Genomic DNA, 60,948 nt, shown 5'->3' with positions numbered 1-60,948 from the left:
AGTTGATTCAGACCCTTTAAAAACACAACTATCACAGTGAGGATGATGCAAACACTTGTGCACTTAGGGGCAAATTCACTAAAGCACGAAGTGGCTAACGCTAGCGCAAATTCGCCAGCATGATGTCATTTTGTTACTTCGCCGATTTACTAACGGGCGCTGGCGTAAATTCGCTAACGAAGTGGACCTACTCTAGCGCTACTTCGCACCCTTACGCCAGGCGAAGTTGAGCTATGGCGTTGGGGCGTAACTACGCTAATTCACTAACTTGCGCATTGTACTGAACGTTACCTCTTGCGCCAGACTTGCCTTCGCAACCTCAGACCAGGCAAAGTGCAATAGAGTAGATAGGGATTGCTTCAAAAAAAGTTGAAATTTCTTCTAAATCCCAAAGAACGCTGGCGTCTTTTCCTTTTTTAAGGGTGATAGGCTGAAAAAGATCGAAAAATTTTTTGGGGGTACCCTCCTTCCCCCCCTACATTTCCTAACATATGGCACCTAAACTATACAGTGGGCACAATGGGTGTAGGGCAAAATAACAACTCTATTTTATTTTATGAAGCTTTCCAAGGCTTGTGTAATGTATTTGCTGCTACATATATGTCCATTCAACTTTAACCTGGCGCCGTATGCAAATTAGGCATCGCTAGCGTAACTTCGCTTTGCTTGACGAATTAACGCTAGCGCAACTTCGCTACCGTTCGCCTCCCTGAGCGCAACTTTAGATTTTAGTGAATTAGTGTGGCGAAGCCTGCGCTAGCGCAACTTCGCAGGTTAGTGAATTTGCCCCTTAGAGTGTTATATACCACTTTGATTTTGAGTGTGACATTGCAGGAAGAATTCACAATTTAGGAATCTATTCCATTGCAACCAATCGGCAACTATAGTAAATAAATGTATAGTAAGTAAAAGTTGGTATAGTAATGTGAAGAGCTGTTTAATTAGCTTTCCCTGCATAAAGAAACCTATAAAATATCAACATCATATTGTCCTCTCTCTACTTTCCTTGTTACTATTAGGTTTATGTGGGATTGTGTAAAATGTTGTTGCCATTTTAATCTACTGTTCTACAAAGATCTGTAGTTGAATCGTTTAGCTTTTAAGAATGTACATTGGTTTAGAACTCACATTAAACAGTGGAATTATAGAATAACCCAAGTGGGAGAAGGAAAGTGTAAAACTGGAGTACTGCATATATTTATATATTTTATTATGATATTACCTTTATTTGTAATTGAGATCTGACACTCCTATGTCAACATCATAATATATCAGTGCTTGCAAGTGAAAAATACATATATTGGTTGCTCCCTTTCTGAGACTGTTAACATGGTAAATGATGAGAAAACATGGTTCCATTGTTTTCTTCGGGTTAGAAGGACAGAAGCACTGCTTGTTTTATTGTAGAATATTGTGAATCCCTGGTTCTGTTGAATAAGGGGAAAAACACTGGTTACCATTAAGAACTTTGCTTTTTTTTATGTAGGGTTTCATCTAAAAATAACTTCCCCTAATATATAATCTGCAGTAATCTAAGTAAGAGCCAACCCAGATACTGTTCCCATTGTCTGTGGCCCTGATAATATGTAGGTAGGCCACGCTTGTACAGTATATGTTCTTACTGGTGGGTGGAGGCAAGTAACAAGGGCAGTGTACCAAAAAGGTAAGCACCAGGAATTATCAGACTGGATTTCATGGATAAGGATACTGCATTGATGCAAATTCAGTATGTCTGCATTAGGCAATACTATTGTTACATCATAAAATGTTCCAACTTTTCCTTTCAAGTGTCTGAAAGCAAGAAATCAAAAGCTAGTATACATTGTCACTCTGCATTGGGTGAAATAAAAGGAAATAAAGTGAAGGGTGCATTAGAACTTGCAATCATTTCTTGCAAATACTTGCTAAATTATACAGAATTTTGTACACAATGGCATAAGTAGATGATACTGGGTCCCTCCCCAGCAAAAGGCCCCCAAAACTTTAGGGTCTGGCTGCAACCACATATAGTTATACCGCTGCATGTACAGATTTTTTTCTTTTTTCGTATCCTAGCAAGCAATATGGTTTTCGTTAGAGGAGAACCAAAATGTAATATAGCTAATGCATTATTGTATGTAAATAAACTAATTAAACTTCATGAAAGCTTAGTCTCTTAAAGTTCAGTAATTATATAATGCTTATCTTGCTCTCATTTCGATCCTCAAGTACTCTGGCAAATGAAAGTACACAAGGTAAAAATGGCTTTCTGTAAACATATTAATCCTCAGAAAGTCAGCCCCAAGAAGTGTATCTCTAGCATATGATTATGAGTAAATCTTTTTCCTATGTGTGCTTTGGATAAGCTACAAATCCATGCAGTTAATCTAAAGCAGTCAGTGAGAAGAGTACGGGCATTCCTTCTTGGCAGATAAATATCAAGGTACTTTTTGCTGTGTAGAGAAAATAAAAATGTGCCTTTCCATATCGATTTTCCTGAGCAAATCTAAAAGTCATAAACATTTTGTCAGTGTGGTCTGTTAATTTACCTTTCAATGTGATTTATATTCCATTGTGAGCTATTTAAAATGTTCCCTGGATTGTAAGATCCAGTTTGTACAAACAACATTACAAATGTTTCAATCCAAGCAAATATAATATGCAAAAAAAAAACAAACACACATAAGCATTGCTTGCTGTCACCATTTAAACTTCTGTTTGAAAGGCATTACTGCCTACCAATTAACCCACCTTACAATGGCTTAATGTGCACTAGATGAATCAGGTTTATTTTCTATCTTAAGTTTGAACGATACTTTTCCTTCATAGGGATCATGTGGGTTGTCTGAAGTGATGCCATGTCCAGAAACTTTACAGACTACACTCAGTTCTTTGTTCACTGGTGGATTAAGTAATTTCACCGCTACCAAAGGATTGGTGTAATTTGGCTGGGAAACAAAATTATTCAGTTAACAAGCTGTTACCAAGCAAACAGGGACAATTAGGATGTTTTATTAAGTATAAATGTATAACAGGAATTACCTGCATTTTCTTTCCACAGTATGGGAAGTATTGAAAACCAATTGTCCCAAAAGTGTCATTGCCTGGATAATACTGTACATCTCCAAGATCTCCACTCTGCACAAAAAGTGTGAAAACATTTATGGAAAAAACTCTAATATAAAAACTTCAATCAAATAAAAATGCGCAAATAAACGAGTGCATTGAATTTCTATTCTATTCATAATTTTTTCCCAACTCTGCAAAAATGCTGCCAAGTTTTTACATTAGAGTTTATGAGGGTTATTTGTTAAACTCCGAAAAATTTGTGTTGTTTTTTTTGTTTTTTTACTATAAAATCTGAATTTTTAGTGGGAAAAAAAAACACGATTTCTTGGGGGGTTTATTATACCGAGGATGAAAAAAATCAGAATCCAAAAATCCGGCATCTCAGAACTACTGAGGTTGCATATAAGTCAATGGGAGAAGTCGTGAAGGAAATTTTTGGAAAAATTTATTGATAAATAAGGGGAAAAACCCATGCGGATGTGGTCAGAGTATTTTTCAGAAAATAATGAGATGAATTCAGATTTTGATAAATGAGCCTCCCCATGATACTGGGTCATAATTCGGAACTTGTACAAACCTCAGCTGAACAGTTCACACGTGGAACGGTCTTGTTGCCTGGAACAAAATTTATTATCTGAAATTAAAGAAGCACATATTGAGCTCTTTCTGCTAAAGTGTTAAAGGCAAAATAAATACTAAAAATTAGACCATGAGATAGAAAAATAGATGCTAAAACTGCAGTGGTGTTTTTTCCTTGCCAAGCTTTGTATTATTAACATGGCGCACTTGAAGAACAATGCGTCCAATCATGAACCAACCAATATCCATGCTACACAGATCTGTTAGTATCCGGTTAGCATACCCTAATATTGTAGAACATTTCATTCATGTTTCATAAGATTTTATTTATTTATACAATGATTTTATTCATTTATTAAATGATTTAATTTTTCTCTGTAATAAAACAACAGTTGGATGGTAACTAAGCTGCATGAATAACTAGTGGAAAAACAATCCTATTGGGTTTATTTTATGTTTAAATTTTTTTAGCAGACAAACATTTGCATATCTTAAGTAAGAAAGGAAATTCTTGTGTTATGAGTGGATAAAACCTGAAGGGAGTTTATTTTTGCGTGCCCAAGGATGAGGTGCACTGGAATAGTTTTTTTGGCATTTTAAATACTGTAAACAAAATTATGAAGTGGCATCATCTTTAGTTTCTACCACAATTAATGTCTAGCCATAAAATTGTCCCTATTTTTACTACTTTGTGTGAAGAGCCTGGAAATGAAACCATACCTTCTACAGCTTGCCTAACCGTACATCAGACTTTTTACATATGTTTGGCTTAAAGAAAGACTGTAAGGGTTTCCAGGAATGTTACATAGTTACATAGTTAAATGCGGTTGAAAAAAGATAAAGTCCATCAAGTTCAACCCCCCCCAAAAAAACCCAGCATCCATACACACACCCCTCCCTACTTTCACATAATTTATATATACCCATACCTATACTAACTATAGAGTTTAGTATCACAACAGCCTTTGATATTAGTTTGAAATCAGACCTAACTGGACTGGTCGCATTATATAGAGTTTCCAGTGCTGAAGCTACCATATACTGATGGGATGAGTAGGGTCGAGAGCGACTAAAAATAACACATTTTTATGTACTAACCATAAAGAGCATTGATGGTAAGCAAGTCTTTTGTAATGTATAATATTACTCATTATAATTATAAAGGTCTGCTTACAAAATAAGTGATTAATACTTACTCTGTTCATCTTTATAAAAAGACATGGTGTTCCAGATTTATAGCCAAATGTGTGATCATGTTCCCAAGAGCAATTTCCCAGCATATCTGTGGTAAACTGGCAGGACTTTGTATTCTCCTTTTTATGGGCACATGAGATTCTTGTACTGTCTGAGCAGTTTGCGTTCATCTTTTCTTGAACTGATTTGTTGTACACTATATCATTGAAAAAAAAGATGAAAATGAAATTCACTGGGGGTTTGCCCCATACAAAGCATACAATAACCAGGTGTGTGTGTACTCAAATTCATTGCATTAAAACTTTTTTTGGTGGCTGTTGCCCAGCTGTGCTCACTCCAAATTTCATTTATTAAACGTTTTTTTCATTTTGAGGATTATTTTGTTCTTATGTAAGAACACAATTGATATGTAGGATATATTTTCTCTTAAACGTTATTAAATGTAATTATGTACTTACCCGAGAGAAAGTCACACAGGCTGGTTACAAGTGGGAGGTATGTTGAGTTGTCAGCCATGTTGTAAAAGAGTTCAATAACTTCATCGCCATACGGATCTGGTCTCATTGACACACCTGTCAAGTCATATACAAGTTGTAGTAAGTATTACATTTGTTTTTAAAGTGTCAATATATACTGCAGCTCTGTACATAATGGTACTGAACAACAGTCAACAGAATGGAATATCATTAATATAATCTATTTTTTTTTTGCTTTGTCTTCTACCAAATAAATTTTTTAATACACTCCAAAAGTGTCCTTATTAAACTAGCTTTATTTAAGAACAAAGCATTGCTAAGATTACTGACCATTTATCTAACTGTTCAATAATATTTCACACTTAAGCAACTTCTTTATAATCAGTCCCACTGCTGTTCAAATTCATGCATGTAGCAGAATAATGGTTTATCATACTACGTTTGATGGAAAGTTCTATATTAAAATGATATATATCCAAAAATTCTTACTAAAAAATCTATTGCGTGCTTGTACAGACATTTGGCAGGGTTAAAATTACTAAATGTTTTCATGTTTTATTGAGCAGTGCACACAAAATCAAACCATCTTGCATTGTTTTAGTATTAAAAAAACAAAGGAGGTATTGCATTGGTTTATAAAATAAAAATAATGACATATCTGAATGTTCCTGCTCCCTGTATTTATGATATTCACTTATTTGTCTACAGAAGATACAGAACACTTTGTATACAGCTAATGGCACAACCATAACCTCCCATGTCTCATCCTTATGGAAAATACCTAAAACCACTGATACATGGGGTTCATGCCCCTCAAAAAATGAGCACTGGTGTGTTTTCAAGTCCATAAGCTCACGTGATAGCCGTATGAGGTGATTTCCATTAAATTCAATGTGAAGAGGCAAGGGTGTTTTTGGTGTTTTCCTTGCTTAAAGTTTAAAGTCAACATTGCTTGTGTTGGTATGCATTGTTCAGCTTAATACAAATAAGTCATTTTATTTCATTACCTATTGTTCTACCTGCAGAAAATTTTAACAAAGTTTTGTGTCCAAGGTTGCTATTTTTTATTTAAGGCGACATGCTGTAATACCACCGAAGTAGGTTTGTTTCCTTGAGGCTAAACTTTATTGTGCTTTTTCTTCTTTAGTTTTTGCACTGACCTTGAACATGTTTGTAGATTGTGATCATATCTTCTTACAGCCACTTTGCTAAAGTAAATGCACCATCTGAAAACCTTTCCTCCTAACATAATCCATCCAATGTTTATTTATGATGGCTTTCTGAACTCCCTCCAGATCTATTTAGGTTTAACAGAGCTAAAAAGTGTTCTTTGCAGAAGTTATATAGTATTGTCAACATATACGGGAAGAGGGAGAGAGATAAAAAAATCTCAAAGCAGTATTAACTACAAGATCCTTTAATTAGGCAATGGAAACAACATGAATGTATATACGATTTTCATTCCAACCCATGTAGATCAAAATACAGACTTAAAGATGATTAAGCGGTATATTTCCAAAAAGCTAACATTGATTACTGCTCTGACTCAGATCTACCAATTGTTCCAACACAGGATGAATATTTTTGTTAATTCCACCACATTAACTAGCATTGAATACATTTTTGAAGGTTTAATATTCAGAACATATAAAAATTGTTCTCAGAGAATTCAACTTTATTCTGATGAACTGACACATTGATGTGCTATTATAAATTTAAGACACTTTCCTGAACATTAAGGGGTTATTTATCAAGGTCAAGTTTTAGAGTTTTGAGAGGTTTTTTATATGAGCTCACAACTCAATATGTTTTCAAATTTATGAAAAAAACTTGAATGTAAAAAAACTTGAGTAGTCGAATCAATCGAGTTTTTGGTAACAAAAACAAAAAAAATCTGGAATTGAGTTTAACAGCAAAATCCACCAAAAAAACCTCGAACATCATGAAGGCTACAAACATCTTCAAATGGTTCAAGGGACCCCTGCCATTGAATGTGATAAAATTCCCCAGTTTTATTAAATCTGCCCTTAAATTCAGATGAACACCCTCTTTTAAGCATAAAGGCTATTTACCTGGCGATTTCAGTTGATCCTGATAATCTGGAACATACGGGCTCATAGTATTCATCAGGGAATATATAGATAGTGCAAAGATTCCAATCATAATAACATAGAATGCGGCATAGTATAGACTGATGTACACTATAGAAAAATAAAAAAGGCACATTTATTGCAACTAAATCTGAGCATTTATTTCACTAATGACATTGTCCATAAAGTTTCTAGTAGCCTAAAGATATATTGATGCAGATTAAGGAATGACCCCTTATCCAGAAAACCAAAGACCCCAGGTAATTAATGTAACAGATCTCATACAACAACCCATTAAGAAACAGAAACATTTTATCTCAGCTATATTACAGGTTCTGTTTTTTTTCGAGGTTCCAAACAATAATATGAAATTCCAAAATATTACATTGCCCTACCCCACTTGGCAAATGTTCTTCCCATAAACTCTGAAGTATCTGGATTCCACACAAAGCGTCCAAAGTTTTCCATGCGTTGGCTGCAAGTCTTTTTTTCATTGAATGTTGCCATTTTTCTCCAGCAAGTTAGAACCCTTTTTACAGAATGACACAGTCCAAGCAGCCTCTAATGAAATCTGTACTCTCTTATATACAGTTTCTGAAGGTTGTTTTGATGACATTGAATTCTACCATCAAATCAGAACAAATACTTCTTCTTTATTAGCACAGCACCCCTCCTCCCCCATGCACTCTTTAAAACATTTCAACATTTCAGATTTGTGGATATCACATGCCCTTAAGTCTCCATTAAGTAGCCTTACACATATTCTACGTCTATGGGGCAGCTTCTGTGTACGCCGTGATTATTATATTTACTTTGATAAGGATGTACCTGAACAGGTATAAACTCATTGCCACTGTAATTGCAATTCCATGCTGCAGCCCTGCTATTGAGTTGTATGATTCAAGACAAAAGGAAAGTGGAAACTCATTCTAAGGAATAAAATACAGTAAACAAAGATTCATTAATATCTTTGTTTATGTGGTCTAAAAACTCAAGATATTTGGCCCACCTGTTGGGTCCTGCCACCTGCCCACAAGCCAGCCATCCCCAGCTGCTCCCTGTACTGCTGCCGTGTTCCACTGTGAAACGCACAGCCATCTTTAATTTTAAGTAGCAGAGTGGGAGTGGCTTTGCTCCCGCAACTATCTTTTATTTATTTCTGTACCTTAGCGTTCAAGTTATTCTGCAGGAAGAATAATCAAACTTTCATGTGTTTGCAGCACACCCACGTTTTCATGGTGGCCTTATGCCTTTAAAAAATTGGTGTTGGTCTGGTGAACCACATGAATGGAAGTATCCAGTCTGTAAAACCAGTGTCTTGGTCAGGAAACACTTTCCCACAAAAATGCAACCATGCAGGGAGGTGCCAAACTCTGAACAGTACAGCCAGAAGTAAATAGGAGCAGCATGTTGGATTTACCTTGGTATTGGGGCCTGAACATTTTATGATCATAACTTTGTTACTTTTTTTTTAAAAGATCTATGCACGTGCACAGGGAATGTGCCTTGATCAATCTCCCTTCTTTTTATTCTTGCGTAAAGCATATAATATAAAGCTATTCAGTTATAAAAACAACTAATTATTTAAACATATGAAACATGCTTGCAGCTGTACAGATGAAATATCAGTAGCTTAAAAAGTCTAAATTGCGGTGTATTCCTATAACAGGATTTACAACTATACACAAATCCCTTTGATCTAAAAAAGGCTGAGAACGATAATCTTGGCTTTATAGGATCAACACACTCATTGCCTACTTGGAACTATTTAGGGTAATGGAATATCCTATTAAATTTTCCTAGCTGTTAGTGAGTCTTATTTTAAAGCATTGCATCTAGCAAAAAGCATACAGCTGTGGAGTTGATGCTAACCCATCTATAGTTATGAATTTATATTTACAGTGTAGTGACAAACAGATTCCAGAAAATAGTCTTCACAAAGATTTTAAATGTTGTAAAATGAAATGCAATTTGACTTGACACAATATCAATATATCCACACTCGGGATTTGCTGCTCTTTGACCCCGTTAGTGACAAAATGCAGTGCATTTGCCAAATTATGCCTGACACTATTAACCCTTGCTATTTTCATAGCTTCATCTAATATCTCCTTAGGAGCCCTCATCCCCTACATCTTAGATACAGTAATTTGTTGAGTGCACATAACAAAGCAAATTTGTTTGCAGTGGCAGCGGAGCATCCTGACGGATTCCAACATTTTGTTACGCATTGCAATCTATGTGGATCATAACACATTGGTACTATTCTATTCCATGTTATTTGGAACAAGGAATAAAAGCTGGAATAAAATAGTACTACGAATTTGGAAAAGAATAGTACTATGGGACAACCATTATTACTGCTCAACCACTTTCAATGGCACTATTAGTGCTGGTAGACACTGAATTGGATGTCCTCTAAAGCTTTTTTTAACTCTCTGATAATAAAAATTTGTAAGAGAAAAGTGTTAGCAATTTATTTATTTATACTATGGATAATCTATGCATTGTGTGAACAATATGAAGAGCTTCTTTAGATACGGATTTAACACACTGGTATGGTTGACCTAGGACAGAGACCATCTCTGCTATTGTATAGTCTAACTCATTTGCAGCAGTTGAAGTTTTAGTAGAAGTTCCAGTGTTCATCTGTGATCACAGGTCTGGACATCTGATAGACACCCGCTTTAAGCAAAGACTTATTAAGGAAGCTGGTTTAAATAGGAGAATTATAGACACAAATGTGTGCAAACTTTGTGCACAGCAGCCGCAACCAGGTTTTCATGGTTGTGAAACTAAAAGTATGCAAAGTGTTGTAGAAATGCATGTGTTGCACCTGCCTTGCTGAATGACAGTACCTCTGAGCACTGCTCAACACAGACACATCTTAAGCATCAGTAAAGGAAATGCCCTTCTGGCCAACTATGCACTAAATTTTGCCTTTAGGCCTGCAGCCATCCAAGACCTGTTAATCCTTAAACTCTTGGTGGCCATTAAACAGAACAGAAACAGCAGGAATAGGATAGTAGCATTTAAGGTTTGGAGGAATACTTGGTCAATAACTAAACAGAGTCGCCGAAGACTGGAGGAGGGAGATGATGTTAGTTATTATAGGAATCGGATCTATTCTCCTTAAATCTATATCCAGAAAGCTCAGAATGACTTTTAAAAATTATTTAATTTTCTCTGTAATCATAAAACAGCACATTGTATTGATCTTAACTAATTTATAATAATCCTTATTGGAGGTAGAATAATCCTATTGGGTTTACTTAATGCTTAAAGAGATACTGTCATGGGAAAAACATTTTTTTCCAAAATGAATCAGTTAATAGAGCTGCTCCAGCAGAATTCTGCACTGAAATCCATTTCTCAAACGCGCAAACAGATTTTTTTATATTCAACTTTGAAATCTGACATGGGGCTAGACATTTTCTCAACTTCCCAGCTGCCCCTGGTCATGTGACTTGTGCCTGCACTTTAGGAGAGAAATGCTTTCTGGCAGGCTGCTGTTTTTCCTTCTCAATGTAACTGAATGTGTCTCAGTGGGACATGGGTTTTTACCATTGAGTGCTGTTCTTAGATCTACGAGGCAGCTGTTATCTTGTGTTAGGGAGCTGTTATCTGGTTACCTTCCTATTGTTCTTTTGTTTGGCTGCTGGGGGGAAAAGGGAGGGGGTGATATCACTCCAACTTGCAGTACAGAAGTAAAGAGTGATTGAAGAGCACAAGTCACATGACGGGGTAACTGGGAAATTGACAAAATGTCTAGCCCCTTGTCAGATTTCAAAATTGAATTTGAGAAATGGATTTCAGTACAGAATTCTGCTGGAGCAGCACTATTAATGGATTAATTTTGAAAAAAAAATTTTTCCCCATGACAGTATCCCTTTAAATGATTTTGCAGCAGACAAGATATGGAGATCCAAATTACAGAAAGACCCTTATCTGGAAAACCTCAGGTCCTTCAGGATAATAGGTCTCATACATGTAACATTTTTCTGACAGGTACCTAGTACAGATGCAGGTGGCAGTTTCTTAAGAGGAAAATGTGTGAGCTTTATGCAGAATCTATCAACCACAATAAGAATGTATGTGAAGATCCACCAAACATCCATTTCCATCAGTCCATTGACAATCAGGATTGGGATAAGACTGGAATAAACTAGTGAAAATTTCTATTGAGCACAAATTGTGCAGGCAGCAATAGTCAGCAATAGTCAGTTAACTCCCAAAACAAGGAAGACCACCAACATTAACAGGTCTATGGTTTACTTGAACCTAGAATTTCTAATAACTCAAGCATAATAGTGGCCACACTCTGAGTTGCATCCACTGCAATTGCATCTGATGGGTCAAAACAGACACAATTTATCTTGCATTTTGACTCATATTGGATGCAAGTTATTTCTAGTATCTTCAGAGTGGGGACTATGTTACTTCTTGAGCACGTATTAAAAACAATATTTGCATCAGGCTCCCTGAGTGCAAGTTTGGTTTGTTGATTTGATGCAACCTGTTGTGAATACCCAGGGACTACTGCCAGGTTCAGAATGGCAGTGTCTATGCAAAAGTGAAAGAGATCTACACTTAGGTAGTGATTATCAAATTTTTTAGCCAAGTGTAAAAAATTTATCGAGCAATTTGTCACGCTCATAGTTGCCCATAGTTTTCAGCGAAGCAAAAGCATCAGATTCACTCATCACTGCACTTAGGGGCATAATTATGAACATTGGAGACAAAGATAACCAGTGATGTTGCCCATAGCAACCAATGAATCGGATCTTTGTTTTTGTTTCCTAACTTGTAGGTGACTGTTTAAATGTAATTGCTGATGGTTGATATGGGCAACATCACCAGTGATCTTTGTCTCCAATGTTAATAAACAAACCCCTCAGAGTTCTCCACTAATAACATTTGCCTATGAAGATTTTCATTCATCCAGGTCATGATATAGAGTATACAGTAGAATTAAGTCTAAAGCAACTAGACTTTTTGAGTTTTCTTCATATTTGTAAATCTTGGAGGATCTATAGTATCTAAACGGGAAATGTTCAGGTGCTTTAGACTTAATTCTACTTGACACTGTACTGACACTGACAAGTTTTATAGCAATTTTTAATTTCAGCACAGATCGTTTACCAAATCAAATAAACGTGGTTCATTATCTTTAATAATTATCCAGGATCCATATGCCAGCCCAATGTTGTATATTCAGAACTGAACACAACTGATGGAAAATCTCATCATCTTTTAATAAAAGTCACTTTTAGCTTTAGGGGCGATCCTGGCCCCTCCGCTGCCTGCTGCTGCCCTCCCTCCCCCAGAAATTCGCTCTTAAAGTACCAGGAGCAGCATTTCTGCTGCCCCTGGTACCTAGTGGGGTGCTGCCGCCTGAGGCGACAGCCTCAACTCGCCTCATTGGCGAAGCACCCCTGTATAGCTTTAAAGTACCATTAAGAGGTTTATTTATTTATTTTTTGGTCCGGCTTTTTGGGGCAAAACTCAATGTTTTGTGGAAAAAAAAACCCCAACTTCTTTTAATTAAACCCCAATGCTGCAAAAAGTCAGAATTTGAAAATCTGCCATCTCAGACCTGTTGAGGTCCTGTATAAGTCAATGGGAGAGACACATATCCCAATTTGAAAAAAAAAGTGTTTTCTCTCGATTGTATTGGGGTTTTTCACAATCAGATTAAATCACGTTTTTTTATTAATAATTAAGTTAGGTTGAAGTTCAACCTTTCAACTCTATTTTAACCTGCCTAACTGCTAGCTGATCCAGAAGAAGGCAAATAAAACCCCATTTGAAGCCTTTCCAATTCGCCTCAGAGGGGAAAAAATTCCTTCCTGACTCCAAAATGTGGAACTAGTCCCTGGATCAACTTGTACTATGAGCTATCTTCCATAACCCTGTATTCCCTCACTTGCTCAAAAGCCATCCAACCCCTTTGTATCAGCTTGTACGACTGATTCAGAGAGAGAATTCCACAGCTTCGCATCTCACTGAAAAGAAAATTTAGAAACCTCCTTTCACAATGGGTGACCTTGCGTCAGCTGGAAAGACCTACTGGTAAAAAAAAATTTGAGAGATTATTATATGATCCTCTTATATATTTATACATAGTATTTACATAGTAAATTACAAATAAAAATCAAAACAATATCAAGTGGTGGTTATGTGTAATAAGCTGAGGTTTAAAACTGGGAAATCCTATATGACTTTCTATCAAGAAAATTAGGTTCATTAATGATCATTGATCAAATAATCGAACCGCAACTTTTGGTGCCAGCATATGTATAGTTGTAATGGGTATATTACTTCTCTCAAGATCGACACACACTATTTAGCAAAAGCTGATCTTTTTTTATTTTACTCTTTTAAAGTGGACCTGTTACCCAGACACAAGAAGCTGTATAATAAAAGCCCTTTTCAAATTAAACATGAAATCCAATTTGTATTTTGTATTAAAGCATTCATAGCTGTTGTACGCTCATTTAAAAATCTCAGCTGTCAATCAAATATTGTCTGCCCCTCCTCTGTGCCTTAGGGCAGGATAGAGGCGGGGCAGACAATTGCTTTCACTTTCCATTCAGCACTTCCTAGCTCTCCACACATTCCCCTGTTCTCTTCACTGTTTAATTGTGTAGCCAGGGCATGGGAATGGACATCAGGTCCCCCATTCTGGTGCACAAACAAGATTCTGAGCTGATGCAAGGCTTGCCTTAATAACAGTGTCCACAAAATGGCTCCTGCTTGCTTGCTATAATTATTAATTCCCAGACTGAAGGAAACACGATTCAAATAATTTTGAATCAGTACAATTAAAGTTCATTTTGCTTGACTTATATGATAAAATATAATTTTGAATAATTTTTTTTGGGTGACGGGTCCCCTTTAAGAATCAACAATTTTATAGTATTCTAAACTATTCTGTAAATGTACAAGGTGATATTCACATATAGTTAAATAGTTAAGTAGGGTTGAAAAAAGACCATCAAAAGTCCATCAACCCCTCCAAAAAAAACCCAGCATACATACCCACATACACTCACTGAAACTATATATATCAATATCTATATTAATTCTATATTTTAGTATCACTATAGCCTGAATATAATGCTTGTCTAAAAAATCTTCCAAGCCCCTTGGAAATCAGCCCTCACAGTGGCGGAACAACGGGGGGAGCAGGGGTGTGCGAGCGGGCCAGGGCCTGCACCCCCTCAGGGCCCCCCGGCAGTCCAGGTGCCAAAACAAATGCGGCTGTACGGAGGGGTGCTCGGCCTAGCTGCGCATCAGGCACCAGGGCCCGCCCCCCTCTAGGATCGCTTCTGGCCCTCACAACATCATCCGGCAGGGTATTCCACAGCTTCACTGTACTCACTGTGAAGAACCACCTATGCTGCTTCAAATAAAAGTTATTTTCCTCAAGTCTAAAGAGATGCACTCTCTCCAGCTCATTTATATCCTTTTTAAGGACCGTAGCCCAAAACTGCACGGCATACTCAAGGTGAGGCCTTACCAGGTACCTACAAAGAGGCAAAATTATGTTTTCAACCCTTGAGTTAATAATGCTCTTTTTATGCAAGACAGAACTGTATTTGCTTTAGTAGCCACAGAATAACACTGCCTGGAATTAGACAACTTGTTATCTACAAAAACCCCCTAGATCCTTCTCAACTAAGGAAACCCCCCAACACACTGCCATTTAGTGTATAACTTGCATTTATATTATTTCTGTCAAAGTGTATAACCTTACATTTATCAATATTTTCCAGTTTTCTAATCTAGTAAAATCACTCTGCAAAGTGGCAACATCCTGCATGGAACTTAAAGTTTTCAACAATTTAGTATCATCAGCAAAAATACAGTACTTTCAATGGCCACCTCCAAGTTATAAATAAACAAGTTGCAAAACAAAGGACCAAGTACAGAACCCTGTGGTACTCCACTGACAACACTGGTCCAATGTTCCATTTCTGTTCCATTTTTGTAATCTATCAGTTCTTTATCCAATTACAAATTCCAGGTCAATATTCCTTAATTTAACCATTAACCTTCTGGTCAAAGTAGATTACTCTGCAATTGCAGAGTTGAGGTTCCTGCTCACCTCCTCATAAAAGACAATTAAATTTGTTTGGCAAGATTTTTTCTGCATAAAACCATGCTGGCACAAACTCACAATGTTATAATTTGCAACAAAGTCAAGTTTTTTATCCCTTAATACCACTAACCGGTCTATAGTTTTGAGGCTGAGAACAATGTCCCTTTTTTGAATAGCGCATCACATTATTCAATTCACCAGTCTCTCAGCGCCATACTTAAATCGGGTTGAAAAAAGACAAAGTCCATCAAGTTCAACCCCTCCAAATGAAATCCAAGCATCCATACACACACCCCTCCATACTTTCACATAAATTATATATACCCATATCATACCATGCCAGACCTTAATGAATCCTGAAAAATTAAATAAAGAGGTTTGGCAATCACATAGATAAGCTTGTTTAGTACCCTGGGATGGACCTGTGTTTATGTTTACATGTTCTAGTCTCTTTTGAATTTCTCCTTGCGTGAACAATGCAACCCCATCCTGCTTAATTTTTTTACTATTTACTTATTTAAAAATAGTAAAAAAATTAAGCAGGATGGTGCGGGACCATTGTTGTCAGAGAGGGGGTCAGTTGATTGATGAGAACAGAGATAAAACAGAAATTCGGAACTGTTATTTTTCATCTGTAAAAATAAATGCATACTATTGCATGTAAACTGCTTTGGAAGTAAACAGCGGTTTAGTGGGTAAAACTTCTGCTGTGCAATGCTATGGTCACGAGTTCAATTCCAGCTTTGGTACTGCATCTGCAAGCAGTTTGTATGTTCTCCCTCTGTCTGTGTGGACACTCTCTAGGTACTCTGGTTTCCTCCCACATTCATACAGGTTAACCAGTACTTGACAAAAGTGATCCTATTGTGTGAAAATCTGATAGGGTCTTTGGACTGTAAGCTCCACTAGTGCAGAGTGTAATGTGAATGATAAATAATACATGTAAAAGGGCTGCAGAAATGTGTGCACTTCTCACTTAATCTAAGAAGCCTCTACACAAATGTGTAAATACAACAGGAAAGGAAGAGCACAATGCAAAAGTACTGCTATAAAACAGTAGCATACAGCTAAATGTTATCTTGCTCATAAAACATTTGTTTATGGAGCATTTTGATTTCTTTAAAAGCAGCATGTCGTTGTTATAGTAGTATACATACATATAGAGTTAAAAACAAGACTGGTGTATTTGTAAAGGATAATGATGCAGAGAGATGGAGAGAAAGAATGGAATTATCTGCTTAACTAGATAAAGAGTTTACCAAGGTGTTGACTCAGGAGTATTATTCCTTCACCTGTCATTAACTATCTTTTGTAATAAATGTTCCTGTATTATATCTCAGATGTGGATTACATTTTTATGACTCGGTTGATTCACCCTGAATTTCTTCAAGGGCACTTCATGAACTTTTTGAGTTTTATTTGTGCATTTATTTGAGGATTTTGTATGCGTGTATTTTTTTGGTACTATTGCTTTTTTTTATTTTAAATGGTGCATGGTGAACATGAATAGGCCATACCCATTTGCAGACCGCAGTCTATAATTCTATCTCAAGCACAGGGATTTTGCTAAGCCTGTGAAACTCTGCACACTGTGAACATATTGTCCATTCAGTCAACCAGTGCAGTTGCTAGCTGCCCAATTGTTCATGTTTAGTACAGTAGACTAACAATCAAAGATGGATTTTGGAGCACTGGAAACAGTGGTAGCCAATTCTGCATATATTACAGCACGGGGTAGTTTTGATGGAGGCTTCAATCCGCAAATTACAAGGAACAAGAAATATCGAGCAAGGCTCAAGTTACCACCCCTCGCCGAGTGTGAACACTTGAAGGAAACGCTTGATCTGCAGTTTGAGAATATTTGTGTCAAGCAACCTATTGGGAAAAAATTATTTCAGGAGTTTTTGGAAGCAACTGAGTTTGTGCATGTAGTGGAGATTTGGAATGACATTGAAGAGTATGATGTTGCTGAGGACGAGGATCGTTTGCGGAAAGCTAGGGGTATCATTAACAAATATCTTGATTCTGATTCAAAGCAATTTTGTCACTATTTAGATGAGAAAGCAATTATAAAAGTAGTACAGGACTGTAATAAAGTCTCAGACATGCTCTTTAAGCAACTACTTAAATCTACAATGGATTATTTGAAAGAAAATACATTTCAGCAATACAAAGAAAGTAAATATTTTTCTAAGTTTCTACAATGGAAAAAGCTTGAAGCTCAACCCATTGGAGATGACTGGTTTATGGACTTTAGGATCCTTGGGAAAGGCGGATTTGGAGAAGTATCTGCTACGCAAATGAGGGCAACAGGTAAAATGTATGCTTGCAAGAAACTCAGCAAGAAACGATTAAAGAAAAGGAAGGGGTTTGAAGTAAGTTGTTTTTATTTTACTTTTTTTTTTTAACCATGCAGTTGGTTCATCTTGAATTGCTGGTGTAAAATACAGTAGTAGCATATTTATCATATTATCAGTATATTCCTTACACTGCACTATACTAGTATATATACAGTATAAAGAAATTGCATTTAATTTTACATCAGAATACCACCTAAAACTATGCCAATACTTTACATAGAACTTGTGGCATGAATGTGGTGTAGAATGCTGGCACAACCATCTCTTTTTACACCAGTATTTTACACTTAGTTACATACTATTCTTTAATTTTCTTTACCAAACTTATCTACAAAAACAAAGAATTTCCTGTGAATTTCATGTGTTATCAAAAACAAACATAAAAAAAATGTAATTGGAAGCTTGAGACTAAATTAAGTGTTTTAGTTGGTTAATAAACTGAGGTGTTCCTGCATCTGGTTTGAAAAATAAACATGATAATAAGATGTATAAAATAAAACGACATTTGTTAAAACTGTCAGCTAAAAATATAGTTGTTTTACATTGAAGGAGTTAATGTTAGCTACTTCCATGTCCTTCAAAATATTACAGTAAATAATCCCAACGCATGCAATGGTTGTAATAATCATGCTCCAGCACAGATCTGATTTGTATCAACCATTAACATAACACAAAACCTATGCTTTTTGGGGTTTGTTATTGGTTATTTATATATTGTTTTGTTTATTTTTCTCATTAAAAACTTATCATCATATTAAGTCATTGTAATTTAATTAATTAATGTTAAAAGGTCAATGTTAAAAATGGTTAATGATTTTTTTTTACAATAAACCAGAAGCAAAATGACCAGTTTTGCAGTTTGTTGCAACACATATACAGTGGTGGAGGTCTATTCAGTGGTGTGTAAGGTCTGTGGCATTCAAAACAATGTGATGAATGGGGAGTGTTGCTCAAGTCAAGATGCTATGTCACTGCAGTGTGTGTATATTGTATATTACAAGTAACATTTGGATGGCAAATAAGGCAGGATACCATTTACATGTGTAGGGCTAAGATGCTGCTCATTGCCTACAGGTTGGTATTTAAGCTGCAGATGAAAACATTTGGTTAATGTTTACCCCAACCAAGCTTAAATTTTCATTTGGTGGACTTTATTATACCCAGCCTGTATTAAGGGGATCCCTGCAGTGGCACATCATCCAAATCTGTAATTGTATTTGATTTCATATTTAAATATGCCCTCACTGTACCCTTCTTCTAATATATTCTTTAAACTTCATATGTAGATAAGAAGATTATAGTTGGTCTAATACACAATTTCCTCAAGCAGATTCATTTAATTAAGAAATGAAGCCTAGCTAAGAGTATAGTAGTATATGAATATGCATCTGAGGAATTGGCTGCAATGGTGCTGCCCTAATCCATAGATATGACATTTGCTAATATTCTCACAATCTATAGGAAACAATGGGGACTAACAAAAACAAAGTATATGCCATAGTCTGACTTAATTCACCAAAAAAATCTCAGTTGTGCCTACATTCATATAAAGCTCTGTCTATAATAATATTTACCAACATGTCTGTGAAAGCTCAAATTGTGTTATCAAATGGAATATAATATAATATACAATATAAAGCCCATTCAAACCTATTTTAGTGATGCAAAAAGTTGCCACCAGTTATTCAGTTTAAAATCCTCATTTCCTCATTTACGTTTGTCTCTTTTCCCCACCTAAAAGTGTTCACCTGCTCTCATAAACCAATACGATCTATTGCGACATTTTAAGAAGTTCCCCATTATTCAGTTACACTATTGTTTTTTTTTTGTCATGTGACAGAATACATGATCTTTATAATGGCTGAAAATCTAAAATTTCTACTGCGTTTGCACATCCTGTCCTCCTCAGCCTGGTGCACAGTCAAAGGGTATTGACATCCAACCTGATGAAGGGATGTGCCGCCAAAACACTATCAATTCTTCTCCTCAATCTGTAGAAAGTACATATTGGGTTGTAAAAATATGCCACAATTAATAGTAAATTGTAAGAAAATTAAATGAAAGAACATTTATTTTCGGTAACAATATGGGAAGCAAGACATTCCATACCATCTGCTTCCTCCAAGTACAGTGCAAAGGTGTATTTATTCTATATAATTGATTAATCGGCCAGTATGTGAGAATGCACATACAATTTAAAATATTATTTAGGAGCTTAAAAGGTTTTCTGTTTTATTGAAAACCATTAATGTACATAGTATGTTGTAATTTATTTCTATTTACAATTAATAATGTATTATTTTCATATATACAGTGGGCCAAAACATACAAATAGAAATACAGTAAATTATATTGAGAAATTGGGGGGAGTGGGTTGATATCACTCCATCTTGCAGTACAGCAGTAAAGAATGACTGAATTTTCTCAGAGGATCAGAAGAAATTCACTGGCACACAGGTACTGCTAGCAGGGTAAACCCTTGCTGATTTATTAAATGATTTGCAGCATGCAACGTTTCGGGGTACTGCTAGCAAGGGTTTACCCTGCTAGCAGTACCTGTGTGCCAGTGAATTTGTTGCATGCTGCAAATCATTTACTAAATCAGCAAGGGTTTACCCTGATAGCAGTACCTGTGTGCCAGTGAATTTCTTCTGATCCGTTGTTACTAGGTGGGTAATATTGGTGTGCAGGCAGCCATCTCAGGTCATTGTGACCTAATCCTGTGCTTTCAGAAAGAACCAGCACTTCATAATGGAAGTACTTTCAGACAGGCTATTGTTTCTCCTACTCAATATAACTGAAGGAGTTGCAGTGTTACTTGGATTTTTACTGTTGAGTGCTATTCTCGTGTTACCTTCCCATTATTCTGCAGATGGGCTGCTGGGGGGGAGTGGGTTGATATCACTCCATCTTGCAGTACAGCAGTAAAGAATGACTGAATTTTATCAGAGGATCAGAAGAAATTCACTGGCACACAGGTACTGCTAGCAGGGTAAACCCTTGCTGATTTATTAAATGATTTGCAGCATGCAACGTTTTGGGGTAACCCCCCGAAACGTTGCATGCTGCAAATCATTTTGCACTGTGTGCCAGTGAATTTCTTCTAAACCGTTGTTACAAGGTGGGACGCCGATTCCTCCATTGCTGTGCACCAGGGATTATCCTAATTGAATGCCAGGGTGTGCGAGTGCAGCTCGATTACTTTCCAATGAATTTTATCAGAGCACATGTCACATGACTGAGGACACTTTGGAAACTAACAACATGTCTAACCCCATGGCAGATTTCAAAATTAAATATAAAAAATCTGTAGTAGTAGATTGTTCAAAACAAATTGCTAGCACCTGAAATTCACTGCCTGTATAAATATGAAATGACTTGACCACCTTTTGCAGCAATAATAACTTTAAATATTTAGTATATATTATCTTTGCACACTTTTGCTTTTGGCCAATTTTACAAGGCTGGTTTAGGTTAGTCAAAAGATACTTGTGTACTGCACCACAATTTTTCAGACAGAGCCACAGATTCTCACATGGATAGAAATCAGTGCTTTTAATAATTCTTTTTTTTAATAATATTTTGGTAATTCTACTTCTCATAACTATAATGGTAAGAGGGAAATGGTCATTAAGTACAGTCTTCCTGTTTAATTTACATGAATTAATTATTGGGTCAACTACTTCATAGTGTCTAAAAGCAAATATAAATTCATTTAGTGCAAGTATGCCTTTCCTCCTTCTCCATTTTAGGAAGAAAACAATAAAAACACTGGACATAGGGGCATTGGGTCCAAATTATGGAAATATTCCTTATCTGAAAAACCCCAGGATAATAGATCTCTTAAATAAGAAAGTAACGCTAAAGAAAATTTGTTACAACATTTTTGCACCAATGAATCATCACTGATGAAAGTACGCCAATGTTCTTTTTCCAAGACGTAATTGCACATTTAGATGAATACGCATATTCGGCACAAATAATGTCTAGCGGAGACTTCCGAAGTGAAAATGTGCACATAAGTAAATGTGCCCCCCCCTGAATCCTCTCTAGTGAATCTGCTGATCTCTTTAAACGAAAATTAAATCTACATCTGGAGCAGTTACCAATAGGATCTGCGCAGTTCCCATTAACATATATAGAACTTTGACAACTTTTTTTTGGCAATATTTTGTATTAGAGTTTTAATGGTTCTACACTTAATAAATCTCAAATTTTGGAATTTCATATGTTCATATGTCAAATGTTAGTATTTCAGCCCCTTAGTCTTGGCATTTATGAGACAATATTAACTACTGCAAATTGTAACCCTTATTAGTCTATTGGTGCCTGCAAATTACCAATGCACTCAAATGATATGCTGTATGGAGCAGTGATCTTCTTCTTCTTCTTGTATCTTAACACTTAGTACTTTAAAGTTTTCTATCACCAAAAATTTAAAATTCTAATATTCTAATAAAATTCTAATAAAATGCCTAAGAGTTATCCTAGACTCACATCTGTCTTTTTTACCGCACATTCAAACACTTGCTAAATCTTGTCGTATTCAACTGCGTAACATTGCCCAAATACAACCATATCTCAGTTCAGAATCAACTGCAACACTGATTCAGTCTCTCATCATCTCCTGCCTTGATTTCTGCAATCTACTCCTCGCAGGTATTCCAACAAGTCACCTTTTACAACTCCAATCTGTTCTAAATGCAGCCGCTAGACATATTCATCTATCTCACCGCTCAACATCAGCTGCTCCCATATGCATGTCCCTTTGCTGGCTCCCAATCTCCTCTAGAATCAAATTCAAATGATAACGCTCACTTTCAAGGCCCTTAATAATGAAGCCCCTCCCTATATTTCATCTCTGATCTCCAAATACTCTCCTTCACGCAACTTCCTCCTTCGCTCTGCTTTTGATCTTCGCCTCGCTTCTCCTCTCATCACTTCTGCCCATTCTCGTCTACAAGACTTGTCTCTGGCTTCTGCTTTTCTCTGGAACTCTCTGCCTCGAGCTGTCAGACTTTCTCTTTCTTTCCAAACTTTCAAGCGCTCCTTAAAGGACAAGGAAAGTCTAAAATAGAATAAGGCTAGAAATGCTGTATTTTGTATACTAAACATAAACATGAACTTACTGCACCACAAAGCCTAATCACACAAATGATTTATGCTTTCAAAGTTGGCCACAGGGGGCTGTCATCTTGTAACTATGTTAAACATTTTTGCAAGACTGAGACTAAGTGCACATGCTCAGTGTGGTCTGGGCTGCTTAGGGATCGTCATAAACAAAGTTGCTTGAATTCTGCATGGATGGTAAGTAAGGCGGGGGCTCCCCCTGCTGTTCATAAGTATGATTGTTTCCCTGCTCAGCAGTTAGGGACTGTCTGACAATTCCTATCCACAGCAGTAAATGAAGGGAGAATTTCACTGCATACAGTCAGGTTTCTTATAAAAACGGTACACATTTTTTAATTAAAGTATATTGGAGATAGGTTTCTTTTTCATTAAAGAAAGTAAAAATGGGATTGTATTTTTTTGCCTTTCCTTGTACTTTAAAGACCCACCTGTTTAAAGAAGCTTATTCAATGTACCTTAATTAATCAATCATTGCTGTATCAAAAATCACAAATTGTTTCTAAAATCCTAATGTCTCAATTGTACCCTCACCTTTAGCTTGTAAACTCTAATTTGTAGGGCCCTCTAATCCTATTGTACTCTGTAACCCTTGTTTGTTATCCAGATGATAACTTTTTTTATGGTCAAAACTGTCAAATTTGGCTAGGGAGTTATTCAAATTCGATTCGAGTTTTTCAAAAAATTTTTATTAAATTTTTGAAATTTATACATTGTCCCTTTAAGAACTTGAATTTGACTATTCACCACCTAAAACCTGCTGAATTGCTGTTTAAGTCAATGGGAGACGTCTAGGGATCAATTGTTTGCAGCCTTTCTGACATACAAGTTTTTTTCTGAGAAAAAACTCGAATTGAATTTTTAAAACTCAGATCGAATTAGATTCTAATTCGAGTTTTCGGGACGATCCTAATAAAAAATTATTTCTATAATAACTTTCGATTGATCGAATTTCGAGTCCATGGGAGTTTATGAGAGTTTTAAAAAAAACTCACATGAATTAGAAATTTTACTCTTGATAAATCTACACCTTAAAGGACATGTAAAGGCAAAAAAATAAAATCCCATTTTTACTTTCTTTAATGAAAAAGTAACCTATCTCCAATATACTTTAATTAAAAATGTGTATCATTTTTATAAAAAACCTGACTGTATGCAGTGAAATTCTCCCTTCATTTACTGCTGTGGATAGGAATTGTCAGACGGTCCCTAACTGCTCTGCAGGGAAACAATCATACTTATGAACAGCAGGGGGAGCCCCCTCCTTACTTCCCAGCTATGCAGAACTCAAGAAGCTTTGTATATTTCCCTGTAGAGCAGTTGGCGACTGTGTAGAGATTTGTATTGGATTTTATTTTTGCCTTTACCTCCCCTTTACTGTTTCCAACTCTAGCTGCAGAGACAAAGATCACAGTGCCAGATTTAAACAGGTAAACTGGGATTCTGTTTGGAGAACTACTTTGCTGCAGCCGCTGGTTCTGGAGAGTTGGAGGAAGTTTGTATTAAACAATACAAAAATTATAAAAAACATATTAGATTACATGCCAACACAGGACTGAGTGCAGTCTGCGTCTTGCTATATCAGCTTCTGGCAGAAAGTATTTGACTTGTGCTTTATGACAATCCCTAAGCAGCCCAGACCACACTGAGCATGTCTTGGTCTTGCAAAGATGTTTAACATAGTTACAAGATGGTGACCCCCTATGGCCAACTTTGAAAACATAAATCATTTGTTTTATTAGGCTACTGGTGCAGTAAGTTCATATTTATGTTTAGTATGCAAAATACAGCATTTCTAGCCTTATCCTATTATAGACTTCACTTCCCCTTTAATGTATTGTTTTAACAGAACTGCATACTGTATACAAGTAGCAATATATAAGTATATACAGTAATTTCTTGTCATAATACAACACCTGCCTCAACACTGTGTCAGACATGGGGGCCAACAATCTCCAAATGAAGACTTTTTGATAGCCCTTCCCCAACATTTTTGTTTGAGTAGAAGGGGTTTTTAATTTAAAAATTAACCCCCCCCCCAGGAAAGAGCGCATGCAGAGCCTGAGAGAGGAATGAAAAACCCTGCTATGCAGTGAATCTAATTATCAAACTACAGGTCCCAGACTTCTTTGAGGGTTTGTGACAAAGCTTTGGGGATGGCTTTAGCCCGTCAGCAAACCTGCTGGATATACAGTAAATGGAAATATATACCAAAATAAATACATCAATCATTTCCATTAGCACAGAGGGTGTCTTATGATTTGTATTAACACAAGTTAGTAGAGATTACTATCCCCCCTTTAAATACAACTTCTAGGGGAAAACATCAGATGAAAGATTTCATTTGTGTCTGTAGCAGCTTATGGATAATATAATAAAAATGACAACATTTGCTAACTCCATATTTATTTAAAAATGGACATCAAGACAGAGGTCAGTTCAGGCAGCAAGGTTCTTAATCGATATAAGAGGTCAAGATCAGGAATAAAAGTCAGAATAAATAATAACAACACACCCACCAACACAACACACTAAGTTGAACCTATAATCGGGCAATGTCTGTAGGGCTCTGGCGTCTTTAAAAAGGCTGATTTTTAGGGGAAATGAGCGTGACAATGTCACATGTTACGCTCTGACTTTGATCATTGACGCTGCACATTTTGACACATTGGCGTCAGAACGTGATACGTTTGTCGCCTGGGCGCCGCTATCTTTCATATATAGCCCTATGACTGGTCTTGCTCCCATATACATCAGATCATCACCCCTCAGGGTTTCTAGGCCAAACTCCCTTTTGAGAATGATTTAAGAACCAGTGGCATTATAGGACAGAATGTAATACAAATATGGGATCTATAATCAGGAATTCCTGTGATCAGGGGTCTTTCCCTAATTGGATTCTCCATACCTTAAGTTTACTTAAAAAAACTTTTATACATTAAATGATGCCAATAGAATTGTTTTGTCACCAATATGGACTTACATAGCTTACTTAGGATCACGGACAAGGCACTTTTTTATTAGTAAAGAGAACATTTTTCATGAGTTCCTGGATCATGGATTCCAAACTTGTGTGTTTACAAAAGCTAGAAACTAATTGCAAAATGTCACTTTTAGTGCTCATTCACAAGGCTCTTACATTCATGACTTTTCTGTGCTTTGCATCTCACAGCAAATAAAACATCTGAATGAGAAGTAAGTTAGGGGGTAGGATGTGCTTTCTTTAGTCACAAAGTCATGATAAAGGTTGTACATCACCATTATTGTTCTTTTACTCACTATATTAAATTCAAAGCAAATGCTCTACATTGAAGAAATTAGAAATAAGGAACTCAACAAAACCCTTTTGTGTTTGCAGGGAGCTATGGTGGAAAAAAGGATTCTTGCTAAGGTCCATAGCAGATTTATTGTTTCACTGGCATACGCATTTCAGACCAAGACTGATGTTTGCTTAGTTATGACGCTAATGAATGGTGGTGACCTACGGTAAGTTGATAACATTTCATACTATGACATTTGACAAAAAATAAAACAGTTGGACACAATGTGCCTCTAGTTTGTTCTCTTTAGAAGTAGTTGTTTCCTACTAAACATACATTATTCTGTTTTGTGTTTCCATGTAGGTATAAGTAGAAGGTGAATATTTATTTTCAGAACTATGGAATTCTAAGGCCACTATACCTTTCCTTTATTTCTTCTTTTATCTACCTTGATTCTATCTTCTACTTTCAGCTTTAGGGCAAATTCACTAAGATGCAAAGTTGCGCCAGGCGCAACTTCGCCGCAATTCGCCGCACTTCGCCAGGCGTAGTTTCGCCAGCGCTCCGCAAATTCACTAAAATCCGAATTTGCGCTCAGGGGTAGCGTAAGGTTGCGAAGTTGCGCTAGCGTTGATTCGCTATGTAAAGCGAAGTTACGCTAGCGAAGGCTAATTTGCATACGGCGCCAAATTCAAATTTCAATGGAAGAATACGTATCAGCACTACAAATGCCAAGAAAACCTTCAAATCATCAAATAAAAATTTTATTTTGCCCTACACATGTGCCCACTGTCTAGGTAAGTTGCCATGAGTCAGGAAATGTAGGGGGGAAGGAGGGGAGCCCCAAAAATTTTTTCGATCTTTTTCAGCCTATCACCCATAATGTAGAAAACACGCCAGCGTTTTTTGGGACTTAGAAAAAATTTTGCCTTTTTTTGAAACAATCCCTATCTACTCTATTGCGCTTCGCCAGGTCCGAGGTGGCGAAGGAAGTCTAGCGTAAAAGGTAGCGTTCAGTACACTGCGCAAGTTAGTGAATTTGCGTAGTTACGTCGCTAGCGAAAATTCGCCTGGGGTAAGGGTGCGAAGTAACACCAGCGAAACTACGCCAGCGTTCGTTAGTGAATTTGCGCAGTAACGAAAATGCCAAACGCTAGCGAATTAACGGCTTTTCTGACCACAGCATTCCATGTCATAGGGGTGGGACAGAAGCCAAGGAGAGTGTCTAATTTCTAATGGGGAATGTCAGCCAAAAATAACTGCTAATGGTTTTCCAGAAGCATCAGAGGCAGGTTACTACATTTTTTAAATAGTCTTTATTAATCTATAAATGAAACTGTTGCAGGCTATGTATTCCCATGTATATTTTTAAGAACACTTTTGCATATATCAGCACCTTATTAAGTAGAATTAACACTTTTAACATTAATCTAATTACTTCATCCCCATTGTGTTTTTGGTATGGCTGTTTTAATTTGTGCAAGTGGGAGAAGAAAATAAATTCTATGGAGGCCTGGACTAAGGAAGTGCTGCATTTACTTGGATAGAAGTTTCATAGAATTAAGAGAAAATGTAACTGTAATATTTGGCTTATGTCACATGGAGTTTAGTTACTGCTAGATTTGGCTGGTCATTTATGGGACACAAGCTAGACTATTTGTGCTATTTAATAAAAGGTACACACTTTGCAACAGGTATACTCACCAATTACACAGCAAAAATCCTATTGGTTGCTATTGGTTACTGCACCTGGGCAAACATTTCCACCTTTATTCCTTATATAAAATAATGAAATTTATTTTCTAGTCTATTTTCATTTCTAAGCTAAGTAAGTCATAAACCTGCATGGTGGGTAGATGACAAAAGCTTGATATTTCCCCATCTCCCCCTTACAGATAAATCCAATAATTAATATTTTGTTGAGCATAATGTGTCATTCTTACTTCTATACTTGATTTCACTTGAATTACTCTGTAATGACAGGGTACATTCCTCTGCCCCACTCCCCACACCACCCATTATTGTCAAAAGTGTCTTTACCTATGTGCCTGCTTTAAAAATGTGGAGGCGCCGCTTTGGATCATCCATGTCAGATTGGCGTCATGCAGGAGCATGTGCAGTTAAAGCTGAACTGAACCTAGTTTCAAATATGTACGATTAAGCTTGGTGAGCTCTGATAAAAGTGAATTCAGAGTGTCACAACCCCACTGTGCAGCTCTGCATTTTTCTACTAGGTGGAAAAAAAGGGACACTGTTAACAATAAGAAATGGAGTGGGGAAAGGGGCTGATGGATGGGGATATTTTCCTTAACATTTACTAATTAAATCTAATGCAGCATCCTGTACTTCAAGTCACAATGCATGTAAAACACACACTGATTTCCATTAGAATCGGTAAGGACATTTCTGTAGAAACTTCTGAACAGTATTCTGGCCCATGTCACTGCAGTCCCAGTTACATGTACTGTTTATCAGATTGCTCAGCCTTTGATTATTGCCTTAAAAATGTACCTGCAACCATCAGTGGCAATCAAAACACAGAGGGGCAAATTCACAGGACAAAGCACCTAACGCTAGCATTAATTCGCTAGCGTAGTGCATTTTTGTTAATTCGTCGATTCATTAACGGACGCTGGCGTAAATTCACAAGTGTTACTTCACACCCTTACGCCTGGTGAATTTGCACAACGGATGTAACTACGCAAATTCACTGACTCGCAAATTTTTCTGAACGCTACCTTCGCCACCTCAGACCAGGCGAAGTGCAATAGAGTAGATAGCGATTGCTTCAAAAAAAGTTACAAAATGTTCTAAGTCCCAAAAAACGCTGGCGTTTTTTCTTTTTTTATGGGTGATAGGCTGAAAAAAGATCAAATTTTTTTTTTGGGGCTACCCTCCTTCCCCCCTAAATTTCCTAACTCATGGCACCTTAACTATACAGTGGGCACATGTGTTTGGCGAATTAATGCTAGTGCAAATTCGCAACCTTACGCTTCCCCTGAGCGCAGCTTCGGATTTTAGTAAATTTATATAGCGCTGGCAAAAATACTCCTGGCGAAGTGCGGTGAAGCGGACACTGGTGCAACTACAAATCTTAGTGAATTTGCCCCAGAGTGTGCCATTACCCTATGTACACTAACCATTACTTAAAGTTCTTCTGAACTTATTACTTGGCGTACAAGATGGAAACTATATATTATTGTTTTAGGGTAAAATAAAACAAGAATAGTAGCATGGGACCACCAATGGGGTAAATCAATCTCAATCCTGCTGCATATGGATTAGCTCTGTAAGGAACTTTATTCACCATAATTATTAAAATAGGGAATTCATAGATGCAATAAAACTGCAATTAATTGAAATACTTCCTATATTTGCTGAGATAAATTTGAGAAAACATAGACAACTAACAGGACTTTACTGTTTTAACATTTCTTTTCACTTTCACCCTTTTAGGTTCCATATTTACAATATGGATGAAGAAAATCCAGGAATTGATGAACACAGAGCTTGCTTTTACACTGCTCAGATCATATCTGGGTTGGAACATTTGCATCAAAACAGGATCATCTACAGAGACCTCAAACCTGAAAATGTGCTAATAGACAATGATGGTATGAACATTTGTGCTACATGATATTTGCATTGTTTAATAATAATTAATTAGAGAAGAGGGGTCCTTGTGTATAAAGAAAGGTGGTGGTCCCATGCTACACACAGAAGCTGTCTCCAATTTGCCTCAGATGGGTGAAGAAACTCCCAAAATAATCAAATCTATTATGTATTAACCATTAATTTCAGTAGCCTTATATTTTCTTGCTTGCTAAAAAGGCAAATGTGTTTGACAAGGTCTATTCTTTATATGTCCATGTTGATTACTTCTTAATTAATACCATTCTCTGGGAGATAATCTTGAATGTAATCCCTTATTAAACCTTTAAATAACATACCCACAACAGATGTTAGAGGCACAGGAGAATAATCTTTTTCTATATCTTTTGTAGTAATAATAGTGGCCTTTCTCTAAGTCAAAGTAATTTTCCATCAGATCCCAGTGCCCTGTTTACATTAACTTTGCGTAAAGATTTTAATACCAAATTCTGTATCAACTACTGACAAACAGTTTGAACTGGCCAATCTGTAATACTACAGAGGGGGACTGTAATCCAGGCTTCTCTACTGTTTATACTATTTCCATTTTTTGGCGTCATTATCAGCTAGCACTTTTTTTTACTGCTGATATGATTTAAAATGCATTGAGATTAGTCTTTTCAAGTGAAGCAATCATTTCCTCACCTTCCATTTTTGACTTCTCGGTTAACATTATATACCCTAAATGAGGTGTCTGCCCCTTCTGATTTGGAGAAATGTATCAGTGATTTGTGTTCAGTTGAGCCTTAAACAAAAACATCATGCATTTAACAAATGATGCATACTGGTGCAGATTACGTTGACAGAATGTGTAAAGGCATGTAAGGCATTTTTTTTAGTGATTACAAGGTCTTTATAGCAAGAAAAACATTCATTATATTTTAAAGATATTACTACCCGTTTATAGCTAGAAAAAACTGATTATTTGGCAAAATATACACACAAACACACACAAATATAAAATAGATTAGAGACTTGAATAATTTCTAAATCAAGTGGCACACTGTAATTGAAGAGTGAAATAAGATACTTTATACAGCATACAAATAAATAATACTCTCTCAGATATGTATGGCATTTTGTCAGTGAAAGAGGACCATGCTTCTTTCTAGTGCATGCATACTATACTTTGTGAAATCATCTTAATGCTTATTTAAACTGTATGTGGACCTTTAAACTGAAATAAAAGAGCTATATATCTTGTGCAGTGGAACAAAGCTAATGTTTACCTTTCAGGAAATGTCCGCATATCTGACCTTGGACTTGCTGTGGAACTAAAAGAAAAGAAATCAAAAACTAAGGGTTATGCAGGAACACCAGGTAAGAAAATATACAGAGAATAAGAAGGTATAAGCGGTTTTTCATTTACTGCACTGAATCTGCAATTGGCCTCTGTCAGCTGTATGAAAAGTCCCATTCATTCTGCTACATACTTACAGAACATTAACTAGATCTCCTTGCCTGTTTCCTTTTCCAAAATGAGTGCAATTATACTCACTGATGCAGGCCATGGTCGAAAACCCTTGAAGGATAACCCTTATCTCCAAAAATTGGTTGCACACGTTACTCTCATGCCGAATGGAGGAAATGTGTCCTATTCACATCACTATCCAATTGTGGAAATTGTGATGCATTGGTTGCAGTAGTATACAACTCAACTGCCCCAGGTTACTGCCTTGATGGTGAAAAAGAGTTGCATTGTGGGTAAAAAAATTGTGTCTGAAATTGCAATTTGCATACTGTGGGGCAGTAAAACGACCCCTTTTAGCTTTTAGGTAAAAAAAATTCTTGCATAATAAATCTAGATCAGCTTTTTCCGAAGGGCATGTTTTGGAGACAGTACATGTCTTTAATGTTCAGTAATAGGATTCCCACTTTTTCTGGCTGGTAAAATACTGGTCAGGTGGCAATTCAATAATAATGGACCTCTAAACCGGTTACAAACATTTAACGGTTTTAAGGTGATGGTGAAGTTCCTGGGCCCTAAAAAAATAAAATTCCCTTGATTAATGTTTCCATAATCTATACAAACAATAATGAACAAAAATAATAAAGAAACTGATTAATTCCAGTCTAGTTATTGAAAATAAATTACTGTACAGCAACGAGTAAGTTATAGGTAAACTTTGCCAATGAGGAAAAGGTTATTTGGACTGAATACATTGATAAGCTCAAAAGAACCACTGATGCACAGTATAACTACAAGAAATTATTTAAAGTGATCACAACCAAGATGTCATAACCACACTGAAATCAATTTACCTCTGCAATAGTTTATTATAGGTAGCATATGTTCCAACTTATATTCATTGTGCATTACTAGTATGTGTACAGCAATGCATCATGCATTCAGAACTTTGTATAGTGCAAAATGGACATAAAACACTTGGTTGTAACATCAAATAAATTATTTGATTTATTATTCAGTTTTCTAGGTGCTTTTGTTTTCCACCTTGTTTTCCAACTTGTTCTGCTCACATGGCTGTTTTTCTGCATAATTACTACCATGATCATGTCTCTTTTACAGGATTTATGGCACCTGAATTATTGCAAGGTGAAGAATATGATTATTCTGTAGATTATTTCTCACTGGGTGTTACATTGTATGAAATGATTGCAGCACGTGGCCCTTTCCGATGCAGAGGAGAAAAGGTAATCACATTAAATGGTAGGATCTTGAACTGAGACAGGGCCTAAGGTAAAGAAGTACCTTTCTCTGTATAATGCTGCACAGTATGCTGAAGCTATTTAAAGGATAACATATGTCCTATTCTGACAATGAACTGGCAATCATACTCTGTTTTACAGAATTACCATAGCTTAAAATTTTGATGAATCATGCCTATTATAGCAGGGAATGGCTTTATGACACGGCAGACCTTTATGTGAAAGATCTCAAAGTCTTAATATCAAACTCTTTTATAATCTTAAGACTGCCAACTATCATCTAATTACAGGTATACCTTCTGATCCTGCCCTCATTAACCACACAGACATATAACTAATACTGACTAACTAACTTATTGGAACCCTTTTACATTAGCTTTCTCTTCACCTCCATAACAAAAAAAGCAAAATACACTTTTGAGACTCTTCTGCAGAGCTGGGCAAGGCCGGCCAGGCGCCCTAGGCAACCTGGCCGATGACAGCGCCGACTGGTCTGGCGGACAGTGGGGCAAAGATGAGAGAGGGTACTGGACATGGGGTAGGAGGCAGAGAAGGTAAGAGCCTAGCACCCCATTAGCTTTGTGCCCTAGGCACATGCCGACTCTCCCTACCCCTAGTTCCGGCCCTGTTCTTCTGTGGGTAAACAGGAATGTCATATTTAGTAAACAAATCTAAACACTAATTTTCTTTGCTTAATTGTTTCTAATAGAGGCCTATATCTATGGACTAGAACATATTTGTAAAAGTCAAAAGCAAACTTAGTGCTTTATTTGTCTTTCTGCAAGCACAGTCTTTTATTTATTTTTGGCAGACTCCAGCCATTTGTCCTACCTTATGTCAGGAACTTGTATGGCTGGCATGCTTGTCTTTTTTTGTAAATTGAACCTGTGCATTGTTTTGTAAATATCAGCCACTTGTGTCTTTGAGCTGACTACTGCATGGTGTAATGCCGTGGTCCCTAACCAGTGGCTCGTGTCAACATGTTGCTCACCTACCCCTTGAATATTGCTCTGATTGGCCTAAAAGCAGGTGTTAATTTTTCATTTCCTGGTTTGGAGCAAGTTTGGTTGCATAAAAACCAGATTAACTCTCAAACTTATTCTCCTGTAGACTGTCAGTCTACATAGGGCTACCAATAATCAATCACAGCCCACAATTAACCCTTTTTGCATGCTTGTGTTGCTCTCCAACTTTTCTTTTTACATTTGAATATTGCTCATGGGTTAATAATGGTTGGGGATCCCTGGTGTAATATGTGTTTCGCTGGGTCTAGTAGACTCCAAGTAATGTGAGGACTTAGGACTGAGGCTGGCAAAGTGGACATAAGTTGGTTTGAAACTGATAGAAAAAAATAAATCAAGTTGAAAACCTATGGAGTGCCGTTTGTCCAAAATACATTCTGTATACAAAAATATCCCTAGTACACAGAATGAATATCTCTCAGGGTACATAAGTATTTGTATATTATTTAATTTGTGTATATGGTCAAAAATACTTATGTACCGTGAGAGACATTCATTCTGTGTACTAGGGATATTTTTGTGTGTATTTGGGATAAATGGCACCCCATAAATCCAGCCAAGGAGCATCAGATGAAAATGCTATTGCTTGTACACTTTTCTGTCAGTAGTAGTCACCTTTCTTTCTGGTTTGAATCCTTTATTTATAGGAGAAATTAAGACATGCAAACAATAGGGAGTATCTAGCAAAATGAGTAGTATTGCAACTTCACCTTTTAAAGTGAGATACAGTTTCTGTTTGAGTGATGGGAAAATGGTATGACTGCCATATCTAAAGATATTCACATTAGTACTTGGCAGAAATACCAATATCAGTGTCTTGTATCTGTTTGGTGAACAGGTTGTTTACAAGCTGTATATATATATTGTAGAACGCAAGATTTTGTTTTGGTGGCATATTAAATATTTTACTTTCAAATAGTCACACCTTACAAAATATTTCTATACAGCTGCCACAATACAAAATATAACAACACAAAAAATGCAACTTCAAGCAGAAAATAGTGTCTATATATACAGTACATGTAATATTGTTGTAGAGTCTAATTTACAAAATGCATTAACAATATTTCTAAAATGTAAATGTGTATTCCTTTGCCTATATTCTCCCATATGTGTTCCTTATCCTTCCTTTATACTTACTCTCCCTGCACTGTAAGTCTATATATTAGGTGAGGTATTTACAGAAATGTAAATGTTACAGAAATGTAACTAGTGTTTCTATATAGAAGTCTTAGTGCATACTAGCATACTGAATATTTTTTGAAAAAGGTCATTTATATATTACAAATTATTAATTGTTAGAAATTTTCCAAACCTCACTTCTGACTCAGAGGTGAGCTGCTCCAGTTTGGATTATATGGAGTGCACTACCCTCTTGTGGCTAGAAAGACACAGAAACCGGCACAATTATTATCATGTTTAAATGTTTGCTACTTTTTCCTTTTTAAAAAGAACATTTAAAAGGGATAATTCAATTAATTTTGTTATAAACACTTAGTAGAACATTTTCATAGCTTAATCAGCCTTGTTCAGCTTGTTCTTCCCTAGACCAACCAGTTACATTTTGACCATAAAGTTCATAAAAATCAGTCGCCTTTGGTGAAGCTTCACATTGTGCTGGTGATACTTCTGCGTTTTTTCTACATGGTTCATATTTAAACTTTTCTAAACAGTAAATGGAACGACACAACATACTTTCTTTTTGTTCCAATCATGCTGCTCCTGCACAACAAATTATTATCTCTCCTTGTACAGCACTGTAGAAAGTTATTGATCTTTACTACAAGTTAAATGTTTAACCCTTCTGTAGAGCTTTGCTTTATAAGATCCCTGATTGACAGCCTTATTCACTGTGGCCAATAACTATTAACCCTCCTGTTATTGACAGTTACTACTTTTCACTGGATTCTGACACCTTCCTCTTGACTTGCATTTATCCCTATCTTTCAGTTGCTTACCTCTAAGCACCATTTCTGCCATACACCACTTTGTTCTACCCATCAGGACTGATATCAGACAAACTGTTCTGCCAACAATTCTGTATATCTTTTGAAAGCTTGATACTTCATGTTGGAGATAATGTCCACATGTTTTAATATGTGTGTGAATGCAATAGGGAACCTATATTGTAAGCTCCACTGGGGCAGGACTAGATGCGAATGATGTATAATCTTTGTAAAATCTCTGAAAAATATGTTGGTGTTATGTTATATAAATAAATTATGATAAGAACAGTTAAGAGGCATGCATTGTATTATTTTTAAAGACAGAATTTATTATCCACAGAGTTTCTCTTGGAAGAATATTATTAAATAACAATGTGCCAATTTCAATGTGTTTTGTCAGGTTGAAAACAAGGAGTTAAAGGACAGGATTCTGAACGACTCAGTGACCTACTCCATAAAGTTCAGCCTAGACTGCAAGTCCATCTGTGAAGCCTTACTAGAGAAAGATTGCAAAAAAAGAATGGGGTTTAAAAATGGAAATTGCAATGAAATACGAGTACACTTGTTTTTCAGAGGAATAAACTGGAGGAAACTGGAAGCTGGTATGTGAATTACATGAACAGATCCATAATGGACCTTTAATAGCCACTTCTATTTTTCTTTAGATCTCAAATTATGCATGGTATTACTGTAAAGTTTCTGTTTGCTCCATCAAAACCTGCTGCCCAATATAGCAGAGCAGTGGGACGCCCCCCCATATGTTATGGTTTGCCAGTAAGAGTCAGGAAAAGAATTTCAATGAAGTGAGGAGATGGAACAACTACACATGGGCCTAACAGGCTGCGGCTACTCACAGATTCATCACACATTCATGTTTTTTTATGCTTCTCCGAAATAAAGAGAAAGATATTTTTATAGAGCAGTCTAAATTTTCCAAAACAACACTTTTCTCTTTCACTGTAAATAATTACCATTGTTATAAATAATTAGTGGGCTTTTCTTAATTTGTTGTATAATCGACTATTCCCCGTGACAATCTATTTAAAAGGATTTTCAAACCATTGCATGGCTAGTCTCTGAAAGAAATCCATATATATGTTTTCTCACTGACATACAGTAGATGAATCATAAATTATTGTGTGGGCAGATGTCTCTTTCCAATAGTGAAATGTAATTACAGGTGACAAATGATTACATTTCTAGTAACCAGTAGTAAACAATCAACAGGTAGCAATTGTTTGCTGTCTAATGAGCTGCATATTAGAACAAAGCCTATAAATAAAGGCTGTAGCTGGGAGAAGGGAGGGGTTTGTTTATGTAGAGCTTTTGAGAGGACAGGTCATTTGTTTTCATTGTTCTTGTAAGAACTGGAAAAATAACTTGACTTTATTTTCAATTTCAGATGTTGGCTTGTATGTTGAAATAAATAAATAAATTATATATTAATATTTCCTAATTAAAACAATTGGCATTTAGTATTTTAAACACAAGCCCTATTCATTATTGAAAAGGGAGGGTATACCCTTTATGGAGCGCTTTACTTAAAAAGGTTTTAAGATTCCTCAAGTGCCGTTGGCAATAGAAACCAATCGGGTCTTAGTCTACTATAAGTTATACAATTTTACCTTGTCTTTATTCTTTTGGTTTACATAAACAGGTATCCTTCCACCACCGTTTGCCCCAGACTCCAGAATGGTCTATGCAAAGGATATTCAAGATGTTGGAGCGTTTTCAACAGTCAAAGGAGTCGCTCTTGGTGAATCTGACAACAAGTTTTTTGACGAGTTTGCTTCAGGCAACATCCCTATACCCTGGCAAGAGGAGATGGTTGAAACTGGAATTTTTGATGAAATTAATTTAGATTTAAATGATGTTAGACGGGAATCTATTCCAAATGACAACTCCGCCAAGTCAGGAGTATGTCGAATTGCTTAGAGGATGCAGCAGTGTTTTCAGTCCAAGATGCTCCTGTTGAATATTCTTGAGTATGCTTTGTTGACTGTAATATTTTTTCTTGTTAAAATATTCCATAAAAAAGATGCTTTTCTTGCGACAATAGGTCTCTACAGGTGTTGCTGCTCATTTACATCTGTACATATCTGAACTGCAATGAGAACATGGGTCACCAGCTACCACTGGAAACATCTTTATGTCAACTTGCAAGAAATTCATCATGGACATTATATATATATATATATATATATATATATATATATATATATATATATATATATATATATATATATATATATATATATTCTGATCCTCGGCAGAGGAAAGACATACGTCTGCATCAGCACAATCCAGTAAACAGATTTTATTCTAGAGATTTACAATATTTTAGTGTGGCTTAGGTAGTTCAAGTTGGCTAGAGTTTAATCTCCTTTGATGGACTTTCTTACCAAACAGATGGGATTAGCACGCCATAGTGATACTCAGAACTCAGTCAAGTCATCTGTGGTAATTATGATTTTGTAATTATACAGCTATATCTTATTGTTTTATTTTAATACCTATTATATTCTAATTGTATTCACCTTTGTGTTCTGGGAGAGAACCTTGCATGATATCCACATGATAATTTCCAAGTTGTTTTTAAGTTTGCTTCCACGTATTGACAGGACATTGAAAATGATTAAAGGAAGCAGCAACATTATAGCCTACTTAAAGCTTGCCATTTGTCAAAACCCCAAGTATCACTGTAAAGGAAATTGGGCTGATTGCCAGGTGTTAGCAAACATACAGGAAGCTGGACTATATTATCATACACAACACTTATCTTAGTGAACAACCTCTGAAGGGAGTTTCCAGATAGGTGTCTGAAAAAGCAACATCTAAGATCATCCCCCATCCCTTTCCATCCTGTTTACTGAGAATTCAACAAAAGTAGGCTCTTAAAGTTTATAAAAATATAATCTGAATTATAGTCCCTGCCATTTCTTGGAAACTTAAATGTATAGGTTACAAGTTATAATAGCATCACTAATGAATCATTTGTCAATGAGACAACAAGCGTCTCGTGTTTATAGGTGGATACACCATTTAGGATTAATAGAAGCACAAGAAGGGAAAGCTTGCAGTCAGTAGCTAAAGCTTACTCACAAACCCGGTATTCCACAAATGAATTGAGTGCAGAGTTACAGTACATAAAGCAGGAAACAAAGATTTTTAACTCACAGGGGCAAATTCACTAAGTGCCGAAGCGCCGAACGCTAGCGTTAATTCGCTAGCGTTTGGCATTTTCGTTACTGCGCAAATTCACTAACGAACGCTGGCGTAGTTTCGCTAGTGTTACTTCGCACCCTTACGCCTGGCGAAGTTTCGGTAGCGACGTAACTACGCAAATTCACTAACGCGCGCAGTGTACTGAACGCTACCTTTTACGCTAGACTTCCTTCGCCACCTCAGACCAGGCGAAGCGCAATAGAGTAGATAGGGATTGCTTCAAAAAAAGTCAAGATTTTTTCCAAGTCCCAAAAAACGCTGGCGTATTTTCTGCATTATGGGTGATAGGCTGAAAAAGATCGAAAATTTTTTTGGGGCTCCCCTCCTTCCCCCCTACATTTCCTAACTCATGGCAACTTACCTAGACAGTGGGCACATGTGTAGGGCAAAATAAAATTTTTATTTGATGTTTTGAAGCTTTTCTAGGCATTTGTAGTGCTGATACGTATTCCTCCATTGAAATTTGAATTTGGCGTTGTATGCAAATTAGCCTTCGCTAGCGTAACTTTGCTTCACTAAGCGAATCAACGCTAGCGCAACTTCGCAATCTTACGCTACCCCTGTGCGCAACTTTGGAATTTAGTGAATTTGCGGAGCGCTGGCGAAACTACGCCTGGCGAAGTGCGGCGAAGCGCGGCGAAGTTGTGCCTGGCGAAACTACGAATGTTAGTGAATTTGCCCCACAGTCTTTTATATAAACTATAAAACTTGAAAACATTAAATAAAAAGTGTGTAAAGAGAAAGACCAATTGATCTGACTGGCTCTTACATAGAGTGATGTTCAGGTTAATATGGTTCATCTATATAATATTCCCTAACATAGATTAGTGCTACATATATATGGTAGCATGCAGAGTACATGAAGTTACTTATTTAGGTAGGACAGGACAACAATTTTTCCAGATCCCCCATCCTCAGAACAGGCACTTAAAGGGTGGGTTCACCATTAAAGAGATACTGACACCAGAAAGTAAACGCTTTTTTATATCTATCATAATATTGCCTTTGAAAGCTAGTTATAACTTTGCATAAAGTATTTGCACAATGCTTTTACATTACCTGTCTGATGCCCCATGTTCCTGTATGAGGGGCTACCATATTTGTGCAGCAGGAGTCCGTTAGCATTAGAAACATTAATTGACAGGCTGAGATGGGACAGTCAGGTTGGCAAAACAGTCAGGCTTAGCACCTTAAACTAACAATAGCTTGCAAAAATAAACCTCTCAGCAAGAAACGATCAACATGACCTATAGGTAACTTTTAGGGGTAGATTTAACAAAGGTCGAAGTGAAAATTCGAATTTAAAAAAATTTAATTTCCAGCTAATTTTTGTGTACTCCTACTAGGCAATAGTCCAAATTCGATTCGAATTTGGACTGTCGCTTTAAAAATTCGACTATGACTTTTCGCCATCTAACACCTGCCGAATTGCTGTTTTAGCCTATGGGGGACCTCCTAGAACCTATCTGGAGTCAATTGGTGGACTTTGAATTTTATTTTGGGAAAAACTTCAATCGTACGATTCAAATGCACTATTACTTCAATTTGTACGATTCTAATTTGATCGAAAACTGACCTATTAGATCGAAAATGGACCTATTTGGCCAAAAGAAACCTTTGATTTAATTTTGGTTGGTCTTTCTGAATTCAAATTTGAAATTCGACCCTTGATAAATCTGCCCCTTAATGTACATTCATATTTTAAATGTAGTTTTTTAGTGTCAGTATCACTTTGTCAACTTGTAGTACAAGTATGGGATTTAAGGCCATCTCCCATAGACCATAGACATTATAATCAAATAATCCAAATTTTAAAAAATGATTTCCTTTTTCTCTGTAATAATAAAACAGTACCTTGTACTTGATCTCAACTAAGATATAATTAATCCTTATTGAAGCAAAATCAGCTTTTTGGGTTTATTTAATGTTTACATGATTTTCTAGTAGACTTAAGGTATGAAGATCCAAATTACAGAAAGATCCAGAACATTCTGGATAACAGGTCCCATACCTGTATGTTATAGAGTGGCTAATTCTAAGCAACTTTTCAATTGTCCTTCATGTTTTCTTTTATAGTTTTTGAATGATATGCCTTCTTCTTCTGACTCCTATTCAATTTCCAATCTTTTATTCAAATCAATGCTTGGTTGCTAGGATTGCTGAGATTGCAAATGGGAGAGCTGATGAATTAAAAGCTAAATAACTCAAAAATTGAAAATAAAAATGAAAACCAATTGCAAATTGTATGAGAATATCACTCTCTACATCATACTAAAAGTTAATTTAAACAACCTCTTTAAAAAAAATGATGTATTTGTGCATAGTAAGGCTGGAAATCTCTGATTTGCAGGTTGCTTTTTTTATTGATGTACTGCCAATTACAGATGGACTACAGTATTGCAAATTATACTTTTTATCATTACATTGAAAACGACTTTCCCCACTGCATTTTATTGTCTACAATTAAGGGAGGCACCATATTACAATATCATACAATCCCTCAGAGAACTAAATGATTTTCTATAGTTTGAAGTCTCTTTACATACAGATTTCATCAATTACTCATTGCGATAAAATTATTTTCCACAGAAACTAAACATACTGTTAGGTCACCTATAAACTGAGCTATGATTCTCAGAAATATTATATCATGCCCCTAAACCCACCACCCCTGCAACTGATGCTGAAAATACCAAAGAAAATAATTTCTATACTTCTATAACTTCTATAGAGCAATAAGGATGATGTAAACGTAAACATCTACAGATAAGGCACAAGGGCAGGAGTCAAAGTTCTAACAATCAGTTCGGTATTTGGCCAGGTCTTTTCAAAATGCCTGACCTCGTTGTTGTTGATTTGCCCATAAAAACACTATTATGACGTCTGTGAATCAAGAGAATGATGCCCAGCAGTAGAAAGGACGAAGTAAGAATTTTCAATTAGTTCTTATAACTGATTATTGAACTCATGTAATGATTCTAGGCATTTTGCTCCTTTCAAAATGTCAGGAAACTTCTTGCTCTTTCATGTATTTACAGAGGTTTCAGTAATTTGTCAAACTTGCTGAGTTGTGTTGCTTATCTCTAAAGTTACATCACAGATAATATCATTACTCACTGACACACGCAAACTCTCAGTATTTATCAGTTTAATCTTCCAAATATATTCTCCCACTGCTGCTGTGAGCCCTTGCATGTTTTTGAGCAGATGATCGACAAGCAGGCCTCTAATTCTGAATTTCTTTTAAAGTTTCACTACTTACTGCCAAAATGATCATATGCACTTTTTCATAGACATTTTAAGGGGGTTATTTATCAAAGGTCGAATTTTAGAGCTATGTGGGCTTTTTTAAACCTCTAATTTAAGAAAAAACTCCAATTAAAAAAACTTGATTCAGTGAGTTTGGGGTTCACAACCTGAAAACTGAGGTTTTGGTGAAAAAAAAACTCGAAACGTCAAATTGATCGAGTTTCCAAGCTAAACCCACTGAAAAAACTCGAACATCATGAAGGCTATTATCATCTTCCAATGGTTTAAGGAACCTCTGCCATTGACTCCAACATGACCTTAACAGGTTTTAGATTTTCAGATTCGAGCTATATCCAGGGTCGGGGCATAATACTTTTTTTTTAAAAAAAGGTTTTTTAAACTCAAATTTTTTGTGGAAAACACAACTCGAACCTTAATAAATCTGCACCTTAATATAAGAAGTAATGGCGGTCAAGGGATAAGTAGGCTTTATAAACATACCCTGCTGAGAATGAAAGGTACAGTTGAAAGGAAAACCTCTAGCAAAAGCAATTAAAAAGTGTCTCTGTTTTACACAAAAGCCACTGACATGTATATTGTATATATATTATTTTAACTGTACAGTAGTTCGTCTACAAAGTCTTCAGATTTATAACAATTAGTAAGAGTTGTATGCCACCAAGGATGTCAGTGACTAGGGAATTTCTGCTTATATGTTTCAACTTCTTTATAGTAAAAAGAGATTTTTAGGGAGAAAATAAAGTATGTTTTAACCAGAAGAATTATTTTACGTCCCTTGTATGCCACTACCTTGATTTGTATATCATGGAATTTATATTGTATGGCATAGATCATATAAATGTAAAGTTTGAGACTGAAAATCCACAAAATGTTATCACTTGGATATATAACTTATTTATTATTGTTCAATTGTTATTATGTATTTATATAGAGTATTTATATAGAGCTCAAAGATTGTTTAGCTGTTAGCTACCAAACATCAATATGTACATTAAAAATAAAAGTGAGAAAAATTAGAGTTTGTCTTAAACATTGTGCCTAGTGTTTTTATTATTTTTTAGCTTGTTTAGGCTTCTTCTAAAACATAGAAAGTACCTGACAAATCCTATCGCAAAGTATTGCAATAAAGGTTTCTGGTATGGAAATAGTTTGCATCTGTAAATCTCATGTTCCTATTCCATTTATTTATTGCATTTAGTTACTTGGCAACTCTTCAAAAGAATAAAATACTAGTGCAACTACATTGTAGAAAAAGGGATGGGGACTGGAAATTTACATAAACTTGTGGAATACCATCTTAATGGATTTATGTATAATAAAGAATTGCTTTGAAATGTATAAATATAGATTTCAGTTGTATGTTCATATATAGGAAGAACCTTGAATACTTTGTAAGAGGCAGTTGTAAGTAACTGTCAGCATAGTACAGACAGTGATATTCGAAGGCAATTTGCATTGGACAATATTTGTTTTTATTATTTTTTAATTATTCACCTGTTACAATTCTTCAGTTAGAAATAGGTCACACAGAGAGCTGAATAACTAGAAGATGCAGAGGAGATGCTGTGAATGTAGAAATATACATATCTGATTTCTTGTTGTAGGGGTCAGTAAATCCCCAACTAAAGCATCAACAATCAGATCACCAAGTAGAACAGGATTTATAATTGCCATACAATTGTCATAAATGCCCCAACAATCTTCCCTTTTTCAAATGTACAGCAGCTTACCACCTCATTACATTTTACAAGGCCCTAATGATATAAATGCATATCCATCCTTGCATCACTCCTTTGGATTAGTGAGAGGTGTAAGGCTGATGATATCAGTCTAAAACATGAGCTCAGGTCAGGTCATGGGTGTCTCAATGTTATGACTATATTGAAAGAATATAAACTCCTCCGCATACATCCTGCAAATTCCCCCACACAAATATTTTTTGAAGATCATAGAAGTGGTTAGAAAATTCTTATTAACCTTACCATGTAGGTTGGCTTCGAGGTTTTTCTAAAGAACTGTATTGCTTAAAATCCTTTTAAGAAAGGACTACTCTTGAAAGCACAGCAGCTAGAATGTTAACATTTTTCAGGTGAAATGCATTCCAAGTAAGGAAATATTAATTTATGAATGACCACAGTAGCGTAACAATAATGTCTAGGAATGTCTTATCAGGTTCCCTTTGGAAAACTGTACATTTCTGAACCTGCACATCCCAACCAGTCCCTTTATTCTCCCTGCACCTCACTGAGATTTTCAGTACACGCTTGCCTGAATAAATCTTATGATTATGTAACCTTACTTATAGGAATACAATATTTTCATCAACTTATATAAGGCAGCTCCCATATTTGAATTTGTTAGAGCAACCTTTAAAATACGATTCATAGGGGCAGATTCACGAAAGGGGCGAAGTGGCTAACCTCGTGACTTTTCGCCAACGTTACCATCCGCGACGACATCGCCAAGTCACTAATGCGCAGGCACCAATTTGCTAGTGAAAGAAACCATTGTTAGCATTCGTTTGCACTTTAATCGCCAGGTGACTTTTCATTCTGTTAGTTACTCCATAAATTCAGTAAAGTGCTGATTTTACTGATCGTTTCCTCATTCGCCAGAGTTGACTTCGCTACCTCAGATCAGGCGAAGTGCTAAAAAGAAGCTAGATCTTCCTGTGTGCCGAAAATGCATTAATGTTCCAAAAAACACTGGTGACTTTTCCTTTTTTAAGTGGAATTGCCTGAAAAAGTCCTAATAAACTTTTTTTGGGTAACCGGTTTTCTCCAGACATTTTTTTATAACACATCGAACATTAATTTTAGAGTGGGCTCATGTGTAGGGCATTATATTAACTCTCTTGTCTTTATTAAGGTTCCCTGGACATTTGTAAGAAAAAGTGGTAACTTCAAGCATTTGCATCAACATTTATAATAAAGACGTCCATACAACATTAAATTACACACTGCATGCAAATTGACCTAAGCGCTAGGGATGTAGCGAACAGTTCGCCTGCGAACTTGTTCGCGCGAACTTCGACCGTTCGCGTCCGCCTAATGTTCGCGAACGTTTGGGAACGTTCGCAATTTGAGTTCGCGACCATTCGACCGCTAAAATCGAACGATTTCCATTCGTTCGAACGATTTCCATTCATTCGAACGATTAAAATCCCTCGACCGTTCGATTCGAATGAAAATCCTTCGATCGAACGATGAAAATCCTTCAAACGTTCGAATCAAACGAAAAATCCTTCGAACGTTCGAATCGAACGATTTTGCGGGTGTTCGAAGCTCGCGAACGGTTCGCGAACGGTTCGCATTTTTTGCCGGTGTTCGCGAACGGCGTTCGCGAACACCAAAATGGCGGTTCGCTACATCCCTACTAAGCGCAAGATCACTAGCGATTTTCACTAGGCACAAATGAACTCTAGCGCATCTTTGCTATGAAATGCTTGCACTGCCGAAGTTTGGCGCCCAGGGTGCAACTTTGCATATTAGGGAATTAGCGTAGTGGTAGCGAATTTGCGCCTGCCGAAGTGGTGTGATGTGTGTAAAGAGAAAAATATTCAGTTTAACATACCTTTAAGATATGTTTTCATTCTGATTTTCATTATCAATGAGACAGTAGTAGTAATGAAACACAGGTATTCTATATAAGTGTTTCTTCTGTATGGCTCCAAATATGTACAGGGCCAGATTGAGTTCCATGAGAAAAATTCTCATGCCGTGGAAGTTAAACCAGGAAACACTGGAAATGACGTCAAGTAGAATTTTTTTATAAAAATGGCACAGCTGTGGCCAATTTGTGATGAAGTGCATGCTCAGCTGCGTTAATTTTACCTAATTGGATACTATTGTGATAGTCTCAGCACAATTGTATCTAGATCCTCACCTCTTGGTGACTGCAATGACACCAGAACTAATATTGCATTTTGGGAATAAAGCATGGCGATTGTGCTTAAAATTGCAGTTTGTTCACATCCCTTATGGATATACTCAGGGGTGTAACAACATCACGCCAGCCCCCCGCCAGAAAAATATTTGGAGGACCTGGCACACATAGGGACTCCAGTGCGCGCATCCCGGTGTTACATAGTTACATAGTTACATAGTTAAATTGGGTTGAAAAAAGACAAAGTCCATCAAGTTCAACCCCTCCAAATGAAAACCCAGCATCCATACATACACCCCTCTCTACTTTTAATTAAATTCTATATACCCATATCTATACTAACTATAGAGCTTAGTATCACAATAGCCTTTGATATTATGTCTGTCCAAAAAATCATCCAAGCCATTCTTAAAGGCATTAACTGAATCAGCCATCACAATATCACCTGGCAGTGCATTCCACAACCTCACTGTCCTGACTGTGAAGAACCCCCTACGTTGCTTCAAATTAAAGTTCTTTTCTTCTAGTCTAAAGGGGTGGCCTCTGGTACGGTGATCCACTTTATGGGTAAAAAGGTCCCCTGCCATTTGTCTATAATGTCCTCTAATGTACTTGTAAAGTGTAATCATGTCCCCTCGCAAGCGCCTTTTTTCCAGAGAAAACAACCCCAACCTTGACAGTCTACCCTCATAATTTAAGTCTTCCATCCCTCTAACCAATTTAGTTGCACATCTCTGCACTCTCTCCAGCTCATTTATATCCCTCTTAAGGACTGGAGTCCAAAACTGCACTGCATACTCCAGATGAGGCCTTACCAGGGACCTATAAAGAGGCATAATTATGTTTTCATCCCTTGAGTTAATGCAATTTTTTAAGCAAGACAGAACTTTATTTGCTTTAGTAGCCACAGAATGACACTGCCCAGAATTAGACAACGTGTTATCTACAAAGACCCCTAGATCCTTCTCATTTAAGGAAACTCCCAACACACTGCCATTTAATGTATAACTTGCATTTATATTATTTTTGCCAAAGTGCATAACCTTGCATTTATCAACATTGAACCTCATTTTCCAGTTTGCTGCCCAGTTTTCCAGTTTAGACAAATCACTCTGCAAAGTGGCAGCATCCTGCATGGAACCTATAGTTCTGCACAATTTAGTATCATCTGCAAAAATAGAAACAGTACTTTCAATGCCCATCTCCATGCGAGCACGCTGATTTTTTAAAGAAGAAAGCAGCAGGGAGGGGGATTTCAAGACCACAGAGGAAACAGACCTGCTTCCTCTATAGTTACGCCAATGGATTTACTTGTTTTTCTCATTGAATTGCATCTGGCTCTATGGAAAAATTCAATTTCTAATTGAATCTGGCCCAAATACTTAATACAGAGAAAACACAATATGCTAAAATATAGCCCCCCCATATGCATTATGGGCTCCCTAAAGCACACGACCACTACCCTAACAGAATTTATTGATTCTGGTAACTACTCAGCTGTCATGCTCACACAAGTACATCCTTTATTATCTCCTGTAACATGTTTGTTCTCCAGCTGCCACGGATCAGGTGAGATGAGTTGAGATTATGGGTGAATGTTCTTTCACTGAGGATAAGACACGAATAAGCTCCTGAGGGAAAGCATCTGTTACACACAGAGTTTCTTGCTGTAAAAAGACAGAGATACTATAATTGCTGAACTTCTGCTTGCTGTCTACTGCTTTGTAAATAGGGTTGCCACCTGGTTGGAGAAATGACTAAATCACACTTTTATGTTTACATAGGAAACTGTAATCAAACTGTCAAATCCCCATTATTTCTCTGACAAAACAAGAGTTCTATCAAGTTTAGAGCAATGGCAAACATACCAGGTTTGGACTTGGCGACTGGCGCTTTTTTTGTAGCTCAGGAGGCAAGGCCAGCAAAATCCCTTACCACTGAACTCTATATAAATCACCTAAAATATGTATTATTAATATGGCCCAATGTGCCATTAACTTCATTGTAGGATCTTTATTAATTGGTAGGATTAATAATATAAGAAACCCAAGAAAGCAGCAGCACAGCAGTTACAAAAATGTAATTTTATGAAAACTGGAGACAGAGGTGCTACTGGTCCAGCTAAGGCAGTAGACCTGATCCATCCACACCTCATCCCCCTACGATTTCCTACAACACTCAAACTGGGACGAGAGGGGTGGGATATTTTTGAAAGAAACCCTTAAATTTAGCAGAAAAAACACTGATCAGAAATAGTAACAATCACATGGGTTATTTCTTGTAACCTGCCTGTTATCCAGTTTCCAGAAGCACAAAAATGGGAAGCACAAAAAAAGTGTTGTAAATGTTAAAATCATTTATCATATTAACCATTACAAATGTCCTTAATCTTTTCTTTTCTACTACTGAGAAATTCCACTGCTTTTTCTAATTTTGCCAATAAATTTCCAGAAACCAAGTCTCATAATTGCGTACTGGTCATTATGCAATGTATTTAAATATTCCATAAAATAATGTTTCTATTAAATAGATATGTACCTATTAATCTCTCCTCTCTTTCATGGGTGTGAGCCAGGAATAGGGTTGTCTTGTCATTACTTTAAAAGCTTTATTAAAAATAGTTGAGTTAGTTTGCCCCGACATGAGTTGATAATATGCCATGTAGTATGTGAATTTAATATGTATGTTTCTGGTTTAATCTCAATCCCTTACATTGTAAATGCTTGAAAACAGGGACCTCGCTCTGCTGTCTCCTAATAGTATACAATTGTAACAGTGGGTTCTTCTGGAGAAATGTTTGTATGAGTAATTATGTCTCGTGTTTATTGTATATCCGCCTGCTGCAGGAGACAATGGTGCTATATAAATAATAATCATAATTATTTTTTTTGGGCACCTGAGGCAAAATTTCAGAACAGATATCTGAAGGTGCGGATTTATCAAAATGTGAGATTAGAGCTCACCCCAGAATTCATTCAATTTCTATTAATCCCATAGGAATGAATAGAAAGTGGAACTTTAAAAGTTATATTTCTCAGCTTTTTACACTTTTCCTGCTAGGGGAAAAAGTATTCTTTCTACTTTTTTTTTTTTCGCTGGGGAATACTTTTAATATTTTTGGGGCAATTGCAACTATTAATGGCAACATTTCTTAGGCAGGAGCATAAAAGAAAATATTTCTTGCCAAGTGCAAGTTCTCATAGGTGTCCATTGTGAGATATTACAACAAGCAAAGATTTTTTTCATGTTTGCTCAAGGAATAGGCATGTAAAATGACTGACTAACATGACTGATACAAGATAGGGGGATACAGTCATTTAAAAATGACAAACCATATCTGCAAAACTAACTAAAATGGAAAATGGGGTGAATGCTAATAGCATATGCATAATACATGAGTGGCATAATGATGTGACATAGGGGCACATTTACTAGGGGTCTAATATCGAGGGTTAATTAACCCTCGATATTCGACTGTCGAAGTAAAATCCTTCGACTTAGAATTTCAAAGTCAAAGGATTTACCGCATTTAGTACGATCGAAGGATCGAAGGAAAAATCGTTCAATCGAACGATTAAATCCTTCGAATCGAACAATCTTTTTTAAAGAGACAGTTGTTCGACTATCAAATGGTCGAATAGTTGAATCGTTCGATTCGAAATCGTAGTCGAAGATCGAAGTAGCCAATTCTAAGTATTTTTTATTCTATCCCTTCACTCAAGCTAAGTAAATGTGCCCCATAATGATATGAATCTCTGATAATGCTAAAATATACAGCTAATTTAGCTGAAGAATATGCCAAAATAATGGACACATAGGGGCATATTTATCAAGGGATGAATTTCGAATTCGAAAAACTTCAAAATTCAAATAGACCAACCGAAAATAAGTCAAAGTTTTATTTTTGGCTGAATAGGTCAGTTTTCGATTGAATAGGTTTGTATTCGAATCATACGAAGTCCACCAATTGACTCCAAATAGGTTCTAGGAGGTCCTCAATAAGTTAAAATAGCAAATCGGCAGGTTTTACATGTTAAATGGTCGAAGTCAAATTTTTAAAGAGACAGTACTCGAATCTAATTTGGACTATTCCCTAGTCGAAGTACACAAAAAATAACTCAAAATTTTATAGTAACATAGTAAGTTAGGTCAAAAAAAGACAAACGTCCATCAAGTTCAATCTTTTAACTTTTTTTAACCTGCCTAACTGCCAGTTACAACAGTAACAACCCCACCTGAAGCCTCTCCAATATGCCTCAGAGGGGGAAAAAATCCTTCCTAACAAAATGGCAATAGGACTAGTTCCTGGATCAACTTCTACTATGAGCTATCTCCCATAACCCTGTATTCCCTCACTTGCTAAAAAGCCATCCAACCTCTTCTTAAAGCTATCTAATGTATCAGCCTGTACAACTGATTCAGGGAGAGAATTCCACATCTTCACAGCTCTCACTGTAGAAAACCCCTTCCGAATATTTAGGCGGAACCTCTTTTCTTCTAATCGGAATGGGTGACCTTGTGTCAGCTGGAAAGTCCTACTGGTAAATAAAGCATTAGAGAGATTATTATAGGATCGCCTTATATATTTATACATATTTATCAGATCTCCCCTTAAGCGCCTCTTCTCCAGCGTGAACATCCCCAATTCGGCCAGTCTTTCCTCATAGCTAAGATTTTCCATACCTTTTACCAGCTTAGTTGTCCTTCTCTGTACCCTCTCTAATACAATAATGTCCTGTTTGAGTGATGGAGACCAAAACTGTACAATAAACTTACCAGTTCTCTATAAAGAGCACTGCCGTGAACCTGCCCCATGCCCCTTTTAATACACATCTGTTTTATAAACACTTATAGAATTGCTGTTTTGCATGATTCAGATCGTGCCAGCATACACAAATATATATGTGTCATTGTACAAAAGAGGACATTTTGTGAGTAAACTGGCCACAGAGTTTCCTATGAACAGCGTCACATGCAAGTATTCAGTCATATTGAATGGCAAGTCTTGTTTAAACTCCGTTTTAATAACATACTGTGTATATTTCTTTTTTTTTCTAAATCTGCCTTAGTACGCAGAGAACCTATATATATATGTATATTTATGAAACTGCAATTAAAAGTACAATGCAAAATATTTCAGATCACTATCGCTCTTATTCCCACCTCACAGTGTGCTGATGTCAGATAACTTTGTCACGTGTGCTATGGCTGTGAGAAACCAATGCTCTTTTGAACTCACAGAATGAGAATAAAAACAGCACTGCTGATTTGTATTAGGTTTTAAACTAACATTATTTATTGAACATTAATCTAACATTTGGATCGTTTTGAACACTTGGTTATATTATAAACAATGCTGAATAAATAATTGGCACAGAGAATTCAATAGCCTTGTGTGTCTTTATATTTAAACAGCTGACAAAGATCTGCGTATTTATTACACAAATATAGAGCTGTATTAGAGCTGCGAGTGTCTTTAAAGGAGCACTAAAGCCTAAAGTAGGCTAGAAATGTTTTACATTAAGTTTTGGGCTTCTGTACCTGCCCAAGGCAACCACAGCCGTTTAGCAGTGAAGATCTGTGTCTCCAAAGTTGCCCCAGTAGCTCCCCATCTTCTTGTCTGCTGATTCTCTGCACATGCTCTGTGCTGCTGTCACTTACTGAGCTTAGGGACCCACTCACAATAAACAGTACACATAGAATATAAATGTCACAGTACCATGTGTAGTTCCGTGCAACAAAGGGTCCAGTCACAGAAATTATTTCTTGCAGCAAAATAACTGGTTTATTTACAGTGAACAGTTGCAATAAAGTTATTTTCAGGCACTTTGAATGTCAAGCAGAATCCCCTTTCAGAAGTGAAATAGGCAAGGTTACCTCGCTCCTGGGGCAAATCCTCCCATCAAGTAGAGCTTTGTGTGCAGGGATACTCAGCCTGGGGTCTTGTATTTTGCCACCCTGACTGGTCCTCAACTCACCAACTGAAATCCCTGCACTAGTGGTGGACTCACCACAGGGTCCTAGCCTACTATTTCTCCTCGTTGGAGCGGAAGCTGCTCACTATCTTCCCTGAGCTTTCCACTTGCTCCTAGAGCAACTATGACAAAACTGACTAGCACTATATAACTCTTTCTAACTTTTACCAAAACTGCAGCCCTGGCCCTATAACACCTCAAGCTGCTCTTTTAAAAACGCTATATTCACGGACAATGACCACACTAACAAACATCTCATTTGCTTCCCATTTACAAATATTTTTGCACAAATGTGGAGCAGAGAAGCATAATATTTATGCATTTAGGAGAAAATGTGCAAAAAAATATAATAGAATAAAGGTGTGATGTGCTACTTTAAAAAGTCCCTGTATGGTTGTTCTGCTGATATAAAATCTATAATAATGAAATGCATGCAACATTTTATTTTAGCAGTATGACCAGTAATACAAGCTAATAAAAATATTATTTCAATGAAAATCAATAAAGTCTCATTTACAAACGCAAGTGCAGCATGAAATGTGCAATTTCAAGCAAGTCACCAAGTTTTTAACCACAATACAGCATCTTATGCTCTAAAATGTGTTCATTTGTGCACTTTGATTTAAAAAGACTAGGCTTGAAATCTTTGGTGTTTGGATATTGCCAGTTCTGGCACCAACACCACCTGTTTCTTTAGGTGCAAGGATATTGCGTCTACTGATGCAGGCCACTTGGGAAGCATGGATCTACCGCAACCTCTCGCTCCAGGGTTCCCCTGCATGGATGCACTTGCACTCAATTTGGAACAGGAGACAGGACAGAGGCAGCATTGCTGAGCACAACAGTAGAAATGTAGGGACTTTAGACAAAAGTACCTTTAGAACAATGGCTTCAATTTGTTGCAAACACTTTATAAAGGACCCCTATAGAGGTAGCTGTTCAGACAAAATATGTATTTCACTTACGTAGTGATCCAGTGCCACATTCAAATGTCATATAATGTTATTTATCTTAAAGATGCTGATCTTGTTGTTTTTTATACATATTGTACATATTGTATTGAGCTGCTGTGCATATTAAAAATGTACTATTTAGTATTTATGCAAAAATTACATTATTTTGCCCACACAGGAGTTAAGTATTTTTGCGTGTGTGGGTGGGGGGTAATGTGTGACTGTATACCTATTACATTAGTGGTAACCAATAAAACGCGCCTGTCATGTGACTTGTGTATATTGCTCCCAGGATGCTCCCTGATTTAATGCAGTACAGGCTGTCTCAGGCTATTTCTCCTTAAGTAATTTAACACAGAATCGCGGAATGATACATGCATACCCTGGGGATTGTACTGTATATGAACAAGGTATCTCTAGATCAGTTGGTAAAGCGTAATCATTAGGCTTACATCAGAAATACACACATTTTCTTATAGTCCCAGGGAAGTTTAGTGCTTTTAGATTCTTAAAAGAGCAGGAAGTGGAACAGTGATCATCGGTGAGCTTCTTAACATGCAACCCAAAAGAAAACCTTTAAGGAAAGTTACACTTCTTTACCATGAGGAGGTCACAAAACAAACCAACATCTATAGCAGGAAATAGAAATAGGATTGAAAGCTCAAAGGCTCAATATACAGTATTATGAAACTATTTATATGATCCTGCAGTGTCACATTATTCACAGAGGGTGTAGTTTTAGAATAATTTTTACTAAATACAAAATGCTACACGGGGAAGCAGCAAGCTGTGAAAGTGAAGAAAAAAAATAAATAAAAAATCTATATTATAACTTAAAGCCCCTCTTGAATTTGCATTTGCTTAAATCTCATAGATTGAGGTATTTAGTGATCAAACATGACAATGTCTTGTAAAAGAATTACTGATATACAGTGCCTTGTTCTTAAACTGTACATTTAAGTTTAAAAATCCCAGTAGTTTCAATTGCTTTTAAAACTATTAGATGATGAATTTCTGTTGCATAAGATAATGGTGCTATCGTTTAGCTGTTTAGCTGTGGAATTTGTGGATGGTTTATCTAAAAATAATAAACTGGAAACGTGTATTGTTATAGTTTGTGCTGTTGGGATGCATTGGGTCATCTTGTTTGGTAGAGGTATTGCATTGCTCTTACTAAAAATGTTTTAGTCTATACAGACTGATTTTCTCATGTCTTGGTGCTTCCTGTTGTCATATCCTTATACTTTGGTCTTCAGTATAAATCAGTGGAGTTCAGTTTCAGTGACTTATCATTTCATCTGCTTAAAGCACATGCTTGGTGTCGGCAGTGATGTTCTTCATATGTATAGTAACAGTCATTCAGTTTCCCTTTGGGCAGCTTGCTGGTAGGTAAACCATGGTTACTTATGATTCTTTCTGAACAGAAATTTTAACATGGTGTTTTAGTACTTTTTCAAATGTAAACTAGGGATCTTAAATGATTCCCTGCAGTTTTGATGTTAACATAACATTTCAGGAATTAAGGATCTGGAAGAACTTGTATCCTCATTCCAGCATGGAAAAATAACTTGTTAAATTGGACAAGAATAGTGTTTTTTACCAATAGATATGAATCTATCTTCATCTTTCCTATATATTCACTGCTTAAAAGGGTAACAGTGATAATCGCAATGCCTACACTCTTTACATGTCTTAATAGCAATTTGCAGGATTCTTTTTTCTACTTGGCGGGCAGAAATTCTATTATCTATGCCTAAAAGTGTCCATATTTGAAATGATTTGATTGGACAAAGTGGCTAATTTTGACCTAAAATAAAAATAATAAATAATTAAAAAAATAAGCATAAAAAAAGATTCATTGTAGAATGTCTGAGAATACCATTGTTGACATAAAATGAAAAGTTAATTTCAAGGTGAACTGTAAATAAGGTGACAGGTTGATTGTCTGATCCATTTGGCTATGGATGGCCACTTGTTGCCTTTTTATATTTTATTTGATTACTAGTATGATAGTAAAGATTCTAATCTCTGTATTTCCAGGCCTTTATCCTCCAGAGAACGTGACTTTTGAATGGGAAAACCAGATACTTTATATTTATACAAATTATCCAAAACTAAAAAATACAAAGCAGCCACTCCATCATCTTTGCTTTGAACTTCAAATGCAGATCAAAAGCAGCACTGCAATCAATTGGGAGGTAAGGTTAAGTCTCAAACCAGTAATAACCACTTTAACCAAACATAGAGGAGATCTGAGTTTTTAAGTCATAGGCCATAGGAGGTGAGGCTATTTTGCAAAAAGTCAAATGTTGTTCCTATTGCTGTAGGAGTAGGAAAAAATGGAACTGAAATGAAAGCTGCACTGATTCTTTATTTTAAGCTTTCAAAACAACAAAGCTCATTTACTAATGGCAAGTTCTGGCTAAATTGGTCTCACTCTTTTGTTATGAAATAGTTGCTGTTATAAGTGCATGCATAGGTATCACATTTATTAGACAGGGAGATATTATGCTTTCCGTAGGGCCTCTGAGAAGAATATAATCAAGACCTTTATAAATAGAACCAATTGTAGATATTATTTTTAAATAGGATTAAACGTGACCTTCAGGGGGAACACTTGCTTGCTAGTGCTGCAGAAAGTTATCTTTGGAAATAATGGGTCAGATTCAGTTCAGTGAGAAAACGTTTTCTCACTGAATTGAATCTGGCCCAATGGTGGATATTCACATCAAAATGGTAAAAGTGTGACTGCAGAAGCAGTTTGATATTATCTTATGGCTCCAAAAGATGGTGTTTTTTGCATTTTTTTTGGCTGTTCATTATGGAACCAGCTATTGCTAAATAGGTAGATTTTTAAACAAAAAAACCAAAACAGGAATTAGATTACAAATGTTTGGGCTTTGTGACCATCCCAAGGCCACCCCTCCCTTTAGCAGTGATCACCTATTTCGCCAAAGATACCCCAGTACATTCAGACATTGTTTTCTGGTGAAACATAGATTGTGCTGTGTGCTCTGGACTGTTGTCAGACTGAATGACTCTCAATATACAGCACTAAGGAGAATGTGAAGTATAATTTGCCAGATGTGCCTTTTAATTCAGTTAAAGAACATGGTCAATCTTCAATCCATTATTACAGTGCAGCCCATTAATTTAGAATGAAACATTTACAATACTTTATGCTGCAGCACTGATGCAAATTGTGCAATTCACAGTTTTTTTTACAGTCACTCAGTGAACTAATTCTTAATAAGCTCTGCTTGTTGCACAACTGATTCTGCACACCAGAATCTCTTTTAGCGTTACACTATAAAGAGCTCAAAATTAATTATATCACTTCCCACTACCAATTTGACCCTCTGATTAAAGGAAGAGTAGCTACCCGTAAAATCATACACCCACCCAAGTCATACACCCACCCAACTATAAAGTTACAACCTCCTTTGTTTTGTAGATCAACTAAAGAAAATTCTCTTATATGCATGTATAACATCTAGTCAACCATAAAATAAAGAAAAAAATTCCCAATTCTTACTTATTTAGACACAATCAAGTACCTGCATTAATCAACTATTAAAATTGGTCAGTGCTTTTTTTTAAAGTGCTAGTGCTTTTTCAAATTTTACCAATCTCAAATTCATCATCAAGATGCTCTATTAGCTTTGTGATCAAAAGTGACTAATGTCCAATTCAAGAATTGGAAGGTATTATTTTTATTGTTCAACATTTTTAACAGTGCTTTACAGAGATTATACATCATTCACATCAGGCCCTATTTCAGTTGAAAATTACTATTAAAAAGGAGCCATGTATATTGAGTTGTTGCTCCTCACATCAGAATTGTTAACCTTATCCCTGTGTTTTTAGTCTGTACCTGTGAACACTATTAGATCTATTTACTTGTCTTTTGTATAGGAGCTGATAGTGCTATCAGAGTGTGGAGAGTCAACATTATTTTACTGTTCCATTAATAACCCAAGCTTTGACCCTGAAAAATGCTACCTAATAAGAGTCAGACTGGAAGTTTCAGACACGTGTTTATATGGGCAAGATCGGCAAAGTGACTGGGGACAGTTGATATTCTCAAAGAATGGCACTTTTTTAGGTAGGTTTCATTTTTTCCCGCATGTTTTGAAACAATGAAATTCGAGATTTATAAATGTGAATTTAATGCTTATTGAAATTTAAAAAAACGTGTCTTTCTACTGCCAGACTCCTGCCCCGTGGAACGTGTATCAAACAGGCTGATTGTTCTACTTGCCACTATTCTGCCACTGTTAATCTGTGTCGTAGCTTTACTGCCATGTACAATTAAAAGGTAAGATTTCTGAAAATGTTGGATAGAGCAAGCACATCATTAATATATACACACGTGAAATCCCACGATTGGCCTGTTACAACTTTACCACTAGTTCTATATGCAGATTAGACTACAACTATGTAAAATGTAAAAGTGATTTATGCAACTTTCACACGGTTAAAATCATAATTTCCTAACCAAGTACTTATCGAGGAAGGTAAGTACAAAGAAGAGCCTCCCAATCCAGTAAATTGTGCATTTATAGTGTTTTTTTCACATATCACTATGTATCCTTATGAAGGTAACAAAATACAAACTGGATGAAAAGCGTTTAACAAGGGGTAAAAATGTAGTTCTCTTGTAATGTTTAAGTATGGTCACTAGATGGTAGCAACCCCTAAGATTATAGCCAGCTATGATTCCCCTGGGAATTTTCCCTGAGACCTAAAGACAATATTAAAAAGGCTGGTAAATGTTTATTACCTATTTTGAATAGACAAAACCTGAAGGGTTGACACCTAACATTGGCAAGGTCAACGTGTGTACAGACTGTTGTTAGGGACAGCTATTGATAAATTGGATTTGGCAAGGTCCACGTGTGTTCTGGCTGGCAATTGTCTGGGATAGCTATTGGTGGGGTTAGACCTATTTTATTGGTGAATGTAACAATCAGGGGGCAATGTGGTGTCTCAAGAGTCACAGATTGTAGTATTTGGAGCAGGAACCAAGGGGGGAGCAAAAGCACAGGTAGATCATACAGCAGGTAGGTATGCAGGGTAAATAAAGCAAACAAGACAAAAGCTAGAGGTCACAATGAAGCACAAAGGGGGTTAAGCAATTTTAGAGTTTTGGTGCAGGTAAGGTAAACAGGCACACTGGGTTCAAAGTTCAGGCAGGTTAAGCTTTAGGGGATATTACTGCAATTATTCTCAGCTGAAGGACCCACCACAGGCCAGGGAGAAGCATGAAGCATAAACAGCATGAAGGGAACCCACTTGGAGGAGTAATTTCTGGGGTTTAAATAACAAACCAGGTAGGCCAGCAGCATTGTCAGTAAGATGAACATAACAGGGGGTCAGACTGAAGTGCTTAAAAGCAAGGAACAGAATGGGATTCACAGTAGCTGATCCCAGTTAGAAGAGCCAGGGCAGGCAAGGTACACAGACTGCATGGGTAGATTTTATATATGTGATAATCCAATGCATGTAGCCGCTACAGTAGAGGAAATGTCAGAGAAACCCAGAGCACAAGGCCTTGGGTTCAAAACCAACAGCACTAAACATTACAGTGAGAAGTAGCCAGGCTAGTCAGTGTGGTCAGCTCTGAACCCTCAAAAGAAGAAGAGAAGTGTGATTAATTATACTTGCGTATGTGTCATTAGTCAGGCATAACAAAGAGTAGGTTTAGGCTGGATCGTGGAACCCAAGTAGCTTAAAGTTGGGTTAGAAATGGAATTCTGCATTGTAACCTGGACACAACATCACAGGAGGTGGCCTCTGTGAAGCTTTCTCCAGTTCTACCACTCGGCTGTAACCAGGCCGCATTGAGGCATTGGGATTAATCTCTGTGTATGTGAATAACTGACAGTGAGCAAAAACCTTAATGTAGACCCTTAATGATGGGAAGGCTAGGGCAATGTCCATGACTATGGATAAGTGGTGCAATAAAGTTAATTAAAGAGATACTGACACCAGAAATTGAACTCTCTTTTACATCTATCATACTATTGCCTTTGAAAGCTACTTATAACTTTGCCATAAAGTATTTGCACAATTTTACATTACTTGTCTGATGCCCCATGTTCCTGTATGAGGGGGCTGCCATATTTGTGCAGCAGGAGTCCGTTAGCATTAGAAACTCTAGCTGACAGGCTGAGATGAGACAGTCAGTTTGGCAAAACTACAAATTTAGAGACTATTTTTGCAATTTTCATTTTTTCAGTTTTCTTCGTATCTTTCATTTTTCTATTTTTCCTATCTAATTTTGGACTCTACAATAAATGTGTCTCTAATTTAATGTTTTTCCTTCATACTATTGTTAACCAGTGGATGGTAATCTAGTTGATTATTTCACCTTTAAAAGCACTTTTGCACCCAGATCCACTATGCTTGACAAAGGGGCATGCCCCGAAACATTGCACTTCCGCAATAAAATTTTTTTGCAAGGTTTTAACTGCAGCAGCAGTCTTGTGTGCCAGTGTGTCTATTTTCTAGGTTGGCAAAACAGTCAGGTTTAGAAACTTCAACTAACAATTACTTACAAAAACAAACCTGTCAGCAAAAACGATCATCATGACTTATAAGTAACTTTTAATGTACATTCATATTTTAAAAAGTAATTTTTTAGTGTCAGTATCACTTTAATTAACGTTTCCTGATATGTTCATTTATTAGCAAATGGTTCCCTAATGCTGAGACTTCTTTCACCCTTCTTTATATATCCACAGTTCCTCTAAATCAAGGAGGCTATGCCCCCCCCCCCCAACCAAGAAGCTAAAACCGCTTACAAAGGGTGGTAACTACTTTGGCCAGTGTATTACACACCTCAGAATAAAAAAAATATATAAAGCTTTGTTTTATCTCTTGAAAAAGAAGAGCAGCCAACTGAACACAGTGGTTACACTGGTCAGTCCAGCAACATACTGTATTTCATCATTAGACCAGGCTGTTGACACTCCTTCCCCATTCTGTGTAAGTGGATTAACTGTACATACAGTAGCATGAAATATCTAATGAGTTTCTTAAGAAAGTGCAGTGATCTGCATATGAATTGGTGTTAAATAGTAGTGCACCTGATTTGTGTTGAATTCTGACAGTGCTTCCTATGTAGTTATCTAAAAAGGAATTTTTTCTTCTGTTGTGATTTCACAATACTGTCAAAAATAGTTTGTGTATATAGGATGATACTCATGCACAGAGCATATGTCACAAGGACTCTTTCATTTGTTATGATGCCAAACTTCCGGACATCTAGCTGTGGCAATTTTTTAATTAACCTGAAAATGCATCTGACTCCTTTGCTTCTTCTTGTCCTTCATCCTTGTTATCATCTCTGTTCCTGTTAAAGAGAGGCTGGTGAAGTTAACCCCCTCTGGTGTTGATTTGACCTTCAGCACTAACAAAAAGCAGCTGGCTACGTTCCCTCTTCTTGTCCATCATCCGTGTTATCATTTCTGCTTTTGGTAACCGGTCCACCTGGGTAATCACTTCGCAACGAGAAGTTGGGGGAATCAACAGGTTTTTTTTCAGTGTTTTCATTTCCACTTGATAACCGGTGTCTCCTATGATAGTGAGATCAATCTTGGGCACAGGTATAATGCATTCTCTGGAATGGGGAAGCTATTTTTCAAGGTATTTTGTTTTAAATAACACTTAATAAACGCTATGGCCAATCTGACTTCTTGCCATTTAAAGGGAAATAAAAATCCTTTGAAACTTCTACCTCCAAATAAAAGGGCACTATTTGATTACAGGGCACCCAGCAATAGTCATGCCTTTGAAACGGCTTTCTGCACCTGCATTCTCTCAGGAAAGAAACTCTTTGCTGATTGCTGATTTGCACATGTACATGATCAGCTCCTAGCCTGGGTATGATCAGTAATAAAAACTTGTGGGAAAGAGTAAGGCAAATGTTCCAAACTGCCTGAATTCATGCGTGCCCAAAATGCAAGATAGAAGAGATTGGTATTGAAAGGGAGATATTGCAGAGTCAAGCTGAAATAAAATAAAGGAAATAGCTTGGGGCAGGGATGTTATTGCCTTTTAAATAACTATATTATTGTTTTTTTCTGCCATAGTTGGCTGCAGTTTACCTTAA

General features: G+C 36.6%; 3 protein-coding genes across 3 annotated transcripts in view; 2 read left to right on the top strand and 1 right to left on the bottom strand.

Annotated features, from left to right (window-relative positions):
- Window positions 1–1,193: 1,193 nt before the first annotated feature.
- Window positions 1,194–7,947, bottom strand: atp4b.L (ATPase H+/K+ transporting subunit beta L homeolog). The gene is given in 8 exon segments (NM_001093835.2): window positions 1,194–1,427; window positions 2,731–2,927; window positions 3,022–3,117; window positions 3,626–3,682; window positions 4,824–5,017; window positions 5,280–5,393; window positions 7,370–7,498; window positions 7,783–7,947. Coding segments are annotated over 7 exon segments (888 nt in total). The 5' UTR covers window positions 7,895–7,947; the 3' UTR covers window positions 1,194–1,427; window positions 2,731–2,741.
- Window positions 7,948–16,832: 8,885 nt separating this feature from the next.
- Window positions 16,833–37,699, top strand: grk1.L (G protein-coupled receptor kinase 1 L homeolog). Its single transcript, XM_018245718.2, has 7 exons — window positions 16,833–17,866; window positions 26,337–26,464; window positions 29,695–29,852; window positions 31,126–31,209; window positions 32,417–32,541; window positions 35,925–36,126; window positions 37,182–37,699. The coding sequence occupies exons 1-7, from the start codon at window positions 17,168–17,170 to the stop codon at window positions 37,457–37,459; spliced, it is 1,674 nt and encodes a 557-aa protein (XP_018101207.1). The 5' UTR covers window positions 16,833–17,167; the 3' UTR covers window positions 37,460–37,699.
- A 16,463-nt stretch (window positions 37,700–54,162) lies between these two features.
- LOC121399655 (cytokine receptor-like factor 2) overlaps window positions 54,163–60,948 on the top strand; it is a 13,202-nt gene continuing 6,416 nt past the window's right edge. Inside the window, exons 1-4 of the mRNA XM_041581194.1 lie at window positions 54,163–54,217; window positions 54,873–55,040; window positions 56,758–56,937; window positions 57,045–57,150. Coding sequence (XP_041437128.1) covers window positions 54,163–54,217; window positions 54,873–55,040; window positions 56,758–56,937; window positions 57,045–57,150 — 509 coding nt within the window. The remainder of the gene's footprint in view (window positions 54,218–54,872; window positions 55,041–56,757; window positions 56,938–57,044; window positions 57,151–60,948) is intronic.

This window comes from Xenopus laevis, chromosome 2L, assembly GCF_017654675.1.
Source record: "Xenopus laevis strain J_2021 chromosome 2L, Xenopus_laevis_v10.1, whole genome shotgun sequence".
In the NCBI taxonomy this organism is placed as follows: domain Eukaryota; kingdom Metazoa; phylum Chordata; class Amphibia; order Anura; family Pipidae; genus Xenopus; species Xenopus laevis.
This window is presented reverse-complemented; position numbering and strand designations above follow the sequence as displayed.

Bases quoted from the DNA above. Each gene is read 5' to 3' on its own strand.
- grk1.L (XM_018245718.2), top strand. From the start codon at position 17,168: ATGGATTTTGGAGCACTGGAAACAGTGGTAGCCAATTCTGCATATATT. The intron at 29,853-31,125 runs GTATGAACATTT...TTTACCTTTCAG, and splicing joins TGTGCTAATAGACAATGATG to GAAATGTCCGCATATCTGAC. The intron at 32,542-35,924 runs GTAATCACATTA...GTGTTTTGTCAG, and splicing joins TCCGATGCAGAGGAGAAAAG to GTTGAAAACAAGGAGTTAAA.